A 68,606-nucleotide genomic window follows, 5' to 3' on the forward strand; every position below is an offset into this window, starting at 1 on the left:
CAGAACACTTCGGCATCCACCCAATAGGTTTCTTGCGTTCTGCGTAGCAAAAAGCGCCAGCACATTCCAGGAGGAGCAGGGGCTTTGAGGAAAGGGTTAATCTCTTGACACCAAAAATGAAGACAGCCGAGCGGCGCGGCCTTGCGCCTAATTTGCGAAGTGACGTAAAGACGCCAAGGAGCGTTCTGAACTCTTGCCACTAAAAAGCACTCCAGACCCGTCCTCCCTCCCGCTTATAGGGGGAAAAGGTTTGTTTTACGGAACGACCCGAAGCTTTCCGGGAAAACACGAGTGGCCCTCGTCCATTTCCGGGTATGGTCAGCAGACGTCGCCCTCATTCATCCGTTGGTAGTATTGGGGGAGGGGGGAAAGTGGCCGGGGAAATCCCCGTCTCTTTCCGACCTCTTTTCCGTAAAAGCCCGAGATGCTGTAAGGAAAGGCGTGTTCTTTCGACGAGCGAGAACCGGAAAAAGCCGAGGGTTTCCGAAGATTCCCGAGGGGGCTTTCCGGAGGTTCCCGAAGGACTTGAGGCTTGGCCGGCGCCGGCGCTCGCTGCGTGAGAGGGAGACGACAACGGCGGCGGGAGGCGATGAAGAGCGGCCGGGCCCGGAGTTCCTGAGGGGGCCGCGGCGGGCCGGGCCGGGAGGAGTCGAAGCGCCCCACAGGCGTCATGGCGGCCAATATGTACCGGGTGGGCGGTAAGAAAGGAGAGGGGGGCGGGGGGAGAGGCTTTTTTTTTTTTTGCCTGTGGGGGGGAATGGGGGAGGGGCGAGACACGAGGGGAGGAGGGGTTGCTGGCTGGAGGGGGGAATGTGAGGGGAGAGGCAGGGAACGAAGGGGAAATTAATAGGTGAGGGGGGCTAAAGGGGTTCAGCACCAGGGGTTAAAGATAGAGAGAGGGCTGGTGGGGGAGGGGGGTGTCGGGGGGTGCATTGAGGAGTTGGGGGAGGGGACCTTGTCTCACCGATGAGGTGAGGGGGGCAGGGGGGCTAAAGGGAGGGGGGCTGGACCCAGGAAGTGGGACTAAGTTTATTTGTACAGTAATGTGAAAGGGGGGGGGGCTTAAAAAAAATCACCATGGGGAGTATGGTGGAGTTTTGTGTGTGTGTGTGTTTATAAAGTTAGTTGTGGGGGCTGGGTTGTAGATCTGGGGGTTGCTGAGAGGCGCAAGGAGGCTGGCTGAACTACCTAGTTTTTGGGGTAAAAGGGTTTGAAGAAATAAGGGGGATGCAAAAGAAATGTGGGGTGTTTGGGTGTGTGTGAAAGGAATAAGGGGGGGGTAGTTCCAAGCAGTGGGATGGAGACTTGAAGGGAGGTGGTTTGGTAAAAGGGGTTAGTGAAGGAGGTTGGGGGGGTGACTTTAAATTGGGGTGCTGTGGGGCAAAGGGTGTTCCTAAGGGGCAGGGAGGAGAGTTGTTGAATAAAATAGTTTGGGGTGGTTTGAGGTTGGTTGGATTTTTCGCCGCCCTGCTCCACATGCACTTTTAAGTCCCACTACTACCACTATGCCTGCTACTTCTTAATTTTACCACTTCCAGTATTAGCCCCCCCCCCCCCAAGAAACCGTCCCTCCACTCAATTACCTTAAAACAAGCTATTTCCAAAACAAGCTATTTCCATGGAGGCACTTGGGTCTAAACAGGCTTGGGATACTGGGGGCACCAAGAGGGTTTGTTCCAAATAGTGGGATAACTTTTGGAAATAGCTTGTTTTAAGGTAATTGAGTGGAGGGACGGTTTCTTGGGGGGGGGGCTAATACTGGAAGTGGTAAAATTAAGAAGTAGCAGGCATAGTGGTAGTAGTGGGACTTAAAAGTGCATGTGGAGCAGGGCGGCGAAAAATAGATATATGAAGGTTGGGGAATATTGAAGAGGTATAGGGAGGAGGGTGTTAAGAGGTCTAGTTTGAAGTAGTAGCACAAAGATTGGAAACCCAAGGGGTTTGTTTGTGTGAATGCACATGGATGTGTGCATATTGGAGGGCAGTGTGAAAGAATAGGTTGGGGTACTGGGGATAAGATATGGGGCTGGGGAGGGGAGTTGGGGGCATGAAAGAGTTGGTTGGAGGAATCTGCTAATTATGTGATGGATGGGGCAGGCTTAAGAATTCAAAGCCTTTGGAAAAAGGTTTAACTTGAGGAGAGGTGGCGGTTTAAGAGTCTGGCCAACCCTTGTTTGAGTTTGGAATTTGGGTGAAAGAATTTGCAAGGGGGACACTAAAATTAAAGTATGGTGGGAAACATGATAATTTCCTCTCTCCCCTGCTAAACAGTTGGCTGCAGCAAGTGAGAAGAGGGTGAGCTGTTTTCAGTCTCAGATGTGGTGGTAGAGAAGTGAGGTCCAAAAGATTGGGGTGGGTGGGTGAAACAAGACCAGACTGGTGGGAAATTGGGTGTATGTGTGTGTTAAGTATTGGTAGAAATGTCAAGATCTGGTTAGTTGTACAGGGAGGTGTGAGGAGGATGTGGTTGGTTCTGGGAGAGAGTGGGAGCGAAGAAACAGATGGGGAAGGGCCTAATACACTTAGGGGCCGCACAACTTAGAAGTTGAGCAAAGGGTCTTGTTGGATTTCAGCTGGGGGTAGTTAGAAGTCTGGGCCTGTCAGACTGGGGGGCAGGGGGAGGCAAGGAGAGTGGTTTGTGTGCGGAGTTAAGAACAGGATGCTAGAGAGTTGGTTTTAAGAGTCTGTGAGGTGCTGGAACCTCCATAGTCAGAAGCAATATAGATGATGGGGGGAAAGCACTGGAGAGAGCCATTTCTATGGTGCCTTGCTTACAGACTTCCGGGAGGCATCTCCTTGGGGTTTGTGGTGCTGAACTAGGGTTGTAGCCAATGTTATTCCTACTCAGAGTAGACCTATTTAATTTCATAGCAGTGACTAGCAAAGGTTCATTTATTTCATTGGGTTTGCTCTGAGTACAACTTATCTGGAAACAACCCAGTGTTTTTCATCTTTGGTCAATTTAGAACACTCTTCCAATATATCCCCACCCCCTTGCCATGATCAGTGCCTCCAGAATTCCCAGCCTCACAGAGCCATAGGTCAATGATACAGGGCACAGCTTGCTTGCAGAAGGACCCAGGTTCAAAAAGTTCCGGTAGCACGGCTAGGAAAGACACATACCCACAGGGCTTTTTTTCAGCTGGAGCTCAGCTCTGGCACGTCTCAGGTGGGTGCCATTGCCATTCTAAGAGAACAAGGGAGAAGTTCATAGCTCCAGCACCTATTTTTTCTAGAAAAATAGCATGGCATATACACACTCATGTGCGTGTACACACACAGGAGAGAGAGAGAAACATGCTACAGTACTTGCAGTCTGATTAGATAATAAGGGGCTGGATGGGCATATGTTCAACTGTCTCCCTTTCTTTTCCTTTCACCTTCAAGCTTCTCATTCTTGCATTTAAAACCTGCTGCCCTCATTCCCTCCTACTTTCCTGTTCACAAGCTGTTGGGCCCCTTAGTCACCTCTTCCCACTCTTATCTATCTCTTTAACCACCCTGCGGCTCCCTTGGCCTGGAATATCCTCCCTCTCCCTGGTGACAATTCCCCTCTCTTCTAGGCCCCTTCTCCGAAGACTTAACTACTTCAGCCAAATGGTTGGCTGCCATCCACCCTTTGCTTGCCCTCCCATTGTTACCTGACTCTCTCTCCAAGCCTGACTCCCCCCCCCCCCCCCGCTTCTTAATTTCTCCACCACCTCCTGTTTAATGTGGGCTGAATCTGAATCACTCATAATACTGTATTGCTTATAGTGGCTAGTACTGGTAGGAAAACAAAGAACTTATTGGTAGTGGTGGAAATAGGCCTTGCAGAAGCGCAACAGGCAAAACCAAACCTTTTCTTACATTTACAGATAGGTAGCCGTGTTGGTCTGCCATAGTCAAAACAAAAAAAATTCCTTCCAGTAGCACCTTAAAGACCAACTAAGTCAGTTCTTGGTATGAGCTTTCGTGTGCATGCACACTTCTTCAGATACACTTCTTCAGATCTGTGTATCTGAAGAAGTGTGCATGCACACAAAAGCTCATACCAAGAACTACCGGTAACTTAGTTGGTCTTTAAGGTGCTACTGGAAGGAATTTTTTTTGTCTTTTCTTACATGTCAGACAAATGACTGGCAACCACACCTGGCTTGGGGCTTGGCTACTCTGGAGATCAGGGATGATATATATTTATATTGTGTGGCTGGCCGGCCTTCTGCACGATGGCTTTCACCTTCAGCATTCCCATAGTGGTGATATTGGCTTCCTTTTATGTGATTGTCATAAAGATTCAAATATAGTTGTGAAACACTTTAGACAGAATGGTTTCTAGCCTTTCCCTGGCTTTAGCCACTGATAGGTATGATTTGCACCTAACAAAAAACAAACACCCTATAACTCTGTGTGGAGGCAGCCTGCCTTTTGTAGCATGTAAGAAATATGCAGATCAGGGAAATTTGCATGTAGTGCTTCTGTTAATGATGGGGAGAAGCAGGGCACTGAAGCGTCATTCCCTCATGAGGGTTGGTGAACCAGTGTCCCTCCAAAAACTGTTGGATTACAAAATCCAATACAGTGTTACCTCGGAACTCAGATGTAATCCGTTTCAGAAGACTGTTCGAGTTTTGAAACTTTTGAGTTCCAAGGAGCCAAAACATCTGAGAATGGAGCCATTTGAGTTCCAAGGTACCACTGTAATTCTCAGTGACCAACAGCATCATTGGAGAGCCAAAGGTTCCCAGTCCCTTCCCTAACTATTAAAATAGATGTGAGGAACCTTTAGTCCTCTTGATGTTGCTGTATTACAATGCCTATGAGCCCCAGCATGCATGACCAATGGCCAGAAATGATAGGAGCTGTAGTTCCGCAACATACGAAGTCCAAAGTTTCACCACACCTCCATTAGAAAATTCTGGTTTCTGTAGCTTCAGTAGGCTTTTCCCCCCACCCAGCGCTTTCAGGCTCACCTTTTTAAAGGTTCAAATTCTGCTTGCTTTAAAAAGTGGGAAATGAAAGATGCTTATGTTGAACTCTTCGTCTTGCTGTCAAATTCCATGGGGGTACACACAGCATAACTGCAGAGAAGTGGGAGGTTCATAGCCCTGAGTGTGGGACTTCTGGTGGAATGGACAGAGGGTGCTGTGGAGTGTGGGGCTGAGCTGCAGGGTGGCAAGTCTTGAGGCTGGGCCAGAGGGGAGAAGTACTGAATAGTCTTTGTCCTGGATAAAATGGGATGGGCTGACCTAGATTAGATAAATCTTCATATTTTTCCTAAGGCACTTTGATGGGTTTGATGGATATAGTATTTCTATATGCAGTACAGTGGTACCTCAGGTTACATACACTTCAGGTTACAGACTCTGCTAACCCAGAAATAGTACCTCGGGTTAAGAACTTTGCTTCAGGATGAGAACAGAAATTGTGTTCCGGCGGCGTGACAGCAGCAGGAGGCCCCATTAGCTAAAGTGGTGCTTCAGGTTAAGAACAGTTTCAGATTAAGAACGGACCTCCGGAACGAATTAAGTACTTAACCTGAGGTACCACTGTATGTGCTTGAGCAATGGCTACTAGCTATGGTGAATGAACAGAACCTCCATGTTGAAAGGCAGTCTGCAAGGGAAGGTGGTTGCCTTTGTGACATGCTTAGAGACTTCTTAGAAGCATTCTTGTTGGCTGCTGTGGGAAATGGGATACTTTACGCAAATGGCCTTTGAAGTAATCCAGCCAGGCTTTTCATATATTCTTGAGGTGTATCTATGACAACTCCTGTAGGTGTCAAGAGCATGGGCTGTAAATGGGGAAGTCTTTAGTTCAAATCTCAGCTCGGCCATGAACTTGACAGGTGGTATTAAACAATCTCACCAGCCTCAGGCCCTTATCTGTACAGCATAACAGGGATAATAGTCCTTCTGGCCTATTTTACAAAGGAGCTATCAGGATCGGTCCAATCAGGGACAGACAGAAGGTGATTTGAGACCTCCTGATCGATTTCTGGATGATTTGCATAACTCAGCAAGCGTCTTTGACATTTCATTATTTACCAAAACCAGCAACAAAAAAAGCTCCCCACCTTCCCCCAAATAGGCTTCTGAAATGAGTAAAGCCTGGGGAGAAACCAGGAGCAAATTTTCATGAGAAAGGACTTGCAGGAGGTCATTTCTTACAACTTCCAGGGCTGAGCATTACCAATGCCTCCTCCACTGGCAGTGCTTTGCACCTGTTTCTAATTGGTGGACTTTGAAGGTCTCGTGTAAATAAAAAAAAGCACAGCTTGGTTGCACAATTTACCTTTGATGCACATTCAAAGCACGTACCTCCCCCCAAAATAATAATCCTGCGAGCTGTAGTTTATCCCTTACAGAGCTACAATTCCCAGCACCCATAATAAATTGCAGTTCTCAGAATGTGCTTTAAAATTATGGTGTGTACACAGCCACAGTCCTGAAGTGTACCTGCCTTGGCTTAAATAACATCCATGAAGCATTTAAAGCAGGGTTGGGGAACCTGTGGCCCTCCAGTCTACAGTTCCTACGATCCCTGACCATAGCCCATGCTGATGATCCCTGACCATTTTCCATGCTGATGAAAGGTGGAATCCAGCAACATCTGGAAGAACACAGAGCACCCTAGGAGGAAAAAACGTTAAACATCCACTTACATTGTTGTTTCAGGAGCCAGTGTCTCCTGAGAATATGTTCCTGCTTTCCAGCTGCTGCTGCTGCTGCTGCTGCTGCTTCCACTCCCTCATTGCCTTTTGTTTTGCCACTCTTACAGATTATGTCTACTTTGAGAATTCCTCTAGTAACCCCTACCTCGTCCGCCGCATTGAGGAGCTCAATAAGGTAATGACAGCACTGTTTGCGGGAGGCAGAGAGATGGGGCAGGGGGCGTGCTGGGCTGCATGCCTTGGGGGTGCTGGACCTATTGTAGCCAGGGAAGCCAAGATATTTGGGGGCTGGGGGAACATGGGGGGTGAAGTAGGAAGCTGCTGGGTGTGGTGAGGCACTTGAAAAGGATCCCGGTAGTCCCCATGACTCAGAAGCCGTAAGTTTTGTGGTCTCAGGCCTCTGGAGCTTTCTTCCGCTTGAGGTTACATAGGCACCCTTCAGGTGTATGGCAAATACTTCCTTATTCCAATGGGCATTTTTAAGGTAGTGTTAATGTTCAGGTTTATGATGAGATTTCATTCTCTGTGTTTCCTTCTATGTACTTAGACTGGCTAATGATTAAGTGGTATAGAAATGCCTTACATAAATAAGAACAAGATCTTGAGACCACTGTTGCCTGCCCACTGATAAACAGCGTTGCCCCTCTGCTTCTACCCCCAGACGGCCAATGGCAATGTGGAGGCCAAAGTGGTCTGCCTGTTTCGACGGCGTGATATATCCAGTAGCCTCAACAGCCTAGCTGACAGCAATGCCCGTGAGTAGTGGGGTCCCTGGTGTGCTTTGCATGTTCTTTGGAGCCAGTAGCTGCGGAGTATATTTGGGTTGGGGGCGAGATGTTGCACCGGGCCTGTTGGGCTGGGTAGCGCGTGGGCCGTGTGTCTGGGAATGGGCCTTTGGCAGCCTCTCTGGTGACACCGGCTGTGCTGGAGGAGGTTGTGGGGAAGAGGAGAGGCACAGAGGTGGATAGGGAGCTGTTGCCCTCAGGCTGGAGCAAGAGGAGGAGGGAATCCACCTCGGAAGAGAAAACAAGAAAGTAGTGTGTGAAAGGCCGCCCTACCCTCTTTCCCAGAGCAGTTGTATCTGAGAGCCCTGGGAAGTTTCTTTCTGTCCTGGCAGAAGTGGAGACTTAAGCAGATTGACTTGGGGGAGGGTGTCTTTATTTCTCTCCACCTGCTTGCTCACAGATCCAACATACAGAGCAGCAGTTAGTTGCTGGCTGTTTGCATAATACATCGACTCTTTTAAAAACTTTGGCAGGGGTCCGATAGGAGAATAAGGTGCATGTAGGTTTGGAACCTTTATGCTTTTCTGCTGTTGGAGAGGGGCCTTTAGGTTCTTTGCGGAACTGAATCCTGGTGGTGAAGGCCAGGAGGTGACATCTGCCTCTGGCCCTTGTAAAGCCTAGCCTTCTCTGAATCCTGGCACAGTCGCCAGCTGCTGAAGGGTTAACAGAAGTAGGATGGGGTGGGAGGAGCTTGCATGACTGCTTAGGGCTTCCTGGCCTCTTGGAGCAGGGGCTGTGACCTTGAGTGTGTCCAATCAGGCCAGATGAGGAGGAGGAGGAGGAGGGCTGGTTCAAGGCTGCCTCTAATCCACAGGCCCACCTTTCCTTTGCAGAGGGTTTCCTGAGTCAAAAAGCAGGGGCGGGAGGGGAGGGTGGAGTAAGCATCCTTCAAGTCCCTCCCTGGGACTCTGCCAAGTTCTGAGAAGCAGAAGGGGGTTGGGAGAACAATGCGCCTCTTGGTGGACGCTGCTTCTTGGCTGCTTCCAGGAGGGTGGCTGAGTGTGTGTGTGTGTGTGTGTGTGTGTGTGTGTTGTGTAGACAGAGAGAGAAACTGACATGCAGGCACATGCTGTGTTGCTGGAGAGGGGAGCGGAAATGACGACCCTCTGACAGCAGCGAGTAGGGCCGTGCTCTTTTTTCTTTTTTTTAATAAAAAGGGAAAAATTGGGTTGCTATCCTAATTCTGCTTAATTTGGGAGTAAGCCCAATTGGAGTCAATAGACTCCTGAGTAAACATGGCTAGATCTATGCTGGGAAATGATCAAAAGGTTGGAGTATCTGAGGTGCTTTAATAGTTGGGTTTTTTTGGGGGGGAATCGATTGGGTCAGGAGGTCATTATAGGTGTTACAATTGGAGAAGGGAAAATATTTATCTCTTTCTCATAGTACTAGAACTCAGGAACACCCAATGAAAGTGAGGCAGTCGATTCAGGGCAGACAGAAGGCTTTTCACGCAATGTGTAATTAATTAAACGATGGAAGCCGCTGCCATAGGATGTGGTGGTGGACTACAACTAATGTGGCTTTTAAAAGAGGATTAGACAAACTTTTTACCTTGCTCTTCAACCAGAAAAGGTTCCTAGAATAGCTTATTGTTTGTCGGAAGGGAGTTTTGTTTTGTTTTATTATGTATTTTGTGTTCTCATTTTGTATTTTTATGTTGTGAGCTGCCCTGTGATGATGATCAGTTGTCAGTAAGACAATCTCTGCCTCCAGGGTAACTATCTGCAAGATATGAGACACAAGGAACAAGGGATGGGGACTAACAAGGGGTGGAAAGAAAGCTCAGGACCATTTCTTAGAGCTGTAGTACTTAAAACAACCAGCTGGGATGGAAACAATGTAGGGTAGCCTGATGGCATCACCCTTGCTAGGTGACTTTGTGGGAGAGCAAAAGGCAGCTGGTCTCTTGGCAGAAGTGCTTCTCTTTTCTCTCTTTGTTCTACAGCCTGGTGGACTCATAGAGGGAGGATAGGTGTATTAACTAAGCATGATACTAAGAATAGAACCTCCATGTTCAAAGGCAGTATACCTGTTTGAATTTAATTTATCACCATTGGATCCAAGCCTTCCTCCAGGGAGCTCAGGGAGGCAAACCCCATTTTAAACTCACAACAGTGCTGTGATTTTAGGCTTTGGGTGTGAATGTGTGATGGAACTAGAGGCCACCCAGTGAACTTTGTGACAAGCAAGTATTAAAACCCACACTCTCCAAGTACTATGTTTTAACTATTGGCACCCTGGCTCTCAGACATTAGAGAGAAACAGGAGAGGGGCCATTGCATTTCTGCACTGCATGTGAGTTTCCATATATGTCTAACTGGTTGCCATTGGAAGTGGAGTGTTGGGTTGGATGGGCCCTTGATTTGATCCAGCAATCCGGTTTTTATGTATTTTGAAAAACCTGATTTTAGCCTTTTGAGTAGTCTCCATATTGATTTGGGATGCTTGCTGGCTAAGTCAAAGGAGCCACATTTTGCAGTTTCTGGGGGAGATGGAATTCCTGGAAGTGAACACCGTTACCTTCTGCCTCTTTCACCCCAAAACAGGAGAATTTGAAGAAGAGTCCAAACAGCCTTCTGTGTCGGAACAGCAGCGGCACCAGCTAAAACACCGGGAACTCTTCCTTTCACGCCAGTTTGAGTCTCTGCCCGCTACCCACATACGGTGAGGAGAGGCTGGAGACAATTGTTATATATCACTATATTTGTATAACACTATTAATAAAAAAAATCAAACAACCATACACACACAGTTGAGAGAGCTGCTAGGCTAGACGCAGGTTCTGTTTTTCTTTGCAGGGGGAAATGCAGTGTTACGCTGCTCAACGAGACAGACATCCTCAGCCAGTACCTGGATAAAGAGGTGAGGCAGGTTGCGTAAAAAGGAATGTATGTGGCTGCTTGTAGAGTCCCAGTGTTCTGGACTTGGGATAAGAGGGTATCACCCCTCAGCTCCATCAAACAGAATAGTAGGGAAGGCAGCCCCCCACTTCTTTTCTCTTTGGGCTTTGCAGAAGGAGTGAAGACATCCTCCTACCGCCAGGAACTGAAGAGACTGAGGGTTGAAGGGTACCTCCTTTTAACTTGCCATGTCCCTTTTTCCTCCCAGGATTGTTTTTTCTATTCGCTGGTCTTCGACCCAGTTCAGAAGACTCTTCTAGCTGACCAGGGTGAAATCCGGGTTGGCTGCAAGTATCAGGCAGAGATCCCAGAGCGGTTGGCGGAAGGTGAGCAAGGAAACACACACACACACACACACACACACACACACACACACACACACACCCTTGATCACTGAGCAAAAAGAAAGAAAGAAAAGTACTTCCCTCGGTTGGTGGGATCATTGACAACCCCTCTCTCATACTCCCTCAGGAGAATCAGACAATCGAAACCAGCAGAAGATGGAAATGAAGGTGTGGGACCCTGACAACCCTCTTACTGACCGGCAGATTGACCAGTTCCTTGTGGTGGCTCGGTGAGATCCGGCTGGGGGGTGTTGTGGCTCCTCTTGCCAGTCTAGCTCCAGCTCCTGCGGGTCATTAACCCACCCTTTTCTTCCTTCAATGCCAGGGCGGTTGGCACCTTCGCTCGCGCCCTTGACTGCAGCAGCTCCATCCGGCAGCCCAGCCTTCACATGAGCGCGGCTGCCGCCTCCCGTGACATCACGCTGGTGAGGGGGCGAGGAGGGAGAGAAGGGCAATAGCTGTGGGTGGGGCATGACGGGTGGGGCAGTGCTGTATATTATGTATAGGTAAAAAAACAGCACCCAAGCCCTAGGTCGGGAAGAGCCAAGGGTTGAATCCATTGTCAGTTCTACTCCAATCCATGGAAGTTACTAGGCATTACTAACTTGGATCCATCAATTACAGTAGGCCTGCTCTGTTGGATACAACCCTGAGATTTGCAAAATGCTAATTTAAAACCATGCCAATTCACTTATTTTCACAAAACTGTCTGTTTAAAGAAAAAACAAAACAGCTTGGTATAATTTATTCAGTTAAGACAGGTGAGAGACAAGGAAGTCTTCTACTGACATTTGGATCCATATTCAAACACCCCTCTATCATTGTTTTCAAGCTTGTGTTTGCAACCATAAGGACTAGGAGTTCAATTCAAACACCACACAAAACCATATGTTAACCATAGTTTACCACTAGAACCAACTGGTCTTTGAGCTTCCTTATTTAGAAGGAGCAAGCCATGGTTGTGAGGCTGCTTGCCTGCTCCCTGGCCCCGGCCCCAATCTGCTCAGCAGTCTGCAGAGGCCTCCAGAGGCAGAGCAGTGGCTACAATTCAGATTTGTTGATTCAGACATGGCACCAAACTATAGCACAATCTGCTTAACAAACCATGGTCTGGTTTGCTAGCCGATTGCAAATCATGGTTTCTCAATTCAAACTTTGTGTCCAACTATTACAGCTAAGTTTCCTTGAGCTGATGTGGGGGGGGGGGGTCTGAGATTCTGAGGAAACTTAAGTTCTGAATCCAGTGCTATATTCAGCAGACTGCACAATCCCAAGTCGCACAACTGCCTCCTGTTCTCTATCTCTTCTGTCCCCTTCTGTCTTGGCAGTTCCATGCAATGGATACATTGCAGCGGAATGGCTATGACCTGGCCAAGGCTATGTCAACGCTGGTGCCCCAAGGAGGTCCTGTGCTGTGCAGGGACGAGATGGAGGAGTGGTCGGCTTCCGAAGCCATGCTCTTTGAGGAAGCCCTGGAGAAATATGGCAAAGATTTCAATGACATCCGGCAGGACTTTGTGAGTTGGGGCTATGATGGAAAATAATTGTCAGAGTCTCCTGTGGCTCTACTTTTTACCCCCTCCCTTTCCGTTTCCCCCAAACCTGGGAAGGGTGTCTTCTCCCCCACTCTTGGAAAAGGGACATAATCAATTTCTCCTCCTGATAAGCAGACAGACCTAGTTTCTAATTTGCCCCAGAACTCAGTCTTTGGGATGCTTGTAAAACTGGTATTGTGTACTGATGTGCCGTGGCACCCTGAGACGCCTTGGATGATGGTTTGGGAAGCGCCAGCCTCTTTCCCTTCTCCTTTCCTACCTCCTTTTAATAGATAGATTAGGTTGCGTGTATAAGATTGATAGAAATGGCCACGCGTGGCAGAAGCAAGGATAGCAATACCTACGAAGCGCACCTCACAGGAAATGTAGTTCCCAAGCCCCGCCTCCACCTTGGAGGGGGCTACACTGCCCACAGGCAGGCTGAAGGGGAGCCGGAGAAAGAATGTAGTTGGTCAAGGGAGCTGCGGACTCCGAAAGGTTGAAAACCTGGTGGGCAGAGTTCCTTCTCTTCCAGATTCCAACTGCTTCCCTAACTGTAGTTCGTCCCCACCAACTGGAGGGCTGCCCAGGGTCAAATGCCAGCTCCCCCTCCCCAAAACTGTTGGGTTGGGCCAGTAACTGTGCGTTCCCTTGAAGTCTTGTCTCTCTTGCAGCTCCCGTGGAAGTCTCTTGCCAGCATTGTGCAGTTCTACTACATGTGGAAAACCACAGACCGATACATCCAGCAAGTGGGTGAACTGATTTCTGCAGAGCTTTTGGGGTTGGCAGCGAGGGGGGAAGGGACTGTGGCCGGGGTGGGAGAGTCCCGTTCTTTGCCCAGAGGCTGCACCTGCCCATGGACCCCCCCCCCAACCAAGTGGCCTTGATAACGTGGGACTCGGGCAGAGACCCCGCGAAAGGCAGCACGTCTTGACCTTCCCACTTTCTTCTTTTCCTTACAGAAAAGGTTGAAAGCAGCAGAAGCTGACAGCAAGCTGAAGCAGGTGTACATCCCCACCTAGTGAGTATTCCCCACCCACCTCCGGGACCAGCAGGGACAGATGCGTCCAGAGTTCAGCCTGGCCTCTTTAACAGCATTTGTCTTCTTCCCCCATCCTTTCCACACCACCCAGCACAAAACCCAATCCAAACCAAATCATCTCTGTGGGCTCCAAGCCTGGCATGAACGGGGCTGGCTTCCAGAAGGGGCTGACCTGTGAGAGCTGTCACAGTGAGTACCTGCGGGGGGGGGGGGGGGCGACATTGTATATCTGAGGACAGGGAAATGGCACAAGCACAGTGCAGATTGGTTTCTGTTCATCAGTGGTAACTCTGACAACAGTGTTGCAGTGTTTCACCCAGTGTGGGTGGGCTCTGTGTTGGCTCACTCACCTGAGTTATTTGCCTCCGAACCTGGGGTGGGGGGGAGAGAGAGAGAGGATCTAGGGCAGGGGTCTGCAACCTTTAAGACAAAAAGAGCCACTTGTACCCGTTTCCGAAGGGAAAAAAACTGGGAGCCGCAAAACTCGTCATTATAAAAATAACTTTTTTGTCACTTTTTTATTATTTCTTTGTTTGACCCCTCAGAATTACTCCTCCTCATAGAAATAAACATTAAATTAACAAGTTACCTTTTTTGTGTGTGTGTTCTTCACTCCCCTTCAAAACAGTGACCAGCGTACATGCCCCCTTTCAATGCAGTGACCAGCGTACATGCCCCTTACAATGTAGCGGGCGGGCGGGCGGGCTGGAAGGTGACGTTGGGATGGTACGTGACTAACGCACGCACCGCCCCCAAGCGATGTCACAGCCAGTACAGCGCCCGCCACAGTGGGGAGTGTCAGGGCGCACAATGCGCCTCCTCCCCTCGCTAGTATCCGCCCCGGAGCCGCGGCAAAGGTGTAAAAGAGCCACATGCAGCTCCGGAGCCGCGGGTTGCAGACCCCTGATCTAGGGTTTCACCTATCTGAGTCCATGACCGCTCTGCCTCCCTTTTGCCCCACAGCCACCCAGTCAGCACAGTGGTATGCTTGGGGTCCCCCCAACATGCAGTGCCGCCTGTGTGCCTCCTGTTGGATCTACTGGAAGAAATACGGGGGCCTGAAGACCCCGACACAGCTCGAGGGAGCAGCCCGCAGTGTCACGGTAAAGCCTGCTCTAGTATCGCTAGTCCCTGATTTGAACCTGAAGTATAACATTTGCTGTCTTCACCGAAGCCTCTAAAATTGCTATATTCTTCTGGGTTCTACCTGTAATGGCTACTAGCAGCAGTAAATTTAACAGTGAAGGGGACTTTGCTCAGAGGATTTCCTGGCCACATCGTTCTTATCGCTTCATGAAAGCAGCTTTGCCCAGGAACAAATGGTTGGCTTTTTAGATTTTGATACCACATTGGCAGGTGGTACAGTGCTGGCCTCTTTTTGTTATGTTGTCATTGACGTAGCTGGCATCTTGCCACATGCTGGTTCTTTCCTATTCCCTTTACTTTGGGGGGGGCATCCACTTTGCAAGCTGAGCGGGGACCTCACCATATTGCCCCCTTCTCCCGTTTTCCAGGAGCCACACTCCCGGGGCCACATGTCTCGGCCAGAAGCCCAGAGCCTCTCTCCCTACACGACCAGCGCCAACCGGGCCAAGCTTCTAGCCAAGAATCGGCAGACCTTCCTGCTTCAGACCACCAAGCTGACCCGCATTGCACGCCGCATGTGCCGGGACATCCTGCAGCCGCGTCGGGCTGCCCGTCGTCCATACGCACCCATCAACGCCAATGCCATCAAGGCAGAGTGTATGTTTTGTGTGTGTGGTGGAGAAGGGCTGCTTGGAACAACAGAGGAGCTGGCAGATCTCATTCTTGTTGTTTGCTCTCCCCTCCAGGCTCTATCCGGCTTCCCAAGGCTGCAAAGACGCCCCTCAAAATTCACCCTCTGGTGCGGCTTCCGCTGGCTACCATTGTCAAAGAGCTAGGTAAGGAGACGGGGGGCGGGCTTATGTCTCATATCTCTTGACGTTGGCCTGATCTCCAAATCGCAGTTATTGCCACAGGTTTGTGCACTCCTTTCTCACGTATGAATTCCCCTCTCCCTTCTATGGTTTTGCTGTGATGTTCAAATCAAGCAAAAATATGACTGGGATTAACTGGGATTTCCTCCAAACCATGATTTGCAGACAATCCTGACTTGCTCTGAATTCCAAATCATGGGACATAAGAAGGAATTGCTTACACCCCCACCGACCAGTCCACAACCCTGAATATTGGTTGCTGGGAATTGCAAGTGGGGAGAGTTGCTATTGCACTCAGCTTCAGCTTGTGGGCTTCCTTATGGGCATCTGGTTGCCCACTGTGAAAGCAGGATGCTGGACTAAATGGGCCATTGGCCTTATCCAGCAACCAGGCTCTTAGGTTCTTATAATGTCAGTCTGGTGTCTTGGAATAGGGAAGAGAGGAAGCTTTGGCCCAAACAAGCTAGTTTCTCCTTCCAAAAAACATCAGATGTTTATAAAAAAACATACCTCCAAAAAAGGGGAAGCAAGACTACCAGGGGAAAGCCTGTGTTTCTCTTCAGCAGTTGCCCACCTAAGACAATGCTCTTGTTCTTCCAGCTGCACAGGCTCCCCTGAAACCAAAAACCCCCCGAGGCACCAAGACGCCCATCAACAGAAACCAGCTGACCCCAAACCGAGGCTTGGCTGGCATCGTGGGCAAGCGGGCGTACGAGAGTGTGAGTGCCGCTGGGCTCTGGAAGGTGGGCATCGAAGGGCGGCGGTAGCATTTGGGTGTGATTGAGTGCGATGCTATGGAGACCTTGGGCAGGGAGAAGGGGTGTAATAGCAGCAGGCATAGTAGAGAGTGTCAAAGGATTGTATCCGATGTTAACCCCACTCAGAGTGCACTTGTTTAAATGAATGAACACAACCAAATTGGTTCCATTGAAATCAGTGAGCCTTCTCTAAGTGGAGCTTGGGTGGGTACCACCTTACAGTTCTGAAAGTTTATTTTGTGTGCTTGTGGGAGGGGGAGACCCACACATTTGAAACCCTAAAAGGGGCAGAAAAGGTAAATAATATTTTTAAAAAACAAACTGCAAAATGGTTATTGTTCACTGTGGCTGATGCTACTTAAATTTCCCATAACTCCTTTTTCTTTTTCTCTTTGGGAGAGAAGGAATATGTTGTTTCTGGGGGGTCTTTGTTCTTTCTGGGCCTACATATCTCTCTCTCTCTCTCTCTCTCTCTCTCTCTCTCTCTCTCTCTCTCTCTCTCTCTTAAGTTCCTCTCTGCAGTTGGTGGGGAGGGTGGGTAGCCAGTTTCCCCCAGCCAGGCAACATAAGACTCCCCCTCCCATTTCGGGGCAGGGTGAGACTGACTCAGGATGGAGGGGGAGGGCGGGAGCCAGCAAGAGGTGGACACTGCCTTTGGGGTTTCCTCTCGCTGATAGCTCTATGTGCGACTGGGTGCAGGTGGCAGGGGGCGGGCTCCCCTTCTCGGCCAACGGGCGGCCCATGACTTCCGGAATGAGGTCGAGCACTCAGCCTGCCATCAAGCGTCAGAAGCTGAACCCGGCCGACGCCCCCAACCCAGTCGTTTTTGTGGCTACCAAGGACACCAGGTACTGGGGAAGGGATTTAAAACCAAAAAAATGCAGTTGGGGTGAGCAGGAAGGCAATGGAAAGGGTGGCGCAGTGGGCAGGGTGTTTAGCTTATCCCTTCTCTGGCACAGGGCTGGTACTGGCCTCTTCTGTTCAGGGCCCCTGCCTCAGATATGGAGTTTTGTGCCAGTTTTCTTACCAGGAGCAAACAAATAAAAAATGGAATTCCCTTCCCTCCCCGCAAGTCCTGACAGCTATTGCTGTGTGCTACATAATGTCCTTGGGACATTTACCCACTTAACCACCCCTCTTTTCTGCAAGAACTCTGGGCGCAGAGAGATGCTCCACTCTTCCAGACGGTCAAGGGCCCTAGGGCAAGAGGTAGCAACCCAGCCTGTAATTCACCTGGGAAATTTTAGTCAGGTTGTTGCACAATAGTGGATTCTCTCTCTCCCCTCCACCTTTCTGCCACAAACAGGGTGTGATTAATGTGCAAAGAAATGTAGATTTTACTTGATTTGTTTGTTACATATTTTTGGGTTTTCATTAAATTCTAGAGATTTTAGATAAGAGTGTCAGGTGCCAAAAGCTCAGAAGGAACTATGCACGAGGCCCCAGTGTGTGCTTCTGCTGTTCCCCATTGCACCAACAAGGTCTAGAAAATGGCCCTTCTACATTTTAAAATGGATGCAAAGAAGTTCAGAAACCCAGGCATGTGGGAGTATGTCCCTCCTAGCCATCATACACAGCTTCTGTCACAGAAGCAACAACCTATGCCTCATAATTGTTTGTGCCCAAGGCACAATCTTTTCCTTTTTTTAAAAAAAGGTTTTGTTTTCAGAAATGGCAGATGCTACAAGTTGTGTAGCTTTGGCACTGGCAACAAGGTTTTATAAATCCTGTCTGATGCTGTTTAGAGACAATCCCAATCTCAGGCCAGAGCTGCAGTTGGAGGGAAAGGGAGTTTAAAAAATACAAGCGGCAGTAGGTGCTGGGATGGGTTGAAATAAAATATTGTTTATGGGCCCCACAAAAACTGGGCCGGCCAGGTGTAGGGGTTGATTCTGGCGCTGCCCTGCCAGGCTGCTCACTGCGTCTTCCATCATCTTCTGAGGCGCTGCATGCACCACATACGGCCTGTCCTCTTTGGTTAGGCTCTGCAGTGTTTGTGCCCCTGACGCCCTGCGCCCCTTCTGCTTTCCTTCTCCCAGGGCGCTCCGCAAGGCCCTGAGCCACTTGGAGATGCGCCGTGCTGCCCGCCGGCCCAACCTGCCGCTCAAGGTGAAGTCGGTGCTGCCCCTCCGGCCTGTGGCGGCTCCTCTGGTACCCGTACCCCCAGCCCATCCTGCCAGCACCAGCGAACCCATCATCCTGGAAGACTGAGTGCTGTCGCTTCTCTGGCGCCCCCTCTAGGATCCTTGTAGCCATCTCACCCGACACCAACACCCCTTTCCCGCCTCCAAGGCCTGTCTGGCAGAGAGAACTTCAGAGCTCCAGTTGCCAAGCGTTTGCTGGGATTGGGCAGGCGGGAGGGGGGCATCTCTTTCCCTCCCCCCCCCGCAAAGTTGGATACTGGACACCCTTCATTTCCCCCTTTTTATATATATATGTATTTTTTAATTTCCACGTTTTCCCTTCCTTTTTTTACCCCCCCCTAACAATTCAGACTTGCGCACAAAGCTGACCACTTCCCTCCCCTTCCCATGGCAGCACTGTAAATGCAAGTTGTGCCCTCTTCTGTGTGTGTGTGTTTGGGGGTCAGGGTGGAGAAGACTGTAGGGATGGCATGGACTTGGGGAAATACAGAACCCCTTTCAGAGTGACTTCCATTCCACCCCTGCAGCTGTTTTTCCTTCTTTTTTGTCTCTATGTCTCCCCCCCCCTTTTTTTTTTAAAGTTGCCCTCTGGTCCCAAATACCCATGTATCTGGGAAAAGAGGGGCAGCCCCAGCTGTCTGTAAACATGGCTACTCTTGCCCCTCCCCTCAAGCCTTTGACAAGCCCATTTTTTGTACATGGTTTGGAGAGGAAAAAAAGTCAGGTTTTTTTAAGTCAACCTCTTACTGGTTCTTATAGCAACAAAATAAATAAATGCTGTTTTCTTCACACCTTCCTCTCCTCTCTTTTTTTCCTTTTGTGTGGGAGGGAGATTGTTTGGGGAAAACTTGGTGCATGTGTGTTGCTCCTTACAGGGACGAAGGGTTTCACTTTATTGCCTTGTGTTAAGAGTGGATAGCCTGGACCTACATAGGTTATGCCCCTCCCCCTCCTTTTTCCCTTGTGGAACTGGTAGGCAGGAAAACCTGGAATGGCCCTTCTAAATTTTGTAGAAGCAGGGAAGAGAACATCACTCACTTCTTAGATAAGACACACAGATAAAGTGAGAGAATTAGCTTTTTGTCCTTGAATTATCCACTGGTACTTGCTGAGGACAGGATAGAAAGTATCAGGGAGGCTCTCATAGACTCAGTATGTTCACAGTTAAAAAACACCTGTGCTTTTCAGAGACTTGTCCTCCCAGTGTAACGACTCTGGCTTCAACACTGGAAAAACACTTGGAGGCTCAGTTTAACTTTTCATTTCAGTGGAAATAAGTCCTCACTTTTACCAGTTTCATCCCTGCCATGTTGTTGTGGGCCCTAAAAAAATTCAGTTATCTCATGCAAGAGGATGGTGGAAACGGCACTGCCTTTCCGCTCTTAGCCCAGACAGTCTTCTAAGGCAAATCCCTTCTCTGACAGGCCCTACAGCTCTCTGCTAATCTCCCATCTCAGTCCTCATCTGGGATTAAACTATTCAGATTATATAAATGCCCGTAGACTAACGTCCTTTCTGGTTGCGAAAGGCATAAAATGCACAGCGGCTTTCTAGGAACATTGGGAACCTTTCCTGCTGAAGACAGGCTATAGCGATGGAAGGGGGGGGGGGGAGTGAGATCTTCAGGAAATCAAGAGACGCAGCATGGGGCCGGTGTTGGAGGAACAGGAAGCCATGCAGAGCCAGGGGGTTGCGCCATCTCCCGCCCCCGCTTTCTTACCCAGCATAACCCACGTGTTTCCTACTCATAACTGTATTGGTCTCTGGAGTGAGGATTTGAAAGTTTCAGAATGAAGGGGGAGTTGGCTGTGATTGGTCACACAGTAACCCGAATCCCTCATGAATTGTCACAAGTTTGGCAACCTACACATTTGGGCTTTGTATTAAACCACATTCTGGGACCCTGAGGCCCCTTTCCTTTTCAGGGGCCTACATCATCTGGAGCAGGGATTTCTAAACTTCTTTCCCCCACAAACCACTTGAAAATTGCCGAGGGTCTCTGTGGACCACCTAATGTTACTGTTGTGCCTCTTGTAGCAACTGTAATGTGCTGTGCTAGCTGCCTTAGGAATTTTATTTTGTATTTTTATTGATTTTATTTCTTATACGATAAAATACAGTATTCCATACTATAGTACAGTAAAATGAAATATGAGCTTTTGCATACTTTCTCGCTTCTCTCACACTGAACCAACCTTGTAGGGCAATGGGAGCTTTGAGGATTAAGTGCAAGATTTAGTTCTAGGAAAGCTGAGAGGATTGAAGGTTGCTAAAACAAAAGTAGGTGCCAGTAAGAATATCAGAAGAGCACTGCTGGATCAGTCAAAATGGCCCATCTAGTCCAGCACCCGGTTCTCACATGCCTCAAAGGGAAGCCCACAAGTGGGACCCGAGTGCAAGAGTTCTGCAGTTTCCAATACAGTGGTACCTTGGGTTACATATGCTTCAGGTTACATACGCTTCAGGTTACAGACTCCGCTAACCCAGAAATAGTGCTTCAGGTTAAGAACTTTGCTTCAGGTTGAGAACAGAAATCGTGCTCTGGCGGCGCGGCAGCAGCGGGAGGCCCCATTAGCTAAAGTGGTGCTTCAGGTTAAGAACAGTTTCAGGTTAAGTACAGACCTCCGGAACAAATTAAGTACTTAACCCGAGGTACCACTGTAACTGGCATTCAGGACACTGCCTGCAGTTATCTATGATGGCAGTGGGTTTATTCACAGCGAGGGCCAGATTCCCTTCTGGTGTGGCAGGAATATACCAAAGGTGGGCAGCAGCAGAGGCAAAAGTGAGCAATGGAGGTTAATGGTACCTTTGTATAGGCAATAATGGGAGTAAAGGCCTCTGCAGCCTTCCCAGGGCTTGAATTTCCTGTTTGCGACCCGGCGGCAGTAGTACCAAGAATTCTGTCTTAACTTGCCCAGGACAGAGAACCCCTCACATGCCTGAGGCTTCCTCAGCCTTTGGCTGCTTTGCTAAGCTACCTTAATGGTGTGGGTGTGCAGCTTGAAACTGCCATTGTGCTCCAAGTCGTTTTAAATGCCGGGAACTTATAAAAGGTATGGCCCCTTTCCCAAAAGAGCTGCCCCACTATGAAATCCGGGCCTCGGCAACTTCTGTAAAAGGAACCTCCAACTATTATCCATGAGCAAGCAATGCCAGAGGCCTGCAGGTAGCAGGTAAAAAGGTAAAGGTGCCTCTGACGGTTAGGTCCAGTCACGGACGACTCTGGGGTTGCACGCTCATCTTGCTCTATAGGCTGAGGGAGCAGGCGTACAGCTTCCGGGTCATGTGGCCAGCATGACTAAACTGCTTCTGGCGAACCAGAGCAGCGCACGGAAACACCGTTTCCCTTCCCACTGGAACGGTACCTATTTATCTACTTGCACTTTGATGTGCTTTTGAACTGCTAGGTTGGCAGGAGTAGGGACCGAGCAACGGGAGCTCACCCCGTCGCGGGGATTCGAACCGCCGACCTTCTATCGGCAAGCTCTAAGCTCTGTGGTTTAGACCACAGTGCCACCTGCATTCCCACAGGTAGCAGGTAACAGCCAACTATTCCAAACATTTTTAAACTGGGCAATTCCTCACAACACATTGTTGGTACCTTTCATATCACCCTTTGCTGACCAACTGGCAATACCTATTTTAACTATCCTTCTGCACCACGGCTACTTTGTAACCCAAGATGGGGGAACCCAAGGACTTCTCTAGGTACACCTTGGGATGTCTCCCCAAGCCACACACCTTCCCCAGCCATATCCCTCCACATCTCCTGCTCTGCACCCTCCTTGGGCGTTTTTGCCTGCTTGGAATGTCATTGCACTGTGAAAATGCTTGCTTACCAGGACAGAGAGATGTTGGAATGGGAGGTGCCACCCATTTGTGTCTGGCACAGAGCTACTTCCTTTGTTACCTTAATGGCCCACACTTAGAAGGCTATTACCTCACCTGGAAGCTAGCCTGGCTATTCCTGGAACTGAAGCCCTGCTGGATCCAGAAGTTAGAATGGCGCTCAGGCATACAATTTACCCCGCCAAAACTCTTAGCAATACATACACAAATATGTGAACGGGAATAACATGTGTAAGGAATCTAATCTGAGGTAGTTTTGTGGGGGCTATGTAGGTGCAGAAATGGAAGAGCTCAATGGAAGAAATTCGCCTCCACCATCTTAGCTGTAGGCGAGGCGGTCCCTCCTTCCGTCCTTTTTTGGGCGAGATGGGAGAACCACAGTCGTATTGGTGGGGGGACTTTTTCCTATCCCTTTGGCAGGAATAAACTCTGTAACGCGACATGCGGCTTCTACCACGCATATGGCGACCGCCGAATCGCAACCGGAAGTTGATTCTCCAAGCGAATTGCCCTGCACCCCTAGGAGCAACGACGGCGCGTGGAGGAAGAGAGAATTGCGCCTAGACCGGCGGAACCACAGAGCTGGGGAAGTAGCGTGTAACACCCGAGCTCTTCCGGCGGAAGTTGCGGAGCCAAGCATGGGAACCGCCGGGGACCTATTTATTGGAAGAACCGGCCGCTGGCGGTGGGAGTGGCGAGCGCCGGAATGGCGGATTCGGGGCTGGGAGATGTGGAGTCTCTGCCCCGCGGGGGCTTTCGGTGTCGCCTCTGCCATGTGGCGGTGGCCAATAGTGAGTGGGGCCGCAGGTCGGGAGGTGGGGCCTGTGCTGCGGGTGTACAAGAGAACTCGGTCTGGTACTCTGCACGTGGCCAGAGGCACTCTCTTCTCTCTTGCTCAAATGCTTCCAAGGCTGAACTTGGACTCGAGTTAAGTGTTCTGTCTCGGAAGCGTAGGAGGGCAGAGATGGCGAATCGATGGCCCTTCAGGCTCCCATATCTTGCCCAGCGCTGATGGGAATTAAGAGCCCAGCAACGTCTGAAGGGCTGCAGTTGCTCAGCCCCTGCTGCCGGGTTCCTCCTCTCCCCACACCTTGCGAAATTCCTGTATATTTCAAAACTTTTCAGCTGAAGTGAAGGTTTTGGTGATATGAGGAAGTTGTGATGAAGGAAAACTTCGCCTGTTGCAGGGTTTTTAGGAGCCTCCTGAGAAGTAAAGTTACACACTTGAGGCATTCTTGCCTTACTTACGAACAGCAGCTAACATACAAGAGTCCTAAACCATGGAAAGAAACTGCTTTCCTTGTGTTCTTAAGCAATGAATATATATGTATATTTTTTCTTCTGCAAGAGCAGCTGAGTTGACCTTTTCCCCTTTAGTAGGCACATGGAACAGTGGTTTTGCGAAAGGGCCCCATGCAGTTAAAATCAGTTTCATATTCCTTTGTATACACTTTCCAAGCTGTTGACATCTAGAAAACAGGGAGGCAAAAGTGCTCATGGCGTTCCAAATTTGTCCTTAATCAGTTATTGAAAAGCATTATCCATACCAATTTTGAGTGATGGGGAAGACTATTGATATGTTCTTATTTATTAAATTTATTTACTGTCTTTCATCTGAAGATCACATGGCAGTTTACAACATAAAAACATAGTAATATAATAGCAGAACAACAACACCCATGCACATTTAAATGTCATATATTGTTGTATCACTCAGAGGCCTGGTTGAAGAGGAATGTTTTCACCTGGCACCTAAAAATATGTAATGAAGGCACCAAGTGTGCCTTATTTAAATAAATCCTTATTTTTGCAATGTAAACAGCTTACAAACAGATTTCAAAGTGATGGAAGACCACCCCTTTGCCTCCCTCACACCTGATGCCACATAAGACATCAAACGTAGGGTAGGTGGGCTGTAGTTTTTGGGGAAATGCCCTTGTGAAGCCCACTACAGTGACCAGACTCTGGTTCAAAATGGCTTTTATCTGATTTTTATGTCAGGTGTGTCATTTTGATGTTTTGGGTGACATCTGCATATTGGTGCTATCCAACTCCAAATCCCCTGATTTCACCCAGCTTCATATGGATATTAACTATTTTTGTTTGTGTGTGTGTGTGTTTTGTTAACAGATTCATTTGAAAGTGAAGGTTTCAGGTTACTTTAAGTGGCGAGTTACTTTAATGGCCCCCTGAGCCTTATATCTCAGCTCGATCATTGAGATAATCCACAGGAGCATTGTAATGGTGCCCTGTGTAACAGAGGCCTCACTGACCTCAGCTAAAAACCAGCCATTTAGTGTTGCTGGTCCCATGTGATGGAGAACTCCGGCAGAGATTTGGCAGGCACGCTCACTTTTGACTTTCAAACACCTCTTGAAGACTTATTTTTATGTTGATAAGCCTATTCAGTTTTAAGAGTAGACAGGCATTTTAACAATGATTTTGCGTGTTAATGGCATTTTATGTTTTGCTGTATTTGTATTGTATATATCATAGTAGACTGCCTTGATAGTTTACATCAGATGGCGGAATGTAAATACTTTTATATTATTACCATTTATTTATTCAACTTGTATCCAGCCCTTCCTCCCAAAGGAGCCCAAGGTGGCAAACATATCACTACAAAAATCATTCTAAAACCAATATAAGTATCTTTGGAGTTCTGTGTAAGTGTGTTGGAGTTCTGGAACTGTTTTTATTATACTTGGTTTGCATCGTATTGCTTTTAAATGTTTATTGATGTAAACTGCTCTGGGGTCATCATGTCAAAAGGGCAGTATTAAAAGCTGATTGAAAGAAGCAAACCAAAGCCTTGGTTTTTCTGCTGCAGAGCCCAGCCTGGATGACCACCTTCGTGGGAAGAAACACCAGCGCTTGGAAAACCTCCGCACTGTCCGGCAGGCCCAAGAGCTTCGCAGTGTTTTTGTCAGTGGTTTTCGGAAGGGGACACCAGCCTCTGAGCTGAGTGATTATTTCCAGGCCTATGGGGAGGTGGCCAATGTGGTAATGGACAAGGATAAGGTATAGCCTTTGGCATCAAATTAGTAAAACCTCGATAGCTGCTTCTTGGGAAGATAGGAAGCAGCCTTAAACTGAACCAGGGGGTCCATCTAGCTCAGTATTGTTTACTCTGATGGGCAGCAGCTCTCCAGGGCTTCAGGGGGGTTATTTCTCATTCCTACCTGGAGATGCTGGGGATTGAACCGGGGTCTTTGCATGCCAAGCAGATACTTTGCCACTGAGCAAAAGAAAGAGCACATACAGCAAGAGACATAAAGCACTATATTAAAATGGTTTCAGTTCTCCCTTCAGTTCATTTCACAGAGAATGATACCATCCAAGAGTGTATTAACTTTACTTTTGGGTTCCTACCACTTTCAATATTTAACACACTCCGTTGAATAAGCTTTGCAGGGGAGCAGGAAAATAAACTTTATGAGACAGATAAGAACATGAGGGGGACGCGGGTGGTGCTGTGGGTTAAACCACAGAGCCTAGGACTTGCCGATCAGAAGGTCGGCGGTTTGAATCCCTGCGACAGAGTGAGCTCCCGTTGCTCGGTCCCTGCTCCTGCCAACCTAGCAGTTCGAAAGCACGTCAAAGTGCAAGTAGATAAATAGGTACCGCTCCGGCGGGAAGGTAAACGGTGTTTCCGTGCGCTGCTCTGGTTCACCAGAAGCAACTTGGTCATGCTGGCCACATGACCCAGAAGCTGTACGCTGGTTCCCTCGGCCAATAAAGCGAGATGAGCACCGCAACCCCAGAGTCGGCCACGACTGGACCTAATGGTCAGGGCTCCCTTTACCTTTACCTTAAGAACATAAGGAGAGCCTGCTGGATCAGGCCAGTGGCCTATCTAGTTCAGCATCCTGTTCACACAGTGGCCCACCAGATGCCTCTGGGTAGCATGCAAGCAAGGCCTGAGCACAAGAGCCCTCTGCCCTCCTGTGCTTTCCAGCAGCTGATAATCATTTCTTAAATATTTTATTAATTTTCCAAAAATAACAGAGATAAACAACAACAACAATACATCTTCATAATCAAACATAACAAGAAAAAAAGTTGACTTTCCCTTAGTCCCTTCCTTGGTTTTATTGTTTAGCATCATACCACATCTCCATTTTATATTGAAAAATCATTGAAATTACTTATTGTCTATTCATAATGTCATTACAAGTACAGTTATACCTCGGGTTGAGCGTTTTCGGGTTGCGCTCTGCGGCGACCTGGAAGTAAAGGAGCGCGTTACTTCTGGGTTTCGCCGCATGCGCAGACACTCAAAATGATGTCATGCGCGGAAGCGGCAAATCGAGACCCACACAGTTGCGGGTTGCGTTCGCTTCAGGATGCGAACAGGGCTTCGGAACGGATCCCGTTCGCATCCAGAGGTACCACTGTATTTCTAAAATCCTGCTATTGTACAGTGGTACCTCGGGTTAAGTACTTAATTCGTTCCGGAGGTCTGTTCTTAACCTGAAACTGTTCTTAACCTGAAGCACCACTTTAGCTAATGGGGCCTCCTGCAGCTGCTGCACTGCCGGGGCATGATTTTTGTTCTCATCCTGAAGCAAGTTCTTAACCTGAAGCACGATTTCTGGGTTAGCGGCGTCTGTAACCTGAAGCGTATGTAACCCAAGGTACCACTGTATTAACCTGTCTATCAGCCCAGCAGCTGATATTCAGAAGCATGCTTCCTCTGACAGTGGAAGCACAGAATGTAGCCATCCTGGCTAATAACCATTGATAGCCTTTATCTCCGTGAATTTGTCTCCTCCTCTTTCAAAGCCATCCAAGTTGGTGAGCATCCTTGCCTTCTTTGGGAGCAAGTTCCATAGCTGAACAATGCACTGCGTGAAGAAGGACGTTCTTTTATCTGTCCTGAATGTTCTAATATTCAGCTTAATTGGATGTTCCCAAGAGAGAGGGAGAACAACCTTTCTCCATGGCGTGCCTAATTTTTTCCACCTCCGTCACCTCACCTCTTGCCTGCTTTTTTCTGGAAACTACAAAACCCCAAATGCTGGAACCTTTCATCACAGGGGAGTTGCTCTCTCCTCTTGACCATTTTGGTTGCCCTTTCCTGAATATTTCCCAGCTCCTTTGTTCCCAAGACTTAAAGAGGCTTAACCTTCAAAAGCTTTTCACATGCAGCTTTATTGGCAGTAAATTCCATTGAACACAGTGGGACTTCTGAGTAAACACGCGTAGGAGTGGGTTGCATGTTTTCAAAATAACATTCCATTGGGGAAAATCCAACTGCAGCAGGCTAGGGAGTTGCTCACAGTCATTTTAATGATCATTCTATTCTGCTTGTAATGGTCTTTTAGAAATGTTTTTATATTGCTGTACACTGCCCTGACATTTTTGTCAGAGGACAATACACAGATATATTTCCTGCCCTCTGGACCACCTAGCTGGAGGAAGAATTACTGTATTTTTCGCTCTATTGGACACACCGGACCATAGTAGGGGGAGAACAGGGGGAAATTTTTTTTTCTTGTTCTCCCCATCTAAGTCAAGGTGCGTTCAAGGTGCGTTCACCCGAAGCCTCCGGAGCCCAGCGGGAGTTCCCGCTGGGCTCTGGAGGCTTTGGGTTCCTTTTGACCTGCTCTTTGGGGCTGGAGGGGGGAGCACTGCTTTCCCCCACCGCCAGCCCCAAAGACCAGGTCGGGGAACAGCGGGAAGGCGGCGCTCCGCCTCCCCGCTGTCCCCCGAGCTTGTGGGGCTGGTGGTGGGGAGAAGCGCTGCTTTCCCCACTGCCAGCCTCCACACCAGGTTGGGTTTGGAGGCTGCTATCCGCAAGCCTGGGGAGCCCAGCGGGAACTCCCGCCGGGCTCCCCAGGCTTGCGGATATCTGCCTGAAGCCTTGAGAGCGAGAGGGGTCGGTGCGCACAGACCCATCTCGCTCTCCAGGCTTCACCGAAAGCCTGCATTCGCTCCATAGGATGCACACACATTTCCCCTTCATTTTTGGAGGGGGGAAAGTGCGTCCTATAGAGGGGAAAATATGGTATTTGTTAAGTCAGAAAGCCTTCATCATGCATTTCAAGTGCTTGTTCATCCTAATACAGGGTGCTGTTTCTCTTGATCTGTTCATTTTGTTTTAAAGACATTAATCTATTAAGGCTGAGCATGCATTGTAGCTTCTTTTTTCTAGACAGGGCAGGAGGATTGTCAGATGACCCAGAAACTGACATTCTTTTCTTTTCTCTTGCCTCATGCGCTGCTAGGGAGTCTATGCGATTGTGGAGCTACAGAATGAGACAGTGCTGGAGAAAGTATTGGCACAGCCCCAGCACAGCCTGGGGGGTCAGAAGCTGCGTGTCAAGCCTCGAGAGAAGAAGGACTTCAAATACACGCCCCCCAGGAAGCAGGGGTCAGCCAGACAAGGACAGCTGAGCCCCGAGAAACTGGCACAAAAGTTGTGCCAAGCTGACAACGTGAGTGAACTCTGGTTTCTTTTTCTTGCCCTGTCTGTAACTTATTTCTGATCCCAAGTGCTGGAGGAGACTGAACGGATGTGGTTGCTTGATAGGACTAGCAACAGCTTTAAAAGTATTAAACCCAAAGCCTTGCTATTGGTCTCCTGCCTGCAGGTGGGCAAAGGGCTGTAGCTCATCAGCAGAGTATTTGCTTTGTGTGCAGAAGGTCTGGCATGTCTGCAGAGCTGCCAGCCAGTGCAGACAGTAGAGAGCTAGATGGATGTAATGGTCTGATTCTGTATGGAGGCAATTTCCTGTGCTCCTTTTTAAACCAGCTGTTCAGTTAGGATCGTGGGGACTGGAATATTCCTTTGTTTTTAGGGCAGAAACCATAGCTCTGTGGTGGAGTATCTGCATGCAGGAAGTTCCAGGTTCAAGCCCAGGCATCTGCAATCAGACTCCTGTCTGAAATCCTGAACAGCTGCTGCCAGTCAGTGTAGACACTACAGGCCTAGACGACCCCAATAGTCTGACCTGGGTATAAGGCAGCTTCCTTTGTTCCTATGTTTCTAGGTGGATGCCCAGATGTCTTTGATGGTGCAGCTCTTTGAGTTCTCCGAGAGCGAACGACGCCTGCGGGACTTGCTGGTCACTCTCTTCCAGGAGGTGTTCCTGGAGTTTTTCCCCGGTAAGCTGCTGCCCTGGACCTCTGCTGATTGTCCAACCTTGGATCTTCATTTGACCTTTCCCCCCTCCCTCTCCATGCCCAGGTTCTGCTGTTCTCCCCTTTGGTTCCTCGGTGAATGGCTTCGATGTCTCTGGTTGCGACCTGGATTTGTTCCTGGACCTCGAGAAGACAAAAAACTTCCAGGCCTCTGCCAAGCGACCTAGCGGGCCACAGGTGAGACCCAGAGCAGAGGACATTAACAGCAGACGGAGTTACAAATGTCTCCTTCAGTCTGTCTTAGACTAGGAGTGGGAAACCCTTTCAGTCTGACAGCCACTTTTCCTGCTAGGCAACCTTTCAGGCAGTGGGTCATGGCATGTGGGCCTTGGAAGCCTGCCCAAAAAGGAATCTGGCCCTGAGACTGAAAAAGATTTCCCGCTCCTGGTGCAGTAGTGATGCCGTCCTCCATTAATCAGCAGCCCTAGTTGTAGCTACTGTTATTCTTGCATGGATCTGGCTGCCATGAGCCGAGGGTGTTGGCTGCTACCTTGTCAAACTGATGGAGTTGAGGTTAGTTGACTGTTCACCACCATGATGTCAAATGGAACATCCCTGTCCAGAGACAGTGTATTTCAGAATTCCAGAGGTCAATGGCATAGGAAGTTGCTTTAAGCTGAATCAGTAGAGTCCATAAGGGCATGTCCTCAGCTGGCCCCTGCTTACCCACTTCCTTTTTTTAAAAAAATACAATTTTTTTATTAGTTTTTTTTAACATATCATTTTCAACAGTAATTAAACATACTTTTACATCTTATTCAAATTTTTGACTTCCATCAATCCCGTCTGAAAATTTTCCAATCCGATCTCTCAGTATGCATTTCTTATCTTCCCTATTACATTTCAAACTCATAACCAATATCTCTGTCTTTTACACTTTGTAACACTTTGTATATTTCTCCTTACAAAACCTCTTGTAGTCCTACTAGCGTAATTTGTTGATTACAGTTGCTCTTCAAATAATTCATCTACTTCTTCCAATCTTCTGTGAATCTCTGGTCCCGCAGGTTTCGAATCCTTCCTGTCATTCTGCATAGTCCATTAATTTCGTCTGCCATTCTTCTTTCATCGGAATTTCTTCTTGTTTCCATTTCTGGGCTAACAATACTCTTTTTTTTTTTTTTTTTTTTTTTAATAAATTTTTATTGAATTTTAAAGAAAAACAAACAAAACATCTCAAATTTCATACCCTTATTTTCATTACCTTCTTTCATTGACTTCCCCACACACCCCTTCCCACCTTCCAATTTCGTTAATTATCTCAGCAAGTTATTTCTTCTCATCTCTTAAATACAGTTCCTTTCTTACAATTTGTCCTTTTTACTTGATCCGGTTTTACTTATCCAATTTTACACGTTTGATCCTTTTTCTAAGGTCGGCCCAAATTCTCTCCCACGAATTCCTCCCTTTTTGTATTTAACCAAAGATCATAATATTTCAATTCAAAATCTCAGATTCTTATTACTCTATTCTCCCCTCCCCCCCCGGCCCGGTTCCTGTCCCTTCCCAGACCAATGTCCTCAAAAGAAAAAAACAGTTTAGCCCGGATTCCTCACATCAGAGGCCCTTAAGCCCCAGTTAGTCTCTCTCCACCAGTTTTGTTGGTAGTCCTTTTTGTTGGCCCTTTCTTCTCGAGGAAGTTCTGTCACAAGCCCCTCATATTTTCCTCCTTCCAAATCAGTCAAAAACAATTTCTGCCCAGGATCCACCGATCTCCCATGCTCCAGTCTAAAGAAGAAGTCCCCATCATACTTATTTACTCTTTTATAGTCCATTATTCCAATTATTGCAGGGGTTTCTTCTTTTATCTTTCTCTCCTTTTGCAGATTTGTAGTCCACTGGTCATCTTCTTTATTTCCTTTGTTCCCAAAGGTTACAGGCTCTGGATTGATGCTCTCCACCTGGGTTTCCTCTTCTCCTTCTTCTTCTTTTTCCCCCAGTTCCAAAGTTATCTCTTCTTCTGCAGCTGCAAAGTTTTTTTCCATTCGCTTACTGCCATCAACAGAGTTGTTTAGTTTAAGATTGAAGGTCACCAGCTGTTCACTCATAGCCATACTCTGCTCTTGTAGAATTCCCACAAAAGAAAACATTTTCTGTATCTCTGCCAGTAATTTTCCTTCAGCAGCCATTGCAATGTCTTTAGTTTCCTCCAGGGGGATTTCCATCATGATTCTTTTCCAACAGTCTGTTACTTTATTAATCAAAATTACTTTGTTTCCAGTCAATTCAGTTTAGTTGTAACACTTTTAATCCAAAAAGATATTTGTTACACAGTTCCAGGCCTTGGCCAGCCGTTTGACAGCTCTTTTAACAGCTGTCAAACTCTTTATTCCTTTCCTCGGGCTCACACGCAGGGCACTCCCGGGATCCCAAAAAGGTGGGGGGTTAGCCAGGCAAGGAAAACTTCTGAAATTTCTCTCTCCTTCTCTCCAGCACAGTAACTTCTTAGTCCAATTCGTAAAAGTTATATGTTTAAACACCAAAGTCTTTCCGCCTTAATACTCCTCTCCTTGCTTTAAAACTTTTGGTGGGGGGGGGAGTGTGGACTTCCTTTTTAACACGTCCCCCGATCGTACTCGAATTCAAGGATGAAAACTTTAGTGCCGAAATTTCATTTTACTCACGGGTTGCTTATTTCAGTCCAAATTTCAGGAAGAAAGACAGCGCTCTCCGGCAATGGCTCGCGGCTTCGCTCCGCCGAGGTAGCGATGAACTCTCAGCACCGCGCCACTCTCCAGTCCACTCCGTAGCCTTTAAAAAGGCTCTTCGCGGGTCGGGGAGGGCGCTTAAGGTGCCCACCGAGTTACCAGGTCCGCAGGCTTCCGCGCCTGCGGTTTTTAAGGGTCCCCGTGTCGCCGGCACGGCAAGACCCGTCCTCGACGGAGCCGATTCCCTCCGGAGCTCGGAGGGAATCCGCCATTACTCGTTCGCGCTATCCCGGAAGTCCTGGGCTAACAATACTCTTGCCGCAACCCACTCCCTTCCTTCCAACCAGTCTAGGAGGTGGCACCTAGTCTAAGTGTTGCCTTTGTAGAATGCTGGAGGGAGGAGGATGGAGAATAGAGCAGATCTTCTTGGTTCCATCTATCCTTGGCTGCTGGTTTTCCTCTCTTCCCACCCTGCCGGTCCTAATGAGCACTAGCTCTCACAGCTTCCAAGGAGCCACATGCAAAAGTGGGTGGACTGGATGTGACTCTCTTGCCTTTGTACAGCAGGCACTTACAAGTCAGAGGTTGCTACATGCATAAAATTCTCTCCACCCCCCATCCTGGTAAGCTGGACACATGCTTCCTGTTCACTGACAGATTCCAGCCAAGGAAAAGCACTCGAGGAGGGTGTGGAGCAGGGCTGGAGAAGGTGGAGTGGCCAGTTAGCAATGCCTAGAAGTCTCCATTCTCTCCACCCTTGTTTTAGGCCTCATGTCCACTATACATTTAAAGCAGTAGCCTTCTTCTTTTAAACAGTCACGGCTTCCCCCCAAAGAATCCTGGGAAGTGTAGTTTGTTTAGGGTGCTGAGAGTGGTTAGGAGACACATATTCATTCTACCCCCACAGAGCTACAGTTTCTAGAGCGGTTTAACAATCGGGGAACTCTGGGAATTGTAACCTGGGGAGAGAACAGCAAAGACCTGGTGAAGAGAGCACAGCAGAGGTTATATTTTCTGAGAATCCTCCGGAAAAACAATCTCTCAAAGGACCTGTTGATGGCATTCTACCATTGCACTGTGGAGAGCGTACTAACTTATGGTCTGTGCGTGTGGTTTGGGAGCTGCACGGCCAGGGAAAAAACAATGCTATCCAGGGTTGTAAAGACTGCAGAGAGAATTACTGGGTGCACTCTTCCCACTGTAGATCAAATCTATGCTGCCAGGTGCCATAAGAAAGCGGCAGAGATAGCACATGATAGTACGCACCCCGGAAATGATCTCTTTCAGCTTCTGCCTTCTGGAAGAAGGTATAGGGTTATAAAGGCCAGGATTCGCCGCCTGAAAAACAGTTTCTATGCTAATGCAATTCTGGTTCTAAACGCAGCATAAGGGGTCTCTGTAGTATAGTGTATTTTAAAATGGGGGTTTAGAGTTTTGTAGGGGTTTTTGAATGTTTTATGTAGTTTTATGTAGTTTTTATGTAGTTTTGTGGTAGTTTTGTGGTAGTTTTATGTAGTTTTTCAATTTCATTGTTCCGCAAGGGGCAATGACAATAAAGATATCGTATCGTATCGTATCGTGCAGGTGCCAGGTTTAATCCCCAGCATTTCCAGGCAAGGCTGGGAAAGATAGCCTGTCTGAAACCTACTGCTACTTGGACAGTGCAGAGTTAGACGTTCCATTGTTCCAACCTGGTATAAGGCAGATTCCTACACTGAAAAGAGGTCTGCAACGCACTAGAATCTACATGAAGTGCTGGGAGAGATCTGAAACCCAGGAGAGATGCTGCCAGTCAGAGTAGTCAGCACTGGGCCAGACAGAGAAACACTCTGATTCAGGATAAAAACAGCTTGTTCCAAATGCACCTTCTCCTCCAGGCTGAGGACGGAGCCAGCGTGGAGCTGGACTCGAGCTCGGAGGACTCGATCCTGAGCGATATTGACTTGGCTTCCGCCACAGTGCCTGAAGTGCTGGAGTTGGTTGCCGCCGTGATGCGGAAGTGCGTTCCGGGAGTCCACAATGTCCAGGCCGTGCTGACTGCCCGTCGGCCGGTTGTCAAGTTTTGGCACAAGGAATCGGGCCTGCGTGGTGACATCTCCATAAACAACAAGTACGGGGGCTGTGTGTGTGTGTGTGTTTGTGTGTGTGAATCCCTTTACTAAATTTCGCATTGTTGCATTACACCTTTGGCCCTCCTGGATGTTGCTGAATCACAACTCCCATCACCCCTGGCTGTTGCCCATGCTTGCTAGGGCTAAGGGGAGTTTTTGTTTTGCAACATCTGGAGGGCCAAAGGTTCTTTCCATTTTATTAATTTATTGAATTTATAGCCTGCCTTTCCTAAGGAGCCCAGGACGGCAAAAAGTTACACGATTTAAAAACCAAAAATAAAGCAAATGCATTCTACAATAGATTAAAACATACTGAAACTAGTTACAGATAAAACGTTCTAAAACACAATTACAATGCAAAACATTGTAATGATCTTCCAATGATCTCAAGGTTTCCAGGAACAGTATTCTTCAGCCACCAAATGCCTTGATAAACAGGAACATTTTCAGATTCCTCATAAAAGTTAAGAATGATGGAGACAGGCACACAATGCTGGGGAGGACATTGCACAGTCAGGGAGCCACCACTGAAAAGGTCATGTCACAGATCAGTGCCAATCAGGCAGCCCCCAGTGGTGGCACTACGAACACAACCATTTACCGGTAAGTACACGAGGTCTCAGGGAATCGTTTCTTAGGAATTGATTTCCTCTCTCATTTTGGTGCTTGATATTTTCAAAATGAGTCTGATGTTGCAAATGAGACACTTTTCCCACTTCCATTTTAGCTGTATGCTCAGGGGGCGCAGGGGAGCTTCCTCGTTGTGTCAGGGTCCTGACTGTCCTCTTATCTGGATTCTCTCTCCATGGTAGGCTGGCCATCTGCAACACCCGCTTCCTGCAGCTTTGCACCGAGATGGACGAGCGAGTGCGGCCTTTGGTCTATGTAGTGCGCTATTGGGCAAAGCAGCAGGCGCTGGCAGGTAAAGTGGAGAAACAAGGGGGGGAGGGGACTCAACAGAACTTGTGAATGGAAAGGACCACCCATAGCAACTCAGTGGTGGAGCATCTGCTTTGCATGCAGAAGGTCTCTGGTTTAGTCTTCAGCATCTTTAGCCCTGGGCTTGCTTGGGTCCCTGGAGGGTTGTCGCCCATCAGTGTAAACACCTGAGATGTACGTTTTTAGGACCCCCTTTATTCCTTTGAAGGGACGCGGGAGGCGCTGTGGGTTAAACCACAGAGCCCTGGACTTGCCGATCAGGTCGTGGGTTTGAATCCCCGCGACGGGGTGAGCTCCCGTTGCTCGGTCCCTGCTCCTGCCCACCTAGCAGTTCGAAAGCACGTCAATATGCAAGTAGATAAATAGGTACCACTCCAGCGGGAAGGTAAACAGCGTTTCCGTGCGCTGCTCTGGTTCGCCAGAAGCGGCTTAGTCATGCTGGCCACATGACCCGGAAGCTCTACGCCGGCTCCCTCGGCCAATAAAGCGAGATGAGTGCCGCAACCCCAGAGTCGGCCACGACTGGACCTAATAGTCAGGGGTCCCTTTACCTTTATCTTATTCCTTTGACTGCAGTTCATTTAAATACTGAATTTTAAATTGTTGTAACCTGCTAGCGAAGGGCAGGTAATAAATTTAATCATCGCCGCCATTTGGAGCTACAAAAATGTGCCATGGGTGTCAGCTACAAAATGGCTGCCATGGAGGGTCTAGCCTAACATGGAATGGCCACCACATCTAAAAGAGCAGACTGAGAGATGAAGGCCTACAAAATAATGTGGGCATTCCCTGCCTCCCCACAACCAGCCACCCCATCAGTGAGGAAAGGGAGCCTGTGCCAGTCACTCCCTCACTGCATCTGTCCCCTGTTCAGAATGGAGGGGAGGGGTAGGAGCCAATCAAATGTAGGTATGTTTAAGGGGCCTGTTCACTGTTGATTGGCTGAGCCAGTGCAAACAGGAACTGAACCACAAGAGCAAATGTCTACTTTGGGTTTTTAGAGGTATATTTACTGAGACCTTTCGTAGGTACCATGAGGGTTTCTGGAGACCAAGGGCGCCACGTTGGTGATCCCTGCGATAAAGCTTCGGATTCTGCAGGCTGTGGCCCAGGGAGGGAGGGGTCTGGTGGCAGTGGGATGCCAGAGCTTTATTTCCACTTAACACTGCCTCCTTTCCTTTCTGACAGGGAACCCATTTGGCGGAGGCCCCCTCCTCAATAACTATGCCCTGACCCTGCTGGTGCTTTTCTTTCTGCAGACACGCACCCCACCCATCCTCCCTACGGTCGCTCACTTGAAGGAACTCTCAGGTACCTACCCTCCCACCCCAAAAAAGCAAGCTGGGGTTCTGTACAGCTTTATTTATCACTTAGCTAGATCCTGGTTTTGCCCTCCTTGTTGTTATTTATGTTGTACAAATTGTTAACACCCACTTTGGGCTTCCTTTTGGGAGGAAAAGCAAGGTGCAAATATTGAGTGATATTCCCAGTCCCTGCAGCCACCGGCTACACACAGATGTCTTTGGACCTGTCTGTTCTGGTGAGATCACCTGAAATGAGGACAGCGGTTCATTTGATGCTGAAAGACATTTACCTGGGGAGGGAAGGGTTCAGGGTTTATTTTGTTGTTCGTCTTTTGAAATGTAAAAGATTAATAAACCTAAAGATTAATGAATACACACACACAAATGTGATATTCCTGGCAATGCTTCTGGAAAGAGCGTTCTCACTCTCCTCTGCTCCTTAGTGGAAGAGGAACACACTGTGGTGGATGGCTGGGACTGCAGCTTCCCCAAGGATTCTGCGCGGCTGGAGCCCAGTGGGAACAAGGAAGATCTTTGTGAGTTGCTCTCAGGAGGTTAAAACCTAGATTAAAGTGCAAACTTTCCTGTTATTCTCCTTTAAATGTGCAGATGGGAGTCTAGGACATTGGCCATAGCTCAGTGGCACAGTATCTGCTTTACATGCAGAAGAAGGGCCCCCTTCAATCTCCAGGTTGGGCTGGGAATGTCTTGTGCCTAAAAGTCCTGCTGCCAGTCCGTGTGGACAGGACTGAGTTAAAACGGGTGGTCTGCCTCTGCATAAGGCAGCTCCCTTTTTAAATCTTCACTTTATTTAGAACAGCGGTTCCCAAACTCAGGTCTCCAGCTGTTTTTTTGGACTACAACTCCCATCATCCCTAGAGAGCAAGACCAGTGGTGAGGGATGATGGGAGTTGTAGTCCAAAAGCAGCTGGAGACCCAAGTTTGGGAAACACCTATTTGGAAACATTTTTAGGGGAAGGGGAGCAGCTTGGTGGTGAAGCACCTGCGTTGACTGCAGAAGGTTCCAGGTTGAATCCCAGGCATCTTCAGGTAGGACTGGAGAAAGCTTCCTGGTAGAGCTGGGATGAGATTCCCTGCTTTGAACCTGACTGCTGCCTGTCAGCGTAGACAAGACTGGTGCAAGAGGGACCAGTGGTTTGACTTAGTATAAGGGAGCTTCCTATGTGATGGAAGCACTGAATTGCTGTTGGTAGAACTTTGTGCAAAACCTGCCTCGCATCTCCGTGGCTCACTGGCTGCCGGCCTCTTACTTTCCAGGCTCTCTCCTGTCCGAGTTCTTCCGCGTCTTCGAGGATTACGACTTCGCTGGCTGCGTGATCTCGCTGTGGGAGGGCCGTCCGCTGCCTCTGCCCAGCTTCCTGTCCTCCTGTGAAGCAAGCAGCAAGCTCAAGCTGGGGCCCTTTAACCTCCAGGACCCCTTTGAGCAGAGCCACAACGTCGCCGCCAACGTCAACGAGAAGACGGCGCTGCGGTTCCAGCGCTGCTGTTGCAACGCAGCCAAGTACTGCCGTAGCCTGCAGTACCAGCGCAAGTCCAGCAAGGGCAAGATCTGGGGGCTCGTCCGCCTGTTTCAGCCGGGCGCCACCGAGGCTCCGGTTGCTGAGAGCCTTGTCATTGGCCTTCCCCTAACAATGGCGGTGCCGCCCACTCAAGCCCATGAGCTTCTTGGCCAGGCCGGGGACTTCCATCTACTTTGGTTCCAGAAGGTCTGTGCTAGCGTAGCCTTCGTCTTAAGGGATGTGCTCAAATGTAGCTGTGTGGAGGTGGGGCGGGGGCTTGGGGAGGAGCAGGAAGTCTCTGAGGTGAAACAGGAAGAGGAGGAGTTAGAAGCAAAAACTCAGCAGCTGTCGGTAGGCTCCAAGCGCCCTCTAGACGAGGGAGGGAGCAATGTCTCTCTGCCCGCCAAAAGGCTGCGAGTTGATGATTTGCTCCCTGGTGAGGAGAGCATGACCTGGAACTGCGCCGTCTGGCATCGCGTGTGGCTGGGCCGTCGCCGCATCCGGCGGCAGCTCCAGGGGCCGGAGCCTGATCCCCAGCACCAAAAGGCCAACTCCTTGGAGCTGGAAGCAAAGGTGTCCGAGGCCATTTCCCAGCAGGAGTGCGAAGCAAGGCCCACAGACCCTCTCTTCCAGTTCACAGTTTGTGCCCAGGTCAGCAGGGGTGGCACTTCCCGCGAGCAAGACACACGCATCAGCCTGAGATTCTCGACAGGCCCTGAGCAAGCGTCCGTCTTCCAGGAGTTCTTCCACTTCCTGCAAGGTTTTTTGCCCCAAATGGTGGAGCAACACCTGGTTAGCAAGGCCTGAGTCCCCCGAGAGAGGGCATCAAGCTACGTATTTGTGAAAAGTTACAGATTTGTGTTTATTTATTTTTGCATATTTTTCTTACTGCCAATGTGAATATGAAAACATGGCCAAAACCCTTTCCCACGTCTCTCATTCTTTGTTTCATTTATTCTTATCCTGCCTCAAAGTCACAAGACAAGGAGCACAGATTTAACCTCTGTGTCTTCGTTTGTGTCTGTACAGCCTGGTAGCCAAGGGTGGGGAACCGCTAGCCTGCAGACCAAATTTAGCCCAGCAGACATCCCCTAGTGGCCCACAAAGCTGTTTTCCCCAAGTCATGGCCACCCACCCCATACCTGATGTCATAAAAGGTAAAGGGACCCCTGACCATTAGGTCCAGTCGTAGCCGACTCTGGGGTTGCGGCGCTCATCTCGCTTTATTGGCCAAGGGAGCCGGCGTACAGCTTCCAGGTCATGTGGCCAGCATGACTAAGCCGCTTCTGGCGAACCAGAGCAGCGCACGGAAACGCCGGTTACCTTCCCGCCGGAGTGGTACCTATTTATCTACTTGCACTTTGACGTGCTTTTGTACTACTAGGTTGGCAGGAGCAGGGACCAAGCAACGGGAGCTCACCCGATCGCGGGGATTCGAACCGTCGACCCTCAGAGCGGCAAGTCCTAGGCTCTGTGGTTTAACCCACAGCGCCACCTGTATCCCTGTTACCTGATGTAATATGTAGCTTCAAGGAAACAATTGGGAAATCAAGGTGTGCTCTGGTGGTTCCTTTGCTGCACTGAGGCATGCTCCCACCCTGGTTTGGGAGGGGAAAGTGGTTGGCATCAAAACTGCTAAAATAGGGACCCTTCCATTTTAACAATTGTTTCAGTAGAAATGGCTTTCCTCCCCTGGAGCAAGAGTCAAAGAGCAGCACAGAGGTCCTGTCTGAAAGTCCTTATGCAAACTGTTCACTCAATCTGCAAATTAAGAACTGCAGTTCCGGTGAACCCACTTGAGCCTTGGGTGGTGGCCATCTGGGGCCTTTTGCACCACTGGCCCACTGGCAGCCAATACACTTACTTATGTAGCATGTCAGGTTCTAGTTGAGGAAGTCGCCACCTTTATGACCAAACTCATTTCCTAGTGATTTTCAGTGGTAGAATGCCAGGTCCTTTTTGGTGGGGTTCCTGGGCTTTAAAGGGCTCAGGGCTGCATCTAATTCAGTTCCATTTGTGATTGCACAAGTAAACTGTGATGGTGATTCTATTTCTACTGTCCCATCAGCTGTGTGATAAGCAGTTTAATCTCAAAAACTCTGAATTGTCCTGATTTGGTCAATTTCTTGGAAGTCTCTGATTGGCCTGGCAGCCGTTAGCAACATATTTGCATAAACATTTCTACTTTGCTATAATGCTGTGTGGTTCTGCCTTTGCACTGGAGATAAAAAGATGGGTTTCCTTGTATGAAACTTACAGTAAGCTTTGACTTGCTTCCCAATAATTTTTCCAGGGGAAGCAAAATGTTTTCAGATGATGAGTTCCGGGCGAAACAGCACACCAAAAAGAGGAGGAATCGCAAACTTCCTCGGAAATCCTTTGTATACGTACTCCGGGCAAGGGAAAAATTAGAATTCTGCGCATGCTCGGGGCTGTTCTCGTTATCACTAGTACTACACGTGCAGCTCCATTCCATTCCGCCCCCCGCTCATCGAGGCCAGTGCGCATGCGGAATCCCTGCGTCCTTTGTTTTACACGTGCTTGATGCTTTTCTATTGCGCTTGCGCAGTCCTCTTCCCGCCCTGCCTTTTCGTAAAATGTCCTAGAGACAATAAGGTCATCTGAAAAATTAGAGCGACGCACAAAGGCTATACTTCCGGCATCAATTGAAAAGGAGATGAAGATGGCCGCCATTGACCATTTTAAAGAGGAGGGGCAGTAACACGGCTCTATACCTTCATATCTCCATGGTAAAAGCCCCTTAATTCTCCGCTCCAGAAGTTGTGTCGTGCAGACAGGGACAGAGTATGAAAAATCTGTAATACTATTATCTCTCGAAAATATTACTATCGTAGGGATAGAAAGGTCATAGAGCTCTCTCTTTTCTATCTCTATGGACACGGTCAAGTAGTTGTAAAAGAGGGCGCATGCGTTCTAACGTCTCAATTCACGCGCTAAACGGGAGAATTTGTAAAAAGCGACGGCCATTGGGCAGAAAGGGAAGGCGGGGAAGAGTTCCCGGCATGCTCCGCGGCTACTGCCTATTTAACCCTTCAGCGGATGGGCGCTGTTTCTCTATCTAAGGCAGTCCTGCAGCAAGGTAGGTAAAGGGCGTAGGAGGGAGAGTTATTGTTTTTTAATCCGGTGCCATCCGCGATTTGTGGAGAGTTTCAGGCCTGCAAATCCCACTAAAGGGCTTCTGCACGCTTTCCCTCATCTTTGGGTGTGAATATTGAGTAGCCCTTGAGCGTTTTTGTTGAGAAAGGGTGCGGTCAACGGGCAGCGTATGGCCTTGCAAGCTCGTGTAACGCTTAACTGGGCGCAAGGCCCTTGGATCTCTTGGGGGACTGACTTCCGAACTAAGCATTCGGCCAGTTCTATATAAAAGGTGGCTGAAATACAAATGAAGGTTACTTTATTTGCCATTTAACGGCTGGGTGTAGTTAATATCTGATTTTTTAATTGCTTCCCGAAAAATATCTCGCAGCGATTCCTGATCCCTGGAATAAGTACTTTTATACGTGCCTGTGGACGCTTAAAAACGCTACCGACTTGGATGCCTATCAGAAAATGTGAATAAGGGCCTGTGTGACCATCAAGCATTGCTGTATTATCCATAACTTTTTTAAAAAAGTTTTATATTCCATTCATAGACCACAAGGCTCCCAGGCTACAGTGTTTATAAACTAATTTTTACAGATTTATGCAACACAGGCCATGAAGCATAAGTATGAAGGCTTACAGCAGCCTAACCTCTTATTATGTATCTGATCCAGCTTGTGTAATACTTTCCGTGCTGTTATTTTATTATCTATTATTCAGAAAATATTAATTGTTAGGAATCCAATGGTTTTTCATGGTGTAGCTCTGTGCTGTGTTAAAGAAATCTGAGCTTGGTGCAATATGCTTCTGAGAAACTGCATAGGTTTGGGCTTCATTTCTCCATAACTTTTAAGGGTCTGCTGTAGATCTTTATGATTAAAGTTGGTCACTGGAAATCGAAACCCAAATCCACCCTCACAGAGCTACCCTTCACCCAGTACTCTGGGGATTAATTGATAAACCACTTCAGGAATTGTAGCTCTGAAGGAGCAATAGGGGTCACCTAACAACTCTTAGCACCCTTAACAAACTACAGTTCCCAGGATTCTCTGGGGAAAAGCATGACTGTTTAAAGTGGTAGAATGCATAGCATTGGTGGAGCCCCAGAATTGGCATTATTTTAAGTTGTCTGCTGCAACCCACCACAAATCCATAGTGAGGGCATTCCCTAACAGACTGCCTTCGCTTAAAAGCTTTTGAGGTCAAGTATGGTTTTGGTATAAATTCCCCAGCCATAAGGGGGATATGTCTGGGGCTAGCACTCCCTCTGTATACTTAATGCCTTTCTCTGATGAAACTACACAGACCTGTACTGAAAAGTTCTGTGAGGACATCCTTTTGTTTCTGAGAATGGACTCCTGGCTGCCATAGTCAGTTACTACTTTCTAAGATTATATCACTTGGCTTATAATGTCTAGCTTATAAATCAGCTGTTGGCTTTTTCTCCCTCCAGACCTGAATTTGCAAGATCATGTGCAACTGTGCTTTCCAGGTGAGGTGGAAATCAAATGTGTTTAAGCTGTACATACTTGGAAAGATGAGCAGTTGTTGGGCAATTGACGGTTGGTACATGGGAGGTTTTTAAAATATAATATGTTGTGTATTTACATTGATGTCCAAACAAAACTTGAAAATGTACTATGAGGTGTACTGTATTTGAATGCCATGTTTTAGAAGATAGTTCTAACCATGATCTAGTATGTTGCAGAGTAGGATTGGGATTAAACTCTGCAATGATCCTTCATTTCTTGCTGGGTGGCTGTGTATGTGTTCCAACAGATCCACGAAGCCCACTTGCTCTTTCTGAAAACCTTAGAATGCTGTACTTGGTATCATATTTTAAAGTGTACCGCATAGCTCAATCTGTTAAAAATAGAACTTCCCTGGGTGCCCTTTCTAGCCATTGTTACAAGGGCATCAAGTGCTACAGAGATGAAATCCACGAACTCTCTCTTTCTGAGGCTTCAGTGGAGAAAACCTTTACCAGATTCTGAGTAGCACTAGCCCTGAGCATCAGTGTGGGAGATGGAAGTAGATTTTGCCAAAGTGCCCTGACAAAATGGTTCTGTGTCCAAGACACAAAGACCATGTGGTCAAGTTGTGTAGAATCTCCCCCTCATACGCACCTTTGGTATAGCAGCATTAGTGATTGAAGGCAGTGTGGTTTTTATTTTATTTTTTGATACATTTTTTTTTCATATTCCCCCATTCTACAGCTGCAAGAGTCATCAGCTATGTGTCTGTACCACATGTAAGTATTTTATTTATATTTATAAAGTCTGCCAACCCCATTTTTAAAGTGCATTGAGGACATCAAGGAGCTGTAATTAAAAACAAAACACTCCATTCACCACCACTTCTGTAATTGCCACTTTGGCTACAGTGCTTATTGAATAACATGACCAGCTGGATAATGTAGGAGCCAAAACATTTTCCTTAAACTTGAGATATTTCTGTTTATCTAGTCACTAATTTTTGGTCATTTGCTCTCAGATCCTGAGCAAGGGGAACAAAATCTGGCCCTCTTGCATTGTATGTTTACATGTACAGTATACTTGCATGCTATTTAGAGAACTAGTCCATTTGAGGGGAAGCAAAGTAGTCTTGTTGCAGCCAGTGTAGCAAATTTCTAGTGGGAGGGGGCAGAAGTTCTCTGGACAAATCCTCTGGGTGTACTTCAAAAATAGAAAGCTTCCAGCACACCCTACCAGCTGTTTTGAGCTCCTTTTTGCTGCCTTACTGTGTTCAGTGATGTTAAAATTGACAAGCATATATCTGATGTCTAGTGATGTCATCTTCCTATCTGAGAACACAAGACCTTCCAGCTTGCTGAGGGAGGGAGGAATGAATGGGTATACAAAAAAAAAATGCTTCCGATTTCCTTAATTACAGGATGCATATTCCTGAACAAGGAGCAGCTGTGTGGAAAACCCTTAAGAGGTATGTTTGAGGACCAGTGCATCTGAATGATGGGGAGGTGAGACCTTTGTGCGCTGGGTGTGTTTCAATTGTTTGCACTTGACTGTTTAGTTTGAAATGATGACCTACGTTGATGGACGACATTTAGTCTCATGGCAATAGAGTTACCAAAGCCCTGATCAAACTGCTGCTCCGCCGCGTAGCATAAGCATTCTGTCTGGAGTTTCCTTTTATTGAACAAGTTCTTATGTCCTACACAGGTACAAGGACCCTGGCCAAAAAAAAGTGAGTATTGGAGGTACAGCTCATTATTAAATTTATGCACTGTTTAATATAGGGGTGGGGATGTTGTTAGAGTCCCAGCTTCCATCAGCCCTGGCCAGCATTAGCAAGGATTTTGGGAGCTGTGGTTGAGCCACATCTGGAGGACCTGACATGTTCCTAACCTCTGGGTTAGTGTATTGTTACTCTTCTGTATTGCCACCCAGCTCGCACCTGCTGTCTCCCCAGTGATGAGACTTTTACCGCCCCAGTCTGATTTCTTGTGACTGAGTGGTCCTTTCTGAGGCTTAAGAGCTCAGCAGCACTTGGGTGAGGTTGGATGGTCATAGCTGCAAACCGGGACTTAATAATAATCATTTTCTCTTGCTCTCCAGGGTCTGCTCTTTCTTTCAAACAGCAGAATGGAGCAGTTCATTTAAAAGATGATTCTTCCAACAGGTATGGTTTTTTTCTTCGCAATGAAACAGCCACATGCTAGCAAGAATAAGATCTAGGAATTTCAAACCTAAAGCATCACTCTGGTCCCAATGAAGAAATCCTATTGCGTCTTATCTTCTGTTTTGGTGCCAGAACCTGCAAAGGTTGAACCCACTGGGGCCAGCAGAGGGGAAAGATGAAACTCTGCTCCAGAAGGAACTGTCTGATGGGACTTAGGTCTGATGAGGAAGGGCTGTAGATCAAGTTCATTTTTATATGCATTTATGTACATAGAAGACTTTTCTTTCCTTCAGAATGCAGGACATACTCCAGAGAGCCAGCCCTTGTGGACTGGACTGCTTGTCCTCCTGTCTCCAAAGGAAGAAAAGTGAGTTTGCATATAGTGCCAACCTTGCTTTTATCTTATCTTCTTATAGTCAATTCACCCACCCACCCCCAGTTCCCACTGACATGATGATCTCACTTGGAATCTCGTTCGGCTGAATTTTGCTGTTGAGAAGCGGAATCTGAGCATCAGTTGGGAGAGTGTCTAAGTTGGAGGTGGTGGTAGTTGCTGTATCAAAACTTGCACCTCACGGCCTGGCTAAATAATGTCCCAGCCCTTACATTTTTGCTCCAGTTTTTAAGTTGATGGGATTTCTTTAAATTTGAAGATTCCTCCTTATGGACTAGAGATCGTGCTTGACAATTTGTTTCTTCTGATATTTCCCCCCTAAATGGCAAAACCATCTTTCTTGCAGAATGGTGAACCTGAATTGGGGGCCCTCCTTCTGTTCCCGGTGGAGATTTAGCAGGTAAAGTTTATCTGATAGGTAAAATGGTAACATATGTGAAAAGCTTAAAATACAATTTTATTCATGTCTGCTTGGAATATATATATAATCCTTATATAGGATTGAAACCTTCGACTATCTGGCTGTCCAGATTACAGCTCTCTCTGGGGGATTCCAGAAGCCCTGCACTCTGTAACTTTCCAGTATGCATAAAAAAGAGGACTCCCATAAAAGTTAGGAAAGATTGAGCAGTTAGTTGCCTGCAGTTTTAATGATGAGTTTCACTAGCTCACTTTGATCATTTATAAAACCATGAAAATGTTTGAACAGCTGAAAAACTGCTAAGAAACAAATTAGGTAGATTAAGAAGGATTTTTGGGCCTTGGGTCTGATTGTGTTTCCCCCTCTCCTTGTAGATGACTCCCTGAAGCCAACTGCATACCTAAGCGAGGTGCTAGACCACTGGTCCATCCATCTCTGCATTGTCTACATGAACTGGCAGCAGATGCAAAGAGGGTAAGTGCTTGCCCTCCACAGTTGGGGGGGGGTGAGAGAGAGAGGGCACTCCCTCCTCTTCCCAAGTTGGCTCCAGTGATGAAATTGTTACCGCCCCAGTCTGATTTCTGTGACTGAGTGGTTCCTTCTGAGCCTAGGAGCATGGCAGCAACATTTGTGTAAGAGATGGGAGATGATAGTTGCTCCTTGACTTCATTATACTTAGCATCTGTTTTTTCCCCTTTTAATAGAAGAACTCTGATTGGGGCTCCTACTGGCCTCTCCAGTAACTGGTAGCTTCCTTAGTTGTGATATCGCTGCAGCATTGATTCCTTCCAGCCCACATCACCCAGCCTTCTGCATCCAACAGGTGAGTTTTAAAAACTGACTGCTGTAAGAGAACAGTAGGGCAGGCAAGTGGGGGGAGAACCAGGGTTGATGGGAGCTATAGTTGAGCAACATTTCAACAGGCCACAGGTTCTCCAACTCCTGGGGGTTAGGGGAAGGATTGGAATATTACATAGTCCCAGAACATGAGCTTTTGGTATAGTGGTGTGGGGAGGAGTCCCAATGAGGAGATAAGGCAACGTGTCTTACCATCTGTCTTGGCTCCAGAACCTGCAAAGGTTGAACCCACTGGAGCTGGCAGAGCAGAGAAGAGGAAACGCTACTCCAGAAGGAGCTGTCTGATGGGATTCGTGGGAGGACAAGCACAGTGGTTGTGTATGGTTTTGATTTGTCACCTATAGTAACTCATCTTTGCTATCTTTGTTTTCTTTCTCCCTCCTGAACCCACTCCCCTTCATACACAGGTATGCACAATTGCTGGAGACTGCTCTCAAGATGATCAGCAAGCTGTCAGTGCTCTCAATTGATTCCGCCCCGCCCCGCCCCAAGTGCTAAAGCAATCAATCCCGTGTTATTGTTTGTAGCCAATGGCTATTACAATACAATGTGAACACATCGCACAGCTGCAAAATGACAGTTTCCTGAAAAACATATGTAGCTTATTACTTTATGCTTTGTGGTGGCTTTCAATTTGTGTGTAATCAATTTGTAAACTGCTTTGCTTTTTAGGCAAAAACTTAATTTCATAGAAATGCATTGTGGGCAGTACTGAATAAATTACATATGTGTTACACGTTGCCTTTTGTGTGTTTTTTTCTGAGTCGTGGGTGAAGGGTTGTCTGTAGCAAAGTTGAGTGGATATTTCTTTACACCACAGTATATGGGGCTCTTCAGTATCCATTCCAGTAACTTGCAAATGGCAGAACTTGCCTTGTTTCTTCATATGTATTTTCCTGAAATTGGCACTCTTTGCAAACGTTGTGATAGGAATTTTATGGTCTTGGATATATGGCAATGCTCATAAGTGTACCAACCAAGGAAGGCCAACCTGGAACCATTTTGATTTCTAAACTGAGCAAATGTTTTCTCTGCAAGGTCAAACTGGAAAAGACTCCCCATTGTCTTTTCCTTCACAAATGTGTCTTAAGGACACATTTAAGATATGAATAGGGTGTGAGCCTGAGACCTGGCCCAGGAACTAAATATTACAAAAGACTGGCCAGGCTACCCAGGAAATCCAATCAAGTAACATGCCAGACAGGAGATAAACAACATTTATTTTTTCTGTGATATAGGTGTGATGTTTCTGAGGGTTGGGACGTGGATGGCGCTGTGGGTTTAAGCCTCAGCACCTAGGACTTGCTGATCGAAAGGTCGGTGGTTCGAATCCCTGCGGAGGTGTGCGCTCCCGCCGCTTGGTCCCAGCGCCTGCCAACCTAGCAGTTCGAAAGCACCCTCGGGTGCAAGTAGATAAATAGGGCTCGCTAGATGCAGTTTGACCCAGAAGTGGCTGCAGACAGCGCTGGCTCCTGGCCTTTAGAGTGAGATGAGCGCACAACCCTAGAGTCTGGCAAGACTGGCCCGTACGGGCAGGGGTACCTTTACCTTTTTATCTGAGGGGTGGTCTTAGGTTACACCCCTTCTGTGATGTATGTATGTATGATGTTTCTGGGGGTGGTCTTGATCTACAGGGTGGCAATTTCAAAAGTCTTTATAAGGCCTTGCGTGCCATTTTTCTGGGTTCCTTCTCCTGCGGGTGAGGGGAGCACCCTGTTGCAACAGATGAATAAATATCAAGCTTACTAGCTGCTTTGCTTTTCAATATTCTCTGGTTGGCCTCTGTTATTCTCTCCTACCAATAGGGAACCTATGTAAGGACTCTATATGGGCTCCTGGATACCCCATAAGGGAAAAGGGCAATTTTTGTTTACAGCAACGTGATGGAGGGAGAGCTGGGTATGATAATTAATACTTACCGGTAGGTATAAAGTTAATCTGGTAAAAGGTTTATTTTCCTTCTACAAGCCAAGGGAACTCCTGACAGCTACACAGTGCCATCTACTGCATCTATAATGAATAACACCAATTCACAATGTCAAGCCACTCAATTCAGTGGATGATGAGCGCTCATAAGCTGTCAAGTTGTTTCCATACACCCATATTTGTTGACAAGCTTTAGCCTCTTGAGACAATTCTAAGTATGTTCCCCACCACTTGTTCCTGCAAAGGACAGCAAGTAATTGTTAGCATGTTATTGAGATCAGGATAGATGTAAGCAAACAACAGGAACTGGCAGGAAGAAATTTTGGGGCGACAGAAAATCATTCATGCCTGCATAACCTCCATTTCAGTGTATCTGAAGAAGTGTGCATGCACACGAAAGCTTATACCTAGAACAAACTTAGTTGGTCTCTAAGATGCTACTGGACAATTTTTTTTTATTTTGCCTAAGGAAGTGTCAATGACTTACCTTTAAGCTGTGAAACTTCCCTGTAAAACTGGTGTACGTCCTTTCTATGACTTATTTCTGATATATGGCATGCTCTTGTTCGACTGCAGTGAAATAGCCTGTGGATCAAAAGGTGCTTTAAAAAAAAGTATTACATCCTATTCATAAAGATCAGGCTTAGCAGCTGCCTTGCTTCCATATACAATACTCTGGTTGGCCTGCTTCTCTCTGACCAGTAAGAGACCTTCCCAAGGGACTATATGGACTTCGATAAATTTTTCTTCTAACCTCAGGTCTGTACGATGCATTTGGAGGCTGGGCGATACATAAACCTGGTTCTCGTGCATAAGCCTTTGAGCTGCTGAAGTTACAGTGGTACCTCGGGTGACATACGCTTCAGGTTACAGACTCCGCTAACCCAGAAATAGTACCTCAGGTTAAGAGCTTTGTTTCAGGATGAGAACAGAAATTGTGACGCTGCAGTGCGGCAGCAGCGGGAGGCCCCATTAGCAAAAGTGCTTCAGGTTAAGAACAGTTTTAGGTTAGGAATGAATCTCCGGAACGAATTAAGTACATAACCAGAGGTACCACTGTACTTAAGCTAGAAGGCTCTTGCTGGTGGCTGTCACATCAGCCCAGTGGGTATCAAGAAATGTCAAGTTGATTTCATGGAGTCATTGACAGTATCAGGTCTCACTCATCTCTGCTTTTTGGTCTCCCTGCTTCAGCTTCTGCCCTGATTTGATTTCTTTTCTGCTGCAGACTCCCAGCTCACTAAGCCCTATTACCTCCTGACACCACTTCTCAGTCTTCTACCTCTGACCACTACTCCCTGGCCACTGAGCCTTCCCCAGTCCTTTGCATCCAACAAACGTGCCAAGTTGCCTCCAAGATTGAAGGGGGGCTGGTGTATGTGTGAGCACTCTGGAGGAACCAGCCGCTGAAACTGTACCACACCGGCTCCCTCAACACTGAGGGGCCTGGCCCCCTTCCAACAAATACTGAGGGGGCTGAAGACACCTCAGCCCCCTTGAGTTGGCACGCCTGGCATCCAGCCCGTCTCTGGTAATTTACGTCTGCAAAATAAGCTCTCTACACACACTATCCTTCTAGCCAAGCGAAAGCATGATCAGAGTTCGAGGTCAGCCCAACAAAAACAGGAAGGTGGGAAGCAGGGCCAGGGAGGGTTGTGGCTTGAGAAGAGCGTGTACCACTGGGGGAGGGATAAGACCTGATAATGAGTCCCAAGGCGTCATGTCTGGGTCTGGGTTGAGGTTCCCTATCTCCTTTCTGTGCTGAAAAGGACCGCATAAAAGATGTTTATTCTGTCTTTTTGCCACTGAGTCATGCGGATGAACAGCAAGGCCTGCAGCAGATTTGGGGTGAAAAGGCAGCAGCAGCAACAACAACAAAAATCATATACTGTTTGTAGTTTGTTGCTAATTGTATTATTACTGACAGAGCAAGGGAGAGTGTTTGTGGGGTTTTCACAAAGTCACTTGGCTGGCTTTGGGTGCCAGATGTTGTGACTTGCAAATTACAATGGTACTTCTGGTTACAAACTTAATTCGTTCCGGAGGTCCGTTCTTAACCTGAAACTGTTCTTAACCTGAGATACCACTTTAGCTATTGGGGCCCTGCGCCACAACCGCACAATTTCTGTTCTCATCCTGAGGTAAAGTTCTTAACCTGAGGTACTGGGCTAGTGGAGTCTGTAACCCAAAGTGTTTGAAACTCGAGGTACCACTGTATGTAGCAATGGGATCTGGTGAGAATCATTTGCCAGACATCCCTGCTTGGGATTTGTTGTTTAGTCATATCTGACTCTTCGTGACCCCCTGGACCAGAGCACGTCAGGCACTCCTGTCTTCCACTGCCTCCCACAGTTTGGTCAGACTCATGTTCGAAGCTTCGAGAACACAGTCCCACCATCTCATCCTCTGTCATCCCCTTCTCCTTGTGCCCTCCATCTTTCCCAACATCAGGGTCTTTTCCAGGGAGTCTTCTCTTCTCATGAGGTGGCCAAAGTATTGGAGCCTCAGCTTCAGGATCTGTCCTTCCAGTAAGCACTCAGGGCTGATTTCCTTCAGAATGGAGAGGTTGGATCTTCTTGCAGTCCATGGGACTCTCAAGAGTCTCCTCCAGCACCATAATTAAAAAGAATCAGAAATTATTCTGGTTTTACTACACTGACTGGCAGCAGCTCTCCTGAGTTTCAGACATGAAATATTTCACAGTGCTACCTGGATGTGCCAGGGATTCACATGCATGCCAGAAATCTGCTTGGTTTCACATGGGACATTTCCAGCCCTTAAGAACATGACGAAAGCCTGTTGGATCCGGCCTAGGACCCATCTAGTCCAGCATCCTGTTCTCACAGTGACTGACCATATGCCTGCGGGAAACCCAAGCAAAAGAGCGCTCTTCCCTTCCTGTGGTTTCCAGCAAGTGGTTTTCAGAAGTATTACTGTATTACTGTGGGGCAAAGCACAACCATTGTGGCTAGTAGATACTGATAGCCCCCTCTTCTCAATGAATTTGGTGTCCATCAGGAATGAGTCACACAGTTTAACTCTGCGCTGCAGGCAGACGCCTCTGCCTTCTTGCATGCAAGGTCGATTCTTTATCACCCTGTCTGGCTCCTCAAGGCCTTCATCAAGAAACATGCCTCCCGAGTTGTTGTTCTGGGCACCGTCCCAGAGATCAGCAGGGCAAAGGAAGCCGCTCAGGCTTCGGCGGCAAATCCAGACCTCGCCCCGGCCTCTGGCATTCCAAGGCCTCTTCTAAAAGCGTCCCTTGGCAGTTGTTATTCTGGGCACCCACCCAGCAGCTTCGCAGGGGCGAAGGAATCCACACAGCCTCCGGCAGCAAGTCCAGGCATGCTGCCGGATCCAGCCCCTCGTTAGCCTGCCCCCTTCTTCTCTGTCTCTCGGCAGCGGGAACCTTGGTCCTGGCACCAACCCACAGCAGGCCTCGGCCCCCCTGAAGCGTGCGATGGGTCATCAATGGCTGGTTTTGGCTCTGATACTGGCTGCCGCAACTGCTCCCAACCGCACAGCAGGCAACGTGCCTGAGTCAGAGGTCCCGGACGCACCCTGCCCTCAGGAAGACAACCCGGAAGCACCGTCAGGAGAGCCGCACGTGGCGCCCAGGTTCAGCACATGCATGCTGCAGTGTGCTGCGCAAGCGATGTTCGGGATGGTTGGCGCCAAGAGCTCCGTCTCCTTGAAGCTCAACGAAGGCAGGGAAGGTAAGGGAGGTGGACGGCCACCCAAAGTGAAGCTGCCATGCCTGCCTTGGAATCCCAGCTGCGTAGCCAATCGAGCGGCAGCAGGGAGGGCTCCACAGGCTCCACCCCAGGGTGGCTTTCCTGCTCCACTTGCAGCTGCTGGGCGTCACAGGAGCTGCAAGGCCTCCGAGTGCTGTGGGGAGGGCGGGGGAAGAGGCAGGGGGTCACTTTTGCATCCCACCCACCCCCCGAAAAAATATATTGCGGGGAAAAGGTTGCTGATTTCCATAATATTTGTGTGCATTGATTTATACGTTGAAATGCAAAGGTGTAAATAATTATCGGAAACAACCAGGGCTTTTTTCCTAGCAGGAACTTGCCAGAACTCAGTTGGCGCCATTGCCATTCTAAGAGAACGAGGGAGGTGTTTGTGGTGAGTTCCAGCACCTCTTTTTCTAGGAAAAATAGCACTGGCGACAACCATTTTACATGCGTTCAATATGTGCACGACCGCACACATGCGCATCGCCAAGAACCTAGAAGTGGCATGCAAGGGGGGTGGGGTGGAGAATGGCTGTTGAAAGAGCACGAAAATGGCACGAAAACAGCGCCTAGCAATCCCATAAGCCTTTGCAAGTGTAATCCCAGGAGCCTTTGCACCGACCATTGAGGCCTGTGGAGAGTGGGTGTTTGAGCAAGGAAGTTTTGAGGGTGTTTTCAGGCTTTCAAGGGTGTTCCCAACACACGCAATTTCACTTAATTGTGTGGTGCCTTGATACGTAACCCCTTGCGTAAATGGGGAGTTGCGTTTACAGTACTTTGAATACCATGCTGCTTTTTTTCCGGCTGTGTACACGTGGTTTCTCTTCCCCTGGGAACAGTAGTAGTTTGTTAAGGGTGCTAGGAATTGTGTAAACTACAGTTCCCAGGATTCTTTGGGGGGAATGTCAAATACTTTAAATGTGCCTTAAATGTATGGTGTGTTCACAGCCATAGAGAGGAAGATGGAGATCAGTCTGTGTACCTCCTCCATCTGCTGTCCAGGTGCAAGTGCTGATGGGGGGGGGGGGCATAGGTAGGCTTTACCCTTCCCACTACATGCAATATGGAGCTAATATGGGCCTACTTTACAGGGTTGTTGTAAGGATAGCCAAGGTAGTGCATGGGGACTGTTTTGTAAGCAAGAAGACACAGGAAGATGCTTTATACTGAATCAGACCATTGGCCTGGCTTTCTCAGTACAGTCTACACAGACTGGCTGCAGTACCTCCAGGGTTTTGAACAGGGTTCTCTCTCAGCACTATCCGGAAGTGATACAGATTGAACCTGGGACCTTCTGCATGCAAAGCAGATGCTCTCCCACTTTTGCTGCCTTCTGGTTTTGCAAAAAACAGAGCAGCTGTTAAGATGAAGGACCTGGAAGTCCAAACTATATAGCCATTGAACTGTGCAGGGTTTGTGGGTTATTTTAAAAATATATGTTTGCAGGCCTGTCTTAAAGAGGCTTTGCTATCTTGCTCCTCTGCCTGACAGCTACTGCCCTGATGGACTCTGGCCCAGGAGGAGAGAAGTGTTGGCAATCTGATTTGAGGCAATTTGCCCGTGGTTACCAGTTGATGGGAATCACAGGGAGGGAAAACATTCTTGCACTCAAGCCCTGCTAGTGGGCTTCCCAAACGTACCTGTGAGATTGGGGCCTAATCCTGCAGGACCCTGAATACCAGCTGCTGGGACTTGCTAGCAGCGAGAGCATTGTTGCACCCAAGTCCTGCTTCCCACTGGGGCATCCAGTTGGCCACTGTGAGAAAAGGATGCTGGACTCGATGAAACTTTGGTCTGATCCAGGGTCGTGGGTTCAAGTCCCACATTGGGCAAAAAATTCCTGCATTGCAAGGGGTTGGACTAGATGACCGACGTGGTTCTATGTAGTAGGGCTCTGCCTAGATTGCTGCTGTTCATTTATTTGATTTCATATCCACCCCTTCACCTGAAGACACCAGGGAAGGTTACTGCAACTTAAAATTCAATATTCAAAACTGTTTAAAACAAAGTACAGTGGTACCTTGGGTTACATACACTTCAGGTTACATACGCTTCAGGTTACAGACTCTGCTAACCCAAAAAATAGTGCATCAGGTTAAGAACTTTGCTTCAGGATGAGAACAGAAATCGGGCTCTGGTGGTGCGGCAGCAGCAGGAGGCCCCATTAGCTAAAGTGGTGCTTCAGGTTAAGAACAGTTCCAGGTTAAGAACAGACCTCCGGAACCAATTAAGTAGTTAACCCGAGGTACCACTGTACAATCACATGAATTACAATCACAGGCACAGGTTGAAAGACCTGGGCAAATGTTGTTCCCAGAAGCACCTCATGGTCACTGACACGCTCCTTCAACTGGTAAAGGATGCTGAGGCCTATTTTTCTGGAGGGATGCTAACAATGGCCCCCCTTCCTTCTCTTTAACAGGTGAGGACTACGAATTTTGCTGGATGCTGCATCTCCGCTGCCAGAAGGGAGAGAGACTCACCAAAGCCTTTGTCCTCCTGAACCTGGAGCAGCCCCCAGGGGGAGGCCAGCCACTTCCCTACAGGCTCCTCCTCACCACCCCTCCCTCCCTACGCCAGTACCTGCGAGCCCGCCAAGGGAACCGACGTGCACTCTTGAGCAGGGAAGCCTGCGGTGTCCGCTTCGACGTGACCGAGCCCTTCCTCAGCGCCGAGGGAGGCCAGGAGGCCAAGATGTGCGTCAAGGCTGTCTGTCCGGAAGATGATGCCTGTGGGGCCTTGCGTTGCCCGCCCTTCTTGGCCACTTTGTGGCGCAGCGTGCCCAGGCCGGATGGCTAGGCAACAGGAACCGGGATGGGCTCGCTCCACGGCGGAGTATGATGCCTAGCAACTGTTGGGACTTGAGGGTGTGAGGGAAAGGGCGCACAGACTGATATACGCACAAACACACACTCCAGTTCTGCCATTAGCACGTCGGAGGTAGTTTCCTGACAAACTTTACTTCAGTGTTCATTTCTGCTTGGCAGTGTCAAAGTTACGTCAAACAACGGAAGTAGATCTTAATATATATCTATATTCGTATATGCTAAAGGGAACGTCGAAGGAAACAAAGTATCAACCAAGAGTCTCCAGCATGGTACATATGGGTGCAATGATGCATTTTCATATCTTCCTCCGAGGCTCACAAAGCCTCTGAGCCCACGCTCAGTCTCTTTGCCCCCCTTGTCAAGAGGGTGGCTATCTTTTTCTCCTTTGAAATGTACAAAGAGCTGAAGGAGGAAGTTGGAAGAATGATGCTCTTTCCTGCTTCCTCTTTCAGCTCTACGTGCTTTCCAAAACTCAGATGAATACTACTGGCTCCAGCTTCCCCCAGATCCCTCAGCAAAGCAAAGACTGTCTCTGTGCACGATCTGTCTTGGGTGGGATAGAGAAAAGTGACCAGAGTGGGTGGTGTCCACATGGGTCTAAAATGACTGGTGACCATTGGTATAAGCTAACGAGTAGGGATATACATCTATAGTATGCAAAGTGTCACTACTCCCAGGTTGCAACTGTTGCAACTTAAGGGGCTCAGCTGGGTGCCAGAGCGGGGTAAATGGCTCTAGCAGAGCTCCAGGTCCACGTGGTATGCTTAAACTTGCTGACACAACTACCTTAAATATGCTTCATTCACACTGCCATCCAGCAAGTGATGTGCTGTGGGCACCAGAAGCAAGTGGGAATGGAGGCTGCTGAACTAACAGCAGCTGTAGTCTGAAGGAAAGGCCATAGCTCATTGCTGGAACATCTGCTTTGCATGCAGAAGGTCCCAGATTCAATTTCTGGTATCTCCAGGTAGGGCTGGGAATACCCTCCACCTAAACCCCTGGAGAGCCACTGTCAGTCAGTGTATGCAATACTGAGCTAGATGGACCAATGACCTAATTCAGTATAAGGCTTCTTCCTACAGTAAGACAATGTGAAGCAGGTTTCTCTCTCCCGTGGCACCGCCTGGATGTCTGTACCGCACACTAAATACTTACAGATGTAAAGTTAAGATGTATCTTTTTCTTCAAGCTATGGGGATGACTGATGTTTTCTGCTGTTGGAATTTCTGTTTTATAATGTTCTTGGTTTTGTGATTTTTATATATTGATGTATTTTAATGGACTGTAGTTTACTGTCCTGGGAATTTTTGAATCTAAAGGTGGGTTACAAATCTAATAAAACATCATCATCATAAATAATGATACAGCTCTCTCCCCTTTGACGGTAGATCTCCGAGTAAGAATGTGATGAACTTGAATCCTGCGAAGGCAAACACACCGTGGATGAGTTGTTGCCATGCCAGAGAAACTGGTCAGTTGCCTTCCCTGGATGGGGTTGCACTCCCCCTGAAAGGGTGGGTATGCAATCTAATTGTGCCTCTGGATCTAGCATTGGCACTAGAGGCCCAGACAACCTCAGTGGCTAGAAGCACCTTTTACCAGTTGCTACTGGTGCGACAATTACAGGCATTCCTGGACTAGGAGAGCATGACCATTGTAATTCAGGCACTGATGACTTCAATGTTAGGTTACTGTAATGTACTGTATGCAAGGCTTTCTCTGCGGTACATTCGGAAGCTGCAGTTAGTGCAGCATGTTGCAGCAAGGTTGCAGACAGGAGTGGGACCCTGCCTGCATATAATATCTCTGCTCAGAGATTTGCACAGATTCCCCATCTGCTAAGGACCAAGGAGTTACTATCATTATATAATACTACTAGCAGCGTGGGACCAGTTTAGTAGCAGGATCACCTTACTTCATATATGCCCGCTTGACTGTTTGATCTGCGGAACTGGCACTGTAAAGTTGCCACATATATGTTTTCCACACTTGGAAGCAATTGATCTTTTAGCAGCTATACTGTGGAACTCCCTGCCTATTGACACCAGGCTGCATTATTTTGGTATCCAATGTCACCTCAGTGAGGGCTGAGTGCAGATTCAGACTCTGGTCTCCAAAGTCCTGGTTCGACACTCTAGTCTAGCCCCTTCTTGGTAATGGCACTCATTCTGTGCAACACCCTCCCATCAGATGTGAAAGAAATTAACAACTATCTGGCGCTTAGAAGGAATCTGAAGGCAACCCTGTTTAGGGGTTTTTAATTACTGATATTTTAATGTATTTTTAATCTTTTGTTGGAAGCCGCTCAGAGTGGCTGGGGAAACCCAGCCAGATCGGCGGGGTATAAATATATTATTATTATTATTATTATTATTATTATTATTATTATTACAGTGGTACCTCGGGTTAAGAACTTAATTCGTTCTGGAGGTCCATTCTTAACCTGAAACTGTTCTTAACCTGAGTTACCACTTTATCTAATGGGGCCTCCCACTGCTGCTGCGCCGCCGGAGCACGATTTCTGTTCTCATCCTGAAGCAAAGTTCTTAACCCGAGGTACTATTTCTGGGTTAGCGGTGTCTGTAACCTGAAGCATCTGTAACCTGGAGCGTCTGTAACCTGAGGTACCACTGTATTATTATTATTATTATTATTAAGCACCACACTGGTTTCCTGTACAGTTATTCCTGCAGGGCTCGCCTGACCCTATCCCCATTTTGGAGCTCTATTTGCCCGCAAAATAGTCCCCTTCCCCAGCTGAAGCGCACTCAGTGGGGTCTATGTAGGAAGAAGGTCCATAAACAGCCCCGTCCCTTCGCTATCAGGAAAACAAAGGGACCACCAGGAAAGGGGAACGGCGTACCAATGGGATTGCTAAGAGTGCAACACCGAGGAAGCCGCGCTGGCGAATCAGCGCGGGGCCTTAGTAACATTCTCTTCCGGTGTCACACTCTAAAACGTCCGGCTCAACAGGGATTTCGGGGCAGGACGAGCCTCGGGAAGTCCAGAGGCGGAGCGACAGTAGAAATGGCGTCTCCGGCGCGGGGTAACCACGTGTGGGTGGGGTCCGAGACGGGCATCCTGAAAGGTAATGGAGGGTACGGGGCTCGACCGCTACTTGGGGTGGGATGTCTATTATTCAGCGACGCTGGAGAAACGGAGAGCTGTTCCTAGTGGTAGGAGGGGGGTGAGGTTGCCCGCACCCTTACAACAAGTTATGGTGCTTTGGGCTTCTGAGCATGTACAGAGTGCCTCCCCCCTTTCTGAGGCACGTTTTGAAGGAAGTACATTATAGGTAGTACATGTGAAAGAAGGGAAGGTGATGGGGCAGAGAGGATGGTTTCTTGGGCGGGGAGCTTATGTGTAGACAATGAATGCTTGTTTGGAGGGCGGAAAAAGTGGGATAAGCAAATGAACAGAAGAGGCTAGGATATTCAATAGGCATTAGTCATAGTGGCTCAGTGGAACCTCCAGCCCTCGAGGCAGTATACCTCGGAATTTGCTGAGGACAAGCGACAGGGGAGGGTGGTTGCCTTCATGCCCTGCTTGTGAACTTCGTGGAGGCATCAAGGTTCGCCAATGTTGAAACTGTGATCCTGGAACAGGTGCACTGTTGGTTAGGTCCAGCCCAGTTCATGGTATGCTCTTAATGGGTAGGGGGAGATAGGGACACTGTGAATAAGGTCTCTAGACACAAAGGCCAGAGGAGATATAGAGTGAGTCTTATGTGGGAGGGGAATGCTGCAAAAGGCTTTTACATAAATACCCATCACTTACCAGTCTAGTAGCTGGATGCTGTTGCTGTGCCTTTGAAAGGGGCATGATCAGCTAAATCGTGTAAAGTGGGGATTCCGTTACATAATTATTGGTTGGGACTGGTGGGAGTTGTAGTTCAGCAACATTTGGAGGGCCATAGGTTAGTCACCCCTGGTGTAGATCAAGTCCATGTAAAAGGTCACAGTACCAGGAATGGTTGAGAAGTTGCCAAACCTGCGTCATAAGACTTAGCAGGAGGGAGCTAGATTAGAAAATCAAGGAGCAGATAGAAGTCCACTAGCCCCTCAGCTTCCCCTTTCCTGGTGGTTAGTGACACAGGGAGAGTATGCCATCGACCTGTTTCTCTTTTCCCCCTTCCCAATAATATCCCCTTCTTTCTCTTTTCTCCTCTTTCTAGGGATCAACCTGCAGAAGAAACAGGCCACAAACTATAAGTCAGGAGATGCGGTGCTCAGTCGACATGAAGCTGTTACTGCCATGTGTTGGGGCGATCCCTACGAGTCTGAGGTAATGGGGTTGCCAACTCCTAATGCAGCTGGCAGAGTTTAGGGGACTGGATGCTGGGGATACCTCATTGTATGGGAAGCTGCCTTATAGTGGGTTGGGCTGTTGGTCCCTCTAGCTTAGTATTGTCAAAAAAACCACACAACCTTCCCACAAACCCATTTAAAAGGGTGTAGAATATTAATCAGCCAAAGGCCCAGCTAAAGGGAAATATTTTCACCTGAAGCCTAAAGATGTATAATGAAAGACAAGCCTCCCTCACAGCTCCTTGTGCATAAGATCTATGCATCTAAGCCATGGGGGAATACCAACAGAAACTCTCCTGAAGACCTCAGAGTTTGAGCAGGGATCTTGCAGTGCCTGAAGTATCCTGGACTCAAGTTGTACAAGATCAGTACAAGAACGTTGAACCTGACCAAGAGTCATGTGGGCAGCCAGTGCAAGCATTTGGGCACTGGAGTTATGTGCTAGCGATAGTCTGTCACCACCAGCAGTCTAGCTGCAGTGTTTTGCACCACCCAGAGCCTCCGGAACAGGCCCAAGGGTAGCCTTTACAGAGTCTTTCTTGTATTGTCTTTTGTGACTGGCAGCGTCTCTCCAAAAGCTTTTCCTATCCCCTGCATTGGAGGGCATTGTAACTGGTGATGGCAGAGGTTTGAACCTGGAACTTATTTTTGCATACATTCTCTCACTGAGGTGCAGTCGCCTCTCTGAAAGAATGCAGCCAGGGAGGTGCACGTTTGTTTCTTAATAGTTTCTGTTTTCTTTCCTTTTGTTTCTTCCCAGATCTTTGTGGGATGCCTTGATGGATCAGTCAGATTGTTCAGTACTGAGAAGGGCAAGTTTACTGAGTCACGAGACTGTCTAGGAGGCGAGGGACCCTTTTGTGGCTTGGCTGTGCTTGACAAGTAAGTCTGAATCCCTTCAAATCCTTAGCCTTCATCTACCTCAGGGAAAGGACAGGCTTCATGTCACTTGAGATGACGCCCATGGATTCAGCAGGGATGATCCTTGGGTGTTTGTACTTTAGAATGCACTCTCTTGGGCTGCCACACACATACGCACAGCGAACGTCTGAGGTAGAACTAACAAAAGTACCCTCTGTGCCAGTCTCAGCACCTGAGAAGATCTGTAGTGAAGGAAGCAATCTTTCAGGTATTTTGGGGCCTAAACCTCAGGGGTCCTAATTGGCTTGTAAGACCAATTTTCCCCTAGCCACAGCCACCTGCCCCAGGTGTGAGGCAGATAAAGATGTAGCTATAAAGGAACAATCAGGAACCTTAATCTGTGCCAGCTTGGTTCAAATTCAGAAGCTTTTAAGTTTGGCACCCAGCAGGCCCCAGAGATTGCTTCCACTTGGAAGTCCTGAGTGATGCCCGTTGGCTGATCGGTTGTGACTTCAAGCCCCCTTCCTGATTGAACATTGGCTGTTCAGCACACAAATGTGTGTTCTTTTCACTGAGTTGTAGGAGGTAAGGCTTTGTGGGTTTATTTCTTCCTTGGAAAGAATTGCTACTAGCTCGTCTTATGCATTCTCCACATGTATGGTAAATTAATTTCTCTCTACCTCCCTCCCCTCTTATCTCTCTTCCCTTTTCATTCTTCAACCAATTCCTACAGTTCCCTTATCACCTGTGTACAGTCTGGTTTGCTGAAGGTCTGGCGGGATGCTTCGTCGGAAAATGTGAGTCCTATCTTGGTGTCTAAGGGAGGGGGGAAGGGGGGGAGAGATGGTTTCCAGGCCACACAATAGCCTTTTAAGGAGCCACAACGCTTTTTATTGTGTGTTTTTAATTTTTCTAAATATCTTTGCAGTCTTAAGTGCTAGAAAATTGTTGGGTTTTGTTTGCTGAAAGAGCTGATATGTTCAGGAAGTTAAATTCTGCAGATTGTATCCCATACTTGTTCTACTCAGGGTAGACCCATTGAAGCTAATGAGCTTGAAAGGTAAAGGGACCCCTGACCATTAGGTCCAGTCGTGGCCGACTCTGGGGTTGCGGCGCTCATCTCGCTTTACTGGCCAAGGGAGCTGGCGTACAGCTTCCGGGTCATGTGGCCAGCATGACTAAGCGCACAGAAATGCTGTTTACCTTCCCGCTGGAGTGGTACCTATTTATCTACTTGCACTTTGACCTGCTTTCGAACTGCTAGGTTGGCAGGAGCAGGGACCGAGCAACGGGAGCTCACCCCATCGCAGGGATTCGAACCGTCAACCTTCTGATCGGCAAGTCCTAGGCTCTGTGGTTTAACCCATCTGAGTGGGACTCCACTGAATAGAACTTAATTGGTTTCAACCTATGACTATACTCCTGTGGAACTGCACCTTTTGCACAAAGCTACTGTAAAATGACAACATTTTTTTTAAAAAAGCAAACCGAAACCCTACAACATAATTGTTGCTTTATCCATCCTTGCAGCAAAAGTGGATTTCTCGCCACCCTCTTCAATGTTGCATATTTTGGGGAGGAACTAAGAATGAAAGCGTCTTCCCCAAGGCCAGTCATAGCTACTTAGCTGAGGTTTATGAACCTGCATCCGGCAGGTCCTCATGTTAGGTAGCCTGTCTACATACAGAACCATAGAATCATTGAGTTGGAAGGGACCCAAGGGCCATCTAGTCCAACCCCCTGCAATGCAGGAATCTCAACTAAAGCATCCAGGGCAGATGGCCATCCAGCCTCTGCTTAGAAACCTCCAAGGAAGGAGAGTCCACGTGTGTTTGACTTGGCTTTGTACACCTCCACCACCAGCTCTATCTCTTGCATTGCAGCTGGAGGTCCAGCTGGGCCCTGGCGTGTGCCGCATGCGCCAGAACCCGGAACAGCCTCACCGTGTGGCCACAGGCGGGAAGGAGAACTGCCTCAAGGTGTGGGACCTCCACCAACCGCAGGAGCCCGTCTTCCGAGCCAAAAATGTGAGTTTGCTATACTGTGTAAACAGCCTGGGCTCCTTTCTCCTGTATTAGTGCACGGATAAGGGCCTAAGAAGAGCCCTGCTGGATCAGGCCAAAGACGCATCTGGTCCATCATCCTGTGCCTGTAGTGGCCAACCAAAAGCTGGACCTGAGCACAACAGCAGCTCTCCCCAGCTGCCATTCAGAGGCACATCTTGCCTCCAGCTGTGGTAGGAGAACAACATGGCTAGAATCCATAGAGAGCCTTTCTTCCATGAATTTGTCCAATCCTCTGTAAAGGCCATCCAAGCAGATTCCATAGTGCAGTTCAGGAAAGATATTTTTCCTTTTCAGGTTCTTCAGGATGTGTCATGTATTGGAGAATGGCACACTCTTGCCTTCGTTCACACCATGCCTTGCCCTCTTGTCAACAGGTGCGGAACGACTGGCTTGACCTGAGGGTGCCTATCTGGGACCGGGACATGCAGTTCCTGCCTGGATCAGAGAAAATTGTTACCTGCACTGGACACCACCAGGTAGAAGCTGGGGAAGACAGATATCACCACCACATATTTCAGAAAGTTAGGCATTTGTTCTCTATGTATTTGGACATCTCTTGAGATATCCTAACCAAAGTTTGCACAGTGCTTCCATGTGTCCCTCGGAACATTGTCCAGAAGGGCTGGAAAAGGTTCTCCATCACTGCATTTGGAAGTGTTATAGGGTGGTTGCTGCTGCTGTTGGGTCTTTCATCTGAGGATGAAGACTTCTGTTCTTCATCCTCTTGGTCTTCTTCTGCCTCCAGGTCCGGCTCTATGACCCCAGCTCCCCACAGCGGCGCCCTGTGTTGGAAGCCAACTTTGGGGAGTACCCGCTCACTGCCCTCTCCCTGACCCCTGACGCAAAGTGAGTTTCTCTTCTCCCCAGTGCTTGGAATGAATGAGTTTGGTTTAACAAACTTCAATGAATTAATTCAAAGATCTCCCCCTTACAACTGAAGGCAGTTCCCATAATTGCCAGGTGAATTAAATGTGAATGAAGTTTGTTTCAGGGTGGAACTTGGAACGATTTCCAGATCATCTTCAAGTTCATTCTATTACATGTGCTGTTCTACTTCATAGATTCCTTGGGCATTTTAAGTTTAAAGATCATAATTGTTTGGGTAGATAAGCTAAATCATTCACATTCCTCCATGTGGTGGTGGTTGTTTTTGTTAGTCTTCTTAAGTATATTTAATACTTTAGCATAGCAGCTTGTAACATTCTGAATGCTGGAAAAAATTGCTGAGCATTATTTTTGTGAACTGGGACTGAATGTGAGCGGAATTATTTCATATTGTAAAGGGACAAATGTGAACTGCAACTAGTTCCTTTTTAAAAAATGAACTTTTCAAGCTCTGGATACAATCCCCAGCCTGCAGTGTCCTTGGCTGCTCACAGCTAAGGGCCTACATGGATGCTGTCCTGTTGCAAAATTGGAAATATATAATTCCTCCTTTTTTCACTTACAGTGCTGTTGTTGTGGGCAGCTCGCGTGGGGATGTGGCAGTAATTGATTTACGGCAAGGTAAGTAAGAGCCAGGATGATGGAGTGGGGAGGGGGTTTTGGATCTGAGGAGAATCTGGAAAGAGAGTTGTAGAGGAGCAAGGTGGGCTAAAAACAGAGGGCAAAAGGAGATTTTGATGTACAGCTGGAGTGGCAACTCTCTAGTGACGGGAAGGTTCTTTAAAGCAAGTTGCAGACAGCAGCATTTGGCCAGGCAAAGTTCTCCTCCTCTGTTTTTTAGTCAGAGGTTGTTGCCAGCCTTTGTGGTCACATTTTCCAGCTGGGGTTGCAGACACTCTCACTCTGAAACTACACACACCCTTGTTCTGTGAGGCCTATTCTGTTGGCTACAAAATGGTTCCGTACCTCAAGGCAGGCCAAGTGGGGAATAATAATAATAATAATAATAATAATAATAATAATAATTTATTATTTATACCCTGCCCACCTGGCTGAGTCTCCCCAGGCACTCTGGGCGGCTCCCAATCAAGTATTAAAAACAATACAGCGTTAAATATTAAAAAAACAAAACAAAAACATGGGCAGTAGAAGATCACCTCCCTTGGGATCCTGTACTTGGAATCTTATAGTCTATGAACCACAGCGATGTGCAGCAGACTTAAAATTTCCTGTTTAATTCCACACAAGCGCAAAGAAAAACCTCACGGCTTTTTTTCCAAGTCTGCCTTTACAACAATATCTTACTATATAATAAATTTGTAAGGCTGTCGCCAAGCTACACTTCACTACATTCCAAATTCCACACCTGAGTAGTGTAGCCACACCATACCTACCGCCCTCGTAACTCAGCCATTGTTGTCGTCCTGTGACAGGGCGGTTGCTGAAGTGCCTCAAAGGCTTCGCTGGGAGTGTCCGTGCCATCCAGTGCCACCCTGTGCTTCCGCTGGTGGCCTCGTGCGGACTGGACCGCTTCCTTCGTGTGCACAACCTCCAGCACAAGCGCTTGGAGCATAAGGTGAGGAGGAGCCCAACACGACAATGTTGCTAGTGGTTGCATATAGATTGTGGGGGAACCTCCCATCAGCGCCAGCCAGAATGCTCAACATTCAGTATTAGTGGGTGGTATGATTTTGGATTCTCAACTCCCATCATCTCTGGCTATTGGCCATGACAGCTGGGGCTGATGAAGCTTGAGTTCAACAGTGGCTGGAGGATATCAAGATGGGTCAAGCTGGTGGCCTCCTCTCGGCTGTTTAACTGAACCATGTCTCTGTTTGGTTACAGGTGTATCTGAAATCTCGATTGAACTGCCTGCTGCTAACCAGCAGAGAAAAATGGGAGGTGAGTCAAAGGGACCGAGGAGGAGGTATTATAATTCCTGGTTGCCATGAGGCTCTGAGCACGGAGCAGGAGAAGGGTGTGGGGATTGTTCTGTCTGACAAGTTGAATGCTTGCACAAATGGAAGATTGTGTAATAGCGCAACATTTAATTCCACCCTATTGACTAAAATAGGCAATCAAATGTGATGGGTTGTATCATCTATTAGTCTTACTGAGAGTACACCTATTAAATTAACCAACATTAGGGCCCATTAGTGTCAGTGGACCTACTCTGAGAACATAGTTAGGTGCCACACACTTATTGTAACTGGAGACATGAGTCAAGAAATCACGGGAATGCCTGCGTCAACAGGTGCCTCTTTAAAAGCCGGCAGCATGCCAATACAGATGGGCACTCTCATATTTCAGCAGGGAGTGCATTGCATGCCACTGATGCCACTAGGGAAGCCTGGATTAAGGTGCAGATACATCCTTGATCTTCTTTCTCCAGGATGAAGGCGCCGACCCTTCAGCTGACCTCCAGAGTGACGTGAAAGAGGAGGAGGAGGAGGTGGACGAGATCTGGAACTCAATGGAAGTGGTTGCCGCCAAGCGGAAAGCCGAACGACAGCCGTGCTCTGACGTGGGGAGGGACGCACCCCGAAGGGACAAGGGCCTCAAAAAGCCGAAGAAGATTAAAAAAGCTGAATCTTGAGATCTGGGTGGGGAGGGGGTTGGAACGACATTTGCCTTTTTAATAATGAAGGAGGCAGGCATCACCAAAGTGCCTGAATCTCAGCCTTGGACATGGGTTTGCCACAAGCAAAGGCCTTGGCTGGTCATGGGAGAAAAAGAGACAGAAACATTGTGAGCTGCTTTCTGCTGCCTGGTAGGACAAGTTTGCCATGGGAGGGCTTTTAACCTCATAGCAGCCCCAGGTTATTTTTTGGATCTGGGGAGCTGGTGTGGCAGGAATGTGAAGTTTTATAGCAGAGGCTTCATTTCAAGAACGTTATGGAGACAACACTTTTCCCCCCTGCATGGTTGAAATTCTCCATTTTCCTTCTCTCATTTTGGCTGCTGTGCAGTTAAGACCGCTTGAAGCTATTAAAAAGTACCTTCTTGCACAATATGCTCTGAATGTGGGCTATTTTTCCCCTGTGCGGGGTCTCGGGTAGGAGAAAGTGTCACCTTTCCTGTCCTGCTTAGAATTTCCATTTTATTTTTAAAGAGTGCATAGGAGTGATGTGTGGAAGCAACTTCTAACTCCCAAGTTTGGGACCACTCAGGATATTATTATATTCATATTCCAACTTTTCCAGGCCTCAGTGTAGCTTACACAAATTGAAACAACACAGATAAAAGTTGAAAAGTAATTAAACTGTAATAGAATTAATGCAATAACAACTTATTAAAACAGAGATAATAAAAATAGGTAAAGGTACCCCTGCCCGTACGGGCCAGTCGTGTCCGACTCTAGGGTTGCGTGCTCATCTCGCTCTAGAGGCTGTGAGCCGGCGCCGTCCGAAGACACTTCCGGGTCACGTGGCCAGCGTGACAAAGCTGTAGCTGGCGAGCCAGCACCAGCGCAGCACACGGAAACGCCATTTACCTTCCTGCTATAAAGCGGTACCTATTTATCTACTTGCACTTAAGAGTGCTTTTGAACTGCTAGGTGGGCAGGAGCTGGGACCGAACGACGGGAGCTCACCCCACCGCGGGGATTCAAACCACCGACCATACGATTGGCAAGTCCTAGGCACTGAGGTTTTACCCACAGCGCCATCCGCGTCCATTGTAAAAATAGCACAGCACTAATGGGAAGCCCTTTACTTTTTTTAAAAAAAAAAGTCAGTTCCCAAAAGCCTACTAGAATAAAACATTGTTTTCACCTGCTGGCAGAAGGATAACAAGGAGGGAGCCAGCCTAGCTTCACTAGGAAGCAAGTCCCCAAATCTGGAAGGCCTCCTTTCACATTCCCACCAAATGTGCCTGTGAGGGTGGCAGGGCTGAGAGAAGGGCCTCCCCCAAAGATCTCAGAGCCTGGGCAGGTTTCTGTGGCAGAATACGGTCCTTCAGAGAGCCTGGGCATAAACTGTATTCTATAGGTCATAACCAACACTTTGAATTGAGCCCAGAAACAGCCAGTGGAGAAGTCAAAAAAAGGGAGTAAAAGGCTCCCTACAACCAGCCCCAGTCAAGGATTTGCCTGCAGTTCTTCGTTTGTTGGAGTTTTCAAGCACTTCAAATAAAGCCCTACATAGAGCATGTTACCATAATCCAAATGGGATGTAACTAAGCTAGATGAGAATTCTCCAGGAATGGGCACAGCTGGCACATGAAATTTAACTGTGCAAATGCAGTTTTGGCTACCACATAAATCTGAGCATCCAGGCTCGGGGCCAAATCCAGCAAAATACCCAGACTGGGAACCTGCATTTTCAGGGGGAGTGTTGCCCCATCCACGATCAGATTTGCAGATTTATCAAAATGCATACTGCTATGTCCTAGAAAAGATCAAAACAGTTTGCAACAAGAATGTCAAGAGTTGTTAAGAGACCGCTATTCCCCCTCACAGAGAGCGACAGTCTCCAGAGTGGATTAACCACGAGTGTCTTTTCCTAGGGAACTTCGGATATTGTACCACTGTGAGGGGAATGAGGGGGAAACTCCAGTTCCCAGGATTCTTTGGGGGAAGCCACAATAGTTCAAAGTGGTACAATACTCCTTTAAATGTACAGTGTGAATGCGGCCCAAGATTGAGGGGATGAGTGGAAAACCCACAGTCCCTGTGAGGAAAAGCTAAAAGCATTTAGCTTAGAAAAAGAGATGGGTATGATAGGTCTTTAAAATAATAGTAGGGTTAGAAAAATAATTTTAGAAACTCAGGGTCATCCATGAAACTCCTTCATACAAAATGCTGTGGCCATGGGGCTCACGACTACTGGCTTACAATACCATTGGGCAAATCCATGCAGGTCAACTCTAGTAATCCCACTAACAAAAGTGGAGACTCCATTTCCAGCAGTAGTCAACCTCTGAAATGCAGGAAGGTTATATCCAGGGGTCAGCAAAGTTTTTCAGCAGGGGGCTGGTCCACTGTCCCTCAGACCTTGTGGGGGGCCGGAATATATTTTTTTTGGGGGGGGGGATGAACAAATCCCTATGCCCCACAAGAAGAGTTTGGATTTGATATCCCGCTTTATCACTACCCTAAGGAGTCTCAAAGCGGCTAACATTCTCCTTCCCCTTCCTTCCCCACAACAAACACCCTGTGAGGTGAGTGAGGCTGAGAGACTTCAGAGAAGTGTGACTGGCCCAAGGTCACCCAGCAGCTGCATGTGGAGGAGCGGGGAAGCAAACCCAGTTCACCAGATTACGAGTCCACCGCTCTTAACCACTACACCACACTGGCTCTCAAATAACCCAGAGATGCATTTTAAATAAAAGCACACATTCTACTCATGTAAAAACACCAGGCAGGCCCCACAAATAACCCAGAGATGCATTTTAAATAAAAGGACATATTCTAATCATGTCAAAACACGCTGATTCTCGGACCGTCCACGGGCCAGATTTAGAAGGCAATTAGGCTGGATCCAGTCCCCGGGCCTTAGTTTGCCTACCCATAGTTATATCCTTCATGAGCTTCCCAGAAGCCTCTTGGTTGTCCACTGTCAGAAATAACTGAATACAACCCCTTAAGCTCCACTGTGAAGAGACCAGTTGAAGTCAACAGACTTGTTAGTAACAGCCAGTGATTTTACTGGGTCTGAGCAGTAAGAGTGAGCTGGATAATCACTAATTCCTATGGGGAAGCCACTGTGAAGATCTGCCTTCAGCCAGAGACCAGATGCCTAATTTCTTTTTTACTGCCAGTTGGGGTGAGTTTGTCCGCCATTGGCTGTGGCTCCACCAGAAGATAGGTTTCCCTGCCTTCCACCCCACCAAATAGCCACATTGGTCTGTTGTAGTTAGAGTGCTGTGGCACCTTAAAGGCTAACAAAGTCATGACATCATCTTTCAAGGGCTAGAGCCTGCTTCATCAAACAGACCTTTA

The 68,606-nt window shown here is 47.9% G+C and overlaps 4 protein-coding genes and 1 long non-coding RNA gene across 7 annotated transcripts; all 5 read left to right on the forward strand.

Moving 5' to 3' along the window:
- Positions 1-215: 215 nt before the first annotated feature.
- On the forward strand, positions 216-18,912 carry MTA2 (metastasis associated 1 family member 2). 3 transcript variants are annotated; one of them, XM_083715695.1, is made up of 18 exons: positions 216-698; positions 6,760-6,827; positions 7,314-7,407; positions 9,987-10,104; positions 10,239-10,302; positions 10,549-10,666; positions 10,812-10,914; positions 11,010-11,109; positions 12,013-12,201; positions 12,894-12,968; positions 13,182-13,240; positions 13,353-13,450; positions 14,225-14,364; positions 14,776-15,004; positions 15,094-15,183; positions 15,820-15,962; positions 16,677-16,825; positions 18,017-18,912. In XM_083715695.1, exons 1-18 carry the CDS (start codon positions 671-673, stop codon positions 18,186-18,188), a joined length of 2,037 nt encoding a protein of 678 aa, XP_083571821.1. In that variant the 5' UTR covers positions 216-670; the 3' UTR covers positions 18,189-18,912. The 3 variants fall into 3 exon arrangements, with proteins under 3 accessions (XP_083571821.1, XP_083571822.1, XP_083571823.1); XM_083715696.1 differs by having other exon boundaries at positions 299-698; positions 15,820-15,938; XM_083715697.1 differs by lacking the exon at positions 16,677-16,825 and having other exon boundaries at positions 491-698; positions 15,820-15,938.
- A 3,673-nt stretch (positions 18,913-22,585) lies between these two features.
- On the forward strand, positions 22,586-38,566 carry TUT1 (terminal uridylyl transferase 1, U6 snRNA-specific). Its single transcript, XM_083715651.1, has 10 exons — positions 22,586-22,764; positions 24,804-24,994; positions 28,204-28,413; positions 28,969-29,083; positions 29,166-29,296; positions 33,645-33,877; positions 34,691-34,800; positions 36,006-36,128; positions 36,565-36,657; positions 37,400-38,566. The coding sequence occupies exons 1-10, from the start codon at positions 22,680-22,682 to the stop codon at positions 38,446-38,448; spliced, it is 2,340 nt and encodes a 779-aa protein (XP_083571777.1). The 5' UTR covers positions 22,586-22,679; the 3' UTR covers positions 38,449-38,566.
- A 2,032-nt stretch (positions 38,567-40,598) lies between these two features.
- LOC310833488 lies at positions 40,599-46,787 on the forward strand. Its single transcript, XR_014558702.1, has 10 exons — positions 40,599-40,741; positions 42,197-42,235; positions 42,960-42,994; positions 43,636-43,720; positions 43,923-44,382; positions 44,676-44,749; positions 45,123-45,176; positions 45,572-45,671; positions 45,902-46,020; positions 46,463-46,787. It is a non-coding gene; the product is annotated as an uncharacterized lncRNA (long non-coding RNA).
- A 4,111-nt stretch (positions 46,788-50,898) lies between these two features.
- On the forward strand, positions 50,899-55,905 carry LOC310833107 (uncharacterized protein). The gene is made up of 2 exons (XM_083715453.1): positions 50,899-51,697; positions 54,141-55,905. The coding sequence occupies exons 1-2, from the start codon at positions 51,442-51,444 to the stop codon at positions 54,515-54,517; spliced, it is 633 nt and encodes a 210-aa protein (XP_083571579.1). The 5' UTR covers positions 50,899-51,441; the 3' UTR covers positions 54,518-55,905.
- A 1,572-nt stretch (positions 55,906-57,477) lies between these two features.
- WDR74 (WD repeat domain 74) lies at positions 57,478-65,678 on the forward strand. Its single transcript, XM_083715897.1, has 11 exons — positions 57,478-57,634; positions 58,721-58,830; positions 59,614-59,735; positions 60,448-60,511; positions 61,598-61,741; positions 62,155-62,256; positions 62,526-62,626; positions 63,231-63,286; positions 64,099-64,241; positions 64,511-64,567; positions 65,058-65,678. The coding sequence occupies exons 1-11, from the start codon at positions 57,574-57,576 to the stop codon at positions 65,259-65,261; spliced, it is 1,164 nt and encodes a 387-aa protein (XP_083572023.1). The 5' UTR covers positions 57,478-57,573; the 3' UTR covers positions 65,262-65,678.
- The last annotated feature ends 2,928 nt before the right edge of the window (positions 65,679-68,606 follow it).

Source organism: Podarcis gaigeae, assembly GCF_964106915.1.
Source record: "Podarcis gaigeae genome assembly, chromosome: 16".
NCBI lineage: Eukaryota > Metazoa > Chordata > Lepidosauria > Squamata > Lacertidae > Podarcis > Podarcis gaigeae.

Coding starts and splice junctions, on each gene's coding strand:
- MTA2 (XM_083715695.1), top strand. CDS start 671: ATGGCGGCCAATATGTACCGGGTGGGCG. Junction 10,303..10,548: donor GCCAGTACCTGGATAAAGAG/GTGAGGCAGGTT, acceptor TTTTCCTCCCAG/GATTGTTTTTTCTATTCGCT. Junction 14,365..14,775: donor GAGCAGCCCGCAGTGTCACG/GTAAAGCCTGCT, acceptor CCCGTTTTCCAG/GAGCCACACTCCCGGGGCCA.
- TUT1 (XM_083715651.1), top strand. CDS start 22,680: ATGGCGGATTCGGGGCTGGGAGATGTGGAGTCTCTGCCCCGCGGGGGC. Junction 24,995..28,203: donor TGGTAATGGACAAGGATAAG/GTATAGCCTTTG, acceptor ATGCGCTGCTAG/GGAGTCTATGCGATTGTGGA. Junction 29,084..29,165: donor GTTCCTGGAGTTTTTCCCCG/GTAAGCTGCTGC, acceptor CTCCATGCCCAG/GTTCTGCTGTTCTCCCCTTT.
- LOC310833107 (XM_083715453.1), top strand. CDS start 51,442: ATGGGTCATCAATGGCTGGTTTTGGCTCTGATACTGGCTGCCGCAACT. Junction 51,698..54,140: donor GCTCAACGAAGGCAGGGAAG/GTAAGGGAGGTG, acceptor TCTCTTTAACAG/GTGAGGACTACGAATTTTGC.
- WDR74 (XM_083715897.1), top strand. CDS start 57,574: ATGGCGTCTCCGGCGCGGGGTAACCACGTGTGGGTGGGGTCCGAGACG. Junction 57,635..58,720: donor CGAGACGGGCATCCTGAAAG/GTAATGGAGGGT, acceptor TCCTCTTTCTAG/GGATCAACCTGCAGAAGAAA. Junction 64,568..65,057: donor CCAGCAGAGAAAAATGGGAG/GTGAGTCAAAGG, acceptor TTCTTTCTCCAG/GATGAAGGCGCCGACCCTTC.